The following is a 72,089-nucleotide window of genomic DNA, read 5'->3' on the forward strand; positions in this document are numbered from 1 at the left end:
TACAAATATATATACAAATATATAAAAATAATTATATATAACCTGATATACATATACATTAGATTACATAAATTCGTATATTGGTAATAATAATAAACTTGTTAATTAAATTGGATTAATTAAAATTACGGTATATTATTAACAGAATTAAGAAATCAGATCCAAATATTATATAAATTAGTCATTTTCTGCTTTAGGCATTTTATTTTTTTCTGTTTGTTTTCCTTGTGCGTGATTTTCTGTCTGCGGAAGAAATTAACAAACGAACCTTCCCTGCTATAATACAAAATCGATCCTATTATGTTTTGAAGAAGATAAAGCATTCGATCCTTTCACTGTATTTATGAATATCAGTTTCTTTTACAAAATCATTTATTTTTTTTATTTTTATCGATAACCTCTGCTCTTGAAAATTTATACCATAATTCGAATTCGATCACCATTTAAGAATTTAAAAGTGCAATCAGGTTAGAATTCAATTCTTCAATCTTTCTGTAAAATATCATCGTTTAATTCCTCCAATTAATTTCAAATTTTCGAAGTCAAAGTTAAAATCAAAAAGTCAGTCGATTTTTCTAAGATCAAATTGAAGGGTATAGAGGTTGATTCTGTTGTAATTCATGATTCACGAGTATTATAATGAGGAATTGAAGCAACTTTGCTGAAGGAATTGTGATGTAAAAACAAATGTATTATGAATTCGACTATCAAGTTCATAATAATCAGGTAGCGTAAATTTTCTGTTCTTTCTCCATTCTATTGCTGTTCAAATTCGATCTCCACCCTAAAAACCTGTTACCAGTGAATCATTACAGCTTTTTGATTGTTTTTCTTTTCTGTTGTTTGAATTACAAAATTTCTGTTTGTTTTTCGGTATAAGAAGATGAAGAAGAAGGAGATAAAGAAAAACGGGTTATATATTTTAGAGGTTTTTATGTTACAGAAAAATCGAATTGGTCCATTGGTTGAATGTGTTGGTGTGTAAATGAGAGGTTGTAGGATCGAGTCTCTGCTTGGACGTCTCCTTTTTAGAAAAACTGATTTTCTTAAGGTAGCTCACTTACTTATCATTTATTATGATTATCATTATTATTATTATTATTATTATTAGTATTATTACTATTGTTAATATAAATATTTGTATTATTATTATTATTATTATGATTATTAATACTCCGAACATAATAAAATTTATTGTTACTTCATTAATAGTAGTATTAGAATCATTTTATAATTATTAGAATTAGTATTTATTATTAACTTAAGTATTATTAAAATTATCATTGAAATAAAATTATTATAATTATTATTAGTATTAAATATTAGGTATTATTATCAACATTATTATCCTCATACAATTATTATGAAGTTTATCTTTTTTATTAAAAACTACTGATTATTATTAAAACTATCATTTATATTAATAGAATTATTAATATTATTATCATTAACATTAATATTAGTGCTATCATTATTAAAATTACTTCTGCTAAAATTATATTAGTATTATTATAACTACTGTCATGATAAACAAAAGCTATATATATACATATCAATATATTTAATACATATAACCTAACAAAAATTAATAATGTTAAGTATTTAAAATATATAAAATGAATATATGAGAACCTATATATTATTAATATAAAAATAACATAATTAATAAAGTTATATCAATATAATTTTGATCAATTACGGTTATGTGTATTAATAAATATACAAATGTTATAGGTTCGTGAATCCGAGGCCAACCCTGCATTGTTCAATATTGTCATATGTATTTTTACTACAAAATACAATAAGTGAGTTCATTTGATTCCCTTTTACTCTTTACATTTTTGAGACTGAGAATACATACGCTATTTTTACAACTGCTTTATTTAATGCTTTTGAAATACATTTTGAACTGCGAATACATGAAATGCTTTTATAAATGTTTGACGAGATAGACACAAGTAAAACATTCCTCGAATGAATTATGTGGACGTGATAATTGCCACCATTGAATTATGTGGACGTGATAATTGCCACAATTGATATGAATATTTTTCCCCTGATTATTATTGCTTGGTAACCTAAGAATTAGGGAACATCACTAATTTTGAAAATTAGTGCACGCCTAATTGACGCGAATCCTAAAGGTAGCTACCGGGTTTAACACCCTCACCCAGAATGTTCACTAGACGGAAGGGCTAGTGGGCGTGGTGTTTAGTACTTCGAAGTTTATATGATTATTATACAGACGAGATATTCTGTTTTGGGGATATTATTATGCACATTATATGTTAAGGTCGGTTACCAAGCCAAGTTATGAAAGCAATGAAAAGTGAATGTTATGTATCGAGAGAATGATTTTATACACAGGTTATGTATATGTTATTTTTGTGCACGAGATATGTGTACGGTTACTAAGATTTATGAAAAATGGATTTCGTACACGATAAAGGTGTACTGTATTTAAAAGATATCGCAGGTACATTACAGGTGGGTATTGGATTCGGGCCCATTTGTACCATGCAGCATTTAAATCTTGTGGTCTATCAAAATGATGAATTTTATTGTTTTATGATAAACCTATGAACTCACCAACCTTTTGGTTGACACTTGAAAGCATGTTTATTCTCAGGTATGAAAGAAATCTTCCGCTATGCATTTGCTCATTTTAGAGATATTACTTGGAGTCATTCATGACATATTTCAAAATACGTTGCATTCGAGTCGTTGAGTTCTTCAAGATTATTACTAAGTCAATTATAGTTGGATATATTATGAAATGGTATGCATGCCGTCAACTTTTGATATAATGAAAGTTTGTCTTTTAAAAACGAATGCAATGTTTGTAAAATGTATCATATAGAGGTCAAGTACCTCGCGATGTAACCAAATGTAATGTATTCGTCCAGATGGATTAGGACGGGTCTCTACAGGTGGTATCAGAGCGGTGTTCTTAGCGAACCAGGTTTTACATTAGTGTGTCTAACTGATAGTTGTTTAGATGCATTAGTGAGTCTGGACTTCGACCGTGTCTGCATGTCAAAAGTTTTGCTTATCATTAGTGTCGAAAATTATTGTTTATCATCCTTAAAGTCTAGACACATCTTACTGCCTCTATTACATAGATAGTGAATAGACAAAATTCATATCTTAGCGTATCTGATAATTCATATCTTAGTGTATCTGATAATTCATATCTTAGCGTATCTGTTACTGTAGACTTTGCTTAACAACCTCCATAGATTCCTCCGTAACTTATGGGATTTTAGTATTATATATGCATATGTAAATTATGTATTGTAGGGTACTAATCTACATCCTATAATCTATTTTTTTATCGAAAATCCTTCATCTGATCGTATGATATGAATCCCTCAACTAGTTCGAGTCCTTTAGATTACGATAGCTATTCCAATAGTTATTCCGACAGCTATTCCGATATGGATTTCCACTCGAACTCCGAAAGCAGTGTAACCAGAATGGAGCAACCAGTCAGCCATCCCCAATTCATCTGATGGGTTCGTAGTCGACTTAATCAATGGAGACGCGAAGAAGGCAATCCTTTTCACCAACCAAATTTACCTCTTGATGATGAACCTAAAGCACTTACCGGCGAACCTGTCCGTAATACCATTTTCTTGCTCATTTCCAGAGTATCACGTCATAATTATATTCTATCCACAATCCTAAACCTTATTCATCCGCTCGTTCCGACCGATAATCATCCCGGAATAATGGAAGAAGTCAACGAACTTCGCGCTCGAATAATCAATCTGGAAAACGTGGTGCAAAACCTACCAGCTTCAGCAACAGCACCGGTAACACCAGTACCATCAACAACAACATCTGCAGCACAATCCTCAACATCTCATTCTATACCTCGAGTATAATCATCGTTCTACGTATGGTTCTACATCATTTATCTTCATTCGACATGGCGATTATGTAATCTCTAATGTTTTAGAGATTATATATTCTTGTTCTAATGATAAATCAAATGAGTTTAATATCATATTGACTCATTAAATCCATGGTTACATTTGAAGAAAATATATATGTATACATGTGTTCATAAAGATTGGAATTAAAAATTCTTTTGTACAAACTGTTAATGGTGAAAATATTTTAACGGGTAGGTAATACCCGAGAAATATTTAAATTTCACATTAATAAGTACACTGTACATTCTACGAATCTGATTCAACGGTCATTTACTATCCTACTTACATCCACAGATATACGAATCCGTTCACCGCAAAATAACCATTTTCATTCAATTTCATATTTGAATTTTGATCTATCAGAATCCAACAAGTGGCATAATGAAGAAAACATTGGACAAAATAAAATTTGTTAGAAACAAACAAATTAACTATGAGAAATTCTATTAAGAATTCATGCTAACAAAATCCTAGCTAACTGTTCCTAGCTAACTGTTAATTCCGTATTACCTTTTATTTATCGCAATTTATTTATCGCATTTTATTTATCGCAATTTTAATTCTCGCAGTTTTATTTATCGTCATTTAATTTCTGTTATTTATTTTATGCACTTTAAATATCGGGACACGTATACAAGGTTTTGACATATCATATTGACGCATCTATATATATTATTTAGAATAACCATAGACACTCTATATGCAGTAATGCTGGAGTTAGCTATACAGGGTTGAGGTTGATTCTACAATAATATATATAGTTTGAGTTGTGATCGAGTCTGAGACATGTACACGGGTCACGACACGTGTTAATTAATTCGAATATTATATACTGTTAACTGTGGACTAATAACATTGGACAATTAAAATGAATTAAAATATTGATTATAACATATGAAACTAAACATTTCTTCAAGTTTGCCGCTTGATTTCATTCTAAACCTCATTTGTATCTTGACGATTCCAATCTGCGTACAAACCTTTCATAATTCTTGAAAACACCTTAATCGAGAGGATGAACCAACTGTACTTCATCTACGAAAGAAAAGATTGATGCATATAGTCATGCACTTGAAAACACTCAGAATCTGAGTAAACGTTTAACACGTACCTGTGCTAGCTCCTTTGACATCGTTATTACCGTAAATAACATTGCAAATCTTTTCCAAATTAGCCAATTTTGTCACAGCTCCAGCAAATCAGCTTTGCCTTTTCGTTCGAAACAACCTTATTATAACCTTGATATATATGCGTGCTCTTTTATTGTTACTTGGGAACCTTTTATATTCCACTATATTACCAGCAGACGTACCAGCAACCTCGTTGCTTCTCGGCTTAAATCTCTCTGATAAATCATTATATTATATTTATTCATTGAAACCCTATCATATACTCATCCGCAACTTGTAACGAGAACTGACATACCAATTACTGGGAATCAGCAATCAGTACATTGAAAACTCACTGCATATCTACATCAACAGTTATATGTATAACATTTATCTCTTGGAATTATGATCTTTCATTCTGAAATTCTGAAAAGCACCCAGCTTGCAAATCAATACTCTGAATGTTGAAAAGGCTGAATGAAGCAGCAGAAATCGTAGACAACCGTAAATGACCTTAATCATCGGAAGTTTGATGATAAAGAATAGTATGTTGGAAAAGCTCAGAAAAATTAGAACTGGAAAATGGATTGAGCTAACCATGAAGGAGACCAAGGACAAATACAAGGACCATACCCTCTATTCAAAGAATCCAGGTAATTCTGGATCCGTTGAAATCTCTAGAGAATATCTTGCTCCGAAGTCATGTTAAAATCTTGCGGAAAATTTTTCTTCATCAACCTTCGAATTTGGAAATTCCAAAATATCATCATAAATATCTTCGATATTTCTGAGGATATTTTCATAAATATCCTCGTTAGAAATTATATACCTCTTCGTGCTTCCTGTGTTTCATTATATTGGAAACTTCTGTAAAATTTAAGTTTAATTTATGAATGAATTCTGGAGAAATGTAAAGAAATTGATGCATGAGTTAGTATAATATAATGACACTTGATCAACGTGATTATATTACAGTAATTCATGCTGAGTTTCTAATGAAACGTGATGATTCACAGATCATAACGTCATCATGTGCCATTTACACGACTCTTACATTCTATCTAATATACAATCATATCAAGAACATAATTTCCTGATAGTTCTATCTTTTCTCTTGAATTCTGTTAATTTGGCAAATCAGGTCGTGCTATTACAATCTCTCTCTTAGAACATTAGTCATGTTCATTCGAACTTCATATTTACGAAATTCAGAACTATTATTCGCTTGAATTAAAGTCGGGAAAAGAAAACAAAAGGATGGAACCCCAAATTATAAAGGAAACGAAAGGGGTAGATATATAATAAAATACACGACAGAGCAATCAAGACAGATTATCACATTTAATCCAAACGGATCCTAATTTCCTTATTCGCTGAAGAATCAAATCTTCTAGATTTCGAAGATTTACCTTAAATTCCTTAAATTCCGGAGATCAAGTGTGACTATGTCACCGGTTAAGTCTAATCTGCATTTATTCATTTCACTCTTTTGTGATAGCTTCATTCGTACTCTTCAAATAATTGAATTGTTTTATCCATATTACTTAATGATGATAAAACTTTATTTATCAACTCATATTTGTCATGAAAACATTTTTATTGTTACCATGACCACCTCACTCAAATTTCGGGACGGGTAGGTACTGTGACGACCCGAAAATTTCTGACCAAATTTAAACTTAATCTTTATATGGTTCTGACACGATAAGCAAAGTCTGTAATGTTGAGTCTCGAAAACTTTGGAACGGATTACATGAATGCATTTACCCTTAGACGATTCCCGACGATTCACGAACAATTGTTGTAAATAAAGATGTATATATACATAAGTATATATGCAAATAATTATACATTATTAATTAAATTATTATGTGATTTAGTATTATGACAGATAATTTAAGATAATTTAAAACTTGATATTTAAAAACACATATATATATATATATATATATATATATATATATATATATATATATATATATGTTTTTAAATATCAAGTTTTAAATTATCTTAAATTATCTGTCATAATACTAAATCACATAATAATTTAATTAATATATATATATATATATATATATATATATATATATATATATATATATATATATATATATATATATATATATATATATATATATATATATATATATATATATATATATATATGAATTCTATATATGATTATTGACTATATGGATATTGTTGTATATTGGAAGATATAAATGTTAAATATTCTGTATGTACCAAAATATAAAATATATGATATAATTATAAAATATAATAACATGTAATGTTAATATATTAAATTGCAAGATAAAAATATAGTTGTTGTAGTAACATTAAAATTATTAATATTAGTTTCATTATTATCAATATTAGTATTATTATAAGTAGTATTATTGTAACTGGTATTATTATTGTTATATCAGTATTATTAAAAGTATTAAATGTATTTTTATTTGAATTATATAATTTATTATATCTAGTATATTATTATAAATTTTTGTTACTATTATATTAAGTGTATTATTATCATAATTATATTATTAGTAAGAGTAAATATAATATGTAAATACATATATATACATGCAAAGATATAAATACAAATATATATACAAATATATAAAAATAATTATATATAACCTGATATACATATACATTAGATTATATAAATTCGTATATTGGTAATAATAATAAACTTGTTAATTAAATTAGATTAATTAAAATTACGGTATATTATTAACAGAATTAAGAAATCAGATCCAAATATTATATAAATTAGTCATTTTCTGCTTTAGGCATTTTATTTTTTTCTGTTTGTTTTCCTTGTGCGTGATTTTTTGTCTGTTGAAGAAATTAACAAACGAACCTTCCCTGCTATAATATAAAATCGATCCTATTATGTTTTGAAGAAGATAAAGCATTCGATCCTTTCACTGTATTTATGAATATCAGTTTCTTTTACAAAATCATTTTTATTTTTATTTTTATCGATAACCTCTGCTCTTGAAAATTTATATCATAATTCGAATTCGATCACCATTTAAGAATCTAAAAGTGCAATCAGGTTAGAATTTAATTCTTCAATCTTTCTATAAAATATCATCGTTTAATTCCTCCAATTGATTTCGAATTGTTGAAGTCAAAGTTAAAATCAAAAAGTCATTCGATTTTTCTAAGATCAAATTGAAGGGTATAGAGGTTGATTCTGTTGTAATTCATGATTCACGAGTATTATAATGAGGAATTGAAGCAACTTTGCTGAAGGAATTGTGATGTAAAAACAAATGTATTATGAATTCGACTATCAAGTTCATAATAATCAGGTAGCGTAAATTTTATGTTCTATCTCCATTCTATTGCTGTTCAAATTCGATCTCCACCCTAAAAACCTGTTACCAGTGAATCACTACAGCTGTTTGATTGTTTTTCTTTTCTGTTGTTTGAATTAGACAATTTCTGTTTGTTTTTCGGTATAAGAAGATGAAGAAGAAGGAGATAAAGAAAAACGAGTTATATATTTTAGGGGTTTTTATGTTACAGAAAAATCGAATTGGTCCATTGGTTGAATGTGTTGGTGTGTAAACGAGAGGTTGTAGGATCGAGTCTCTGCTTGGACGTCTCCTTTTTAGAAAAACTGATTTTCTTAAGGTAGCTCACTTACTTATCATTTATTATGATTATCATTATTATTAATTATATTATTATTATTATTATTATTATTATTATTATTATTATTATTATTATTATTATTATTATTATTATTATTATTATTACTATTATTATTATTATTATTATTATTATTATTATTATTATTATTATTATTATTATTATTATTATTATTGTATTGTTATTAAAAATATAATTATTATTATTGTTATTATCATCAAAGTTATAATTATTATCATTATTATTATATCTAAAAGTATTATAACTATCATTAGTATTATTATGAGTATTATTAGTATTATTACTATTGTTAATATAAATATTTGTATTATTATTATTATTATTATGATTATTAATACTCCGAACATAATAAAATTTATTGTTACTTCATTAATAGTAGTATTAGAATCATTTTATAATTATTAGAATTAGTATTTATTATTAACTTAAGTATTATTAAAATTATCATTGAAATAAAATTGTTATAATTATTATTAGTATTAAATATTAGGTATTATTATCAACATTATTATCCTCATTACAATTATTATGAAGTTTATCATTTTTATTAAAAACTACTGATTATTATTAAAACTATCATTTACATTAATAGAATTATTAATATTATTATCATTAACATTAATATTAGTGCTATCATTATTAAAATTACTTCTGCTAAAATTATATTAGTATTATTATAACTACTGTCATGATAAACAAAAGCTATATATATACATATCAATATATTTAATACATATAACCTAACAAAAATTAATAATGTTAAGTATTTAAAATATATAAAATGAATATATGAGAACCTATATATTATTAATATAAAAATAACATAATTAATAAAGTTATATCAATATAATTTTGATCAATTACGGTTATGTGTATTAATAAATATACAAATGTTATAGGTTCGTGAATCCGAGGCCAACCCTGCATTGTTCAATATTGTCATATATATTTTTACTACAAAATACAATAAGTGAGTTCATTTGATTCCCTTTTACTCTTTACATTTTTGGAACTGAGAATACATGCGCTGTTTTTACAGCTGCTTTATTTAATGCTTTTGAAATACATTTTGAACTGCGAATACATGAAATGCTTTTATAAATGTTTGACGAGATAGACACAAGCAAAACATTCCTCGAATGAATTATGTGGACGTGATAATTGCCACCATTAAATTATGTGGACGTGATAATTCCACAATTGATATGAATATTTTTCCCCTGATTATTATTGCTTGGTAACCTAAGAATTAGGGAACATCACTAATTTTGAGAATTAGTGCACGCCTAATTGACGCGAATCCTAAAGGTAGCTACCGGTTTAACACCCCCACCCAGATTGTTCACTAGACGGAAGGGCTAGTGGGCGTGGTGTTTAGTACTTCGAAGTTTATATGATTATTATACAGACGAGATATTCTGTTTTGGGGATATTATTATGCACATTATATGTTAAGGTCGGTTACCAAGCCAAGTTATGAAAGCAATGAAAAGTGAATGTTATGTATCGAGAGAATGATTTTATACACAGGTTATGTGTATGTTATTTTTGTGCACGAGATATGTGTACGGTTACTAAGATTTATGAAAAATGGATTTCGTACACGATAAAGGTGTACTGTATTTAAAAGATATCGCATGTACATTACAGGTGGGTATACAATTCGGGCACATTTGTACCATGTAGCATTTAAATCTTGTGGTCTATCAAAATGATGAATTTTATTGTTTTATGATAAACCTATGAACTCACCAACCTTTTGGTTGACACTTGAAAGCATGTTTATTCTCAGGTATGAAAGAAATCTTCCGCTGTGCATTTTCTCATTTTAGAGATATTACTTGGAGTCATTCATGACATATTTCAAAAGACGTTGCATTCGAGTCGTTGAGTTCTTCAAGATTATTACTAAGTCAATTATAGTTGGATATATTATGAAATGGTATGCTTGCCGTCAACTTTTGATGTAATGAAAGTTTGTCTTTTAAAAACGAATGCAATGTTTGTAAAATGTATCATATAGAGGTCAAGTACCTCGCGATGTAACCAAATGTAATGTATTCGTCCAGATGGATTAGGACGGGTCTCTACATAGTCCTTCCAAAACCAATATAAAGAGATAGGGAGAAAGAGGGTCGCCCTGTCGTAAACCATGTTTGAGAGAGAATTCTGATGTTGGACTCCCGTTGATCAGGATGGAACTTCAAGCTGAAGACAAACAAGATTTGATCCAACCACGCCAAGTTGAACCAAAGCCGAATTGAGTTAAAATGAAGTCAAAATAATTCCAGTTAACGTAATCAAAAGCTTTTTCAAAGTCCACCTTAAAAATAAACATCTTCTTTTTACGCTTTTTGTACCACTCAATTATTTCACATAACATGAGAGGCCCGTCGGTAATCTGTCTATTTTTAATGAATAGGAAAAACAATCGAATCAATAACTTTTACAAGCCTTTCATATAATATATGCTTGCTTTATAATTTAATTTGCGTTTTGTAAACAAACACCTTTTTCGACCAATCTCAATTAACTTCTTGTGGATTGATATTTCCACCATGAGTTTTACTTGTTTCACTTTAATTGTCTAAAATACCCTTACTGATGAGCTTACTCAAATTCTTTAAAACTTTTTTTTATAAATTATTAAGTGTTATAAAAGTAATAATTGGATGATAATTTTATTATTATTATAGATATTGCATAGTATATTTTTTTGAGTATAAATAGGTGTGTTGAGTTAGAGTTTATTGTATGTATTTTTTTTGGTTAACAAAAACACTCTCTCTCTCTAGATTCCAAATGCCACCAAACTCTCATTGTACATTTTTCTATAAATAAAAAACCAATTACTCATACCTTTTGTTCAACCTTTGTTTTCTCCGTTTTACAGTATCTCTATCTCTATATACCTTCTACAGTCAAGAACCACTAAAGGTAGTTATAAGCCTACTGAATTATAACACGTTATCAGCACGATTATCTCAACATTTATACTAAATATGGTTGGCTCTGCCACCTAACTAATATATGGTCGGTTATACCACCTAAATGATATATGGTCGACACTGTCGCCTAATTTACATTTATGTTATCTAACATTTATTTATGTATACTAACATTTACAGTTATGTTCACTAACATTTATATTTATGTTATTTAAGTTATATATGGTCGGTTATACCACCTGAATTATATTTTCTGTAATCTAACTCTTATTAACTTCACTAACATTTACATTTATGTTATTTAAGTTATATATGGTCGGTTATACCACCTGAATTATATTTTCTGTAATCTAACTCTTATTAACTTCACTAACATTTATATTTATGTTAATAAGATCTCATGATTGTACGCAACACGTCATTTGACAACACGGTACTTTATGTACGCAACACGTCAGTTGACAACACGGTACCATGGGTCGAGATTAATTCCGATCAATACGAATACGATGGGGTCTTTATATGTTATCTAACATTTATGATTACTTATGCAATTAATCATTATTTATTTCATGCATACTAATGTTTATTCTTAAATTTATAATCTTAAAAGTTAAAATAAAAAAAGTAGTTTGTATTTTTATTAAAAGTAAATCTTAAAAGTTAAAATAAAAAAGTAGTTTGTATTTTTATTAAAAGTAAATCTTAAAAGTTAAAATAAAAAAAGTAGTTTGTATTTTTATTAAAAGTAAATCTTAAAAGTTAAAATAAAAAAAGTAGTTTGTATTTTTATTAAAAGTAAATCTTAAAAGTTAAAATAAAAAAGTAGTTTGTATTTTTATTAAAAGTAAATCTTAAAAGTTAAAATAAAAAAGTAGTTTGTATTTTTATTAAAAGTAAATCTTAAAAGTTAAAATAAAAAAGTAGTTTGTATTTTTATTAAAAGTAAATCTTAAAAGTTAAAATAGAAAAAGTAGTTTGTATTTTTATTAAAAGTAAATCTTAAAAGTTAAAATAAAAAAAGTAGTTTGTATTTTTATTAAAAGTAAATCTTAAAAGTTAAAATAAAAAAGTAGTTTGTATTTTTATTAAAAGTAAATCTTAAAAGTTAAAATAAAAAAAGTAGTTTGTATTTTTATTAAAAGTAAATCTTAAAAGTTAAAATAAAAAAGTAGTTTGTATTTTTATTAAAAGTAAATCTTAAAAGTTAAAATAAAAAAGTAGTTTGTATTTTTATTAAAAGTAAATCTTAAAAGTTAAAATAAAAAAGTAGTTTGTATTTTTATTAAAAGTAAATCTTAAAAGTTAAAATAGAAAAAGTAGTTTGTATTTTTATTAAAAGTAAATCTTAAAAGTTAAAATAAAAAAAGTAGTTTGTATTTTTATTAAAAGTAAATCTTAAAAGTTAAAATAGAAAAAATAGTTTGTATTTTTATTAAAAGTAAATCTTAAAAGTTAAAATAAAAAAAGTAGTTTGTATTTTTATTAAAAGTAAATCTTAAAAGTTAAAATAAGAAAAGTAGTTTTATTTTTATTAAAAGTAAATCTTAAAGGTTAAAATAAGAAAAATATATTATAATAATATATATTATAACTTAATATATATTATAATAATATCATTAATAATATAATATAATATGAACCTATATTCCCTTATGATTTTATTATTTGAAATCATATCATTATTCCTTTGTTTACTACTTATGAATCTAAACTAATTCTAATTGCATGTTGTTATTTATCTACGAGAAAAAAAATATTATGATTATGATTATGATTTATGTTGTTCATCTTTCTTAAAATAGAAAATGTCAAACTTATCAAAGCTTGAGTTTGATGCCTTAGACGTATCGGGAACAAACTACACATCATGGGTTATGGACGTAGAAATAAATCTTGGATCATTGGGTATTCTAGAAACTTTAAAAGAAAATAATACTTGTTTCGATCAAGATAAATTAAAATCAATTGCTTTTATTCGCAAACATATTGATACCACCTTAAAACATATGTTTCTCACTATCAAAGATCCACATGTTTTATGGGAAAGTATCAAGAGTAGATTCGATAATCAAAAGGAAATATTACTTCCAGCTGCGAGGGAAGAATGGAGAAATCTAAGGTTCCAAGATTTCAAAAGGGTAAGTGAATACAGCTCGGCCATGTTCAAGATCCGTTCAAAGCTTCAATTCTGTGGTCAAGAAATAAGTGATGCTGATATGATGGAGAAAACTTTCTCCACAATGCATTCTGCAAATATAACTGTGCAAGAAAATTTAAGATTGCAGAATTATAAAACTTTTTCCAAACTTCAAACTTATCTCTTAGTTGCAGAAGTTAATAAAGAATTACTGATGAAAAATCAAGAATCTCGTCCTACCGGTGTGCTAGCATTTCCTGAAGCTAATGCTATTAACAATAATAATAATAATAATAAAAGAAGAAATGCACATGGACGAGGGCGTGAAAGAGGTCATAGCCATATTGGCCAAAACCATCATCATGGAAATTACCATAACAATAATAAAAATCTTAACTATGTTCGAAATCACCCTTATGGTAATGGTCGTGGTGGTGGTCGTGGTCGTGGTGGTCGTGGTCGTGGACAAAGAAATAATAATCCACAAAATTATAAAATCCAAACACCATACAATCCCACAAATCACAATGTTGAAGAAGGCTCTTCAAAGAATGTTGAAGATTCTTGTTACCGATGTGGTAAAATTGGCCACTGGTCTAAAAACTGCCGAACAAATCAGCATTCTATTAATCGGTATCAAGAATCCCTAAAGGGAAAAGGAAAAGAAGCAAATCTTGTGGATGACCTTGATACAAAAATCACTGAGCCAACTTGTGACTACTTTAATGAATAAATTTCTAATATCTATATATATATATATATATATAGATATCCTATTATATGTTCTCGTTAAATAAATGGTTGTAGATTTTCAATCTACACCATATCTAGTTTACTACATATTTCCTTATTATGTGCTATCGTTTGTAACATGTTTTGAATGTAATATATTGATGAATTATATACTCATTATTTGTTTCTCATATTTTTTTTTTTGAAGTTCATGATGTATACTGCTGGAGTAAAAAATCAGTCAAATGGTGGAGATATTTGTATTGCAGACAGTGGTGCCACTCACACCATACTCAAATCTAAAAAATATTTCACAGACTTGAAAGCAACGGAAGGAACTATACATACTATATCAGGTCCTGTGGACTTAATAAAAGGAATGGGAAAGGCAAAATTCATGTTACCAAATGGTACGAATTTTCTGATAAATAATGCCTTATTTTCTCCCATGTCAAAGAGAAATTTGTTAAGTTTCTCTGACATATACCAAAATGGATATGATTATCAGTCAGTGACAACAGAAAATGAAAAATATTTAAGTATCACTGATAAGAATCGTGTAATTGAAAAAACTACCAAGACTTCATTCTGGTTTACATTATACACATATAAATGTACCTGAAGTAAATGTGGTAGTTAAAGAAAAATTATGTGATCCTGTAATGATCAGTTTGTGGCATGAGAGATTAGGTCACCCAGGATCAACAATGATGAAAAGAATAATACAAAATACACATGGACATCCATTGGCAGATCAAAGGATCCCTCATGATGCACTTATCCCATGTACATCATGCTCACTTGGAAAGTTGATAATAAGACCATCACCTCTTAAGGTTGAAAAAGAATCACCAATGTTTCTTGAAAGAATTCAAGGTGATATATGTGGACCAATTCATCCACCATGTGGACCATTTAGATATTTTATGGTTCTAATAGACGCATCTAGTAGATGGTCTCATGTTTGTCTATTATCAAGTCGAAATATGGCATTTGCAAAATTTCTTGCTCAAATTATTAAATTGAGAGCACATTTCCCTGATTATACTATTAAAAGGGTGAGACTAGATAATGCCGGTGAGTTTACGTCTCAAGCATTTAATAACTTTTGCATGTCTATTGGGATTATTGTTGAACATCCCGTTGCCCATGTGCATACACAAAATGGTTTAGCTGAATCATTAATTAAACGATTGCAGCTAATAGCTAGACCATTGATAATGCGAACAAAACTCCCAGTATCTGTATAGGGCCATGCAATTTTGCATGCTGCATCATTGATTCGCATTAGACCAAGCGCAAGTCATACATATTCTCCTTTGCAACTTGCTTTTGGTCATCAGCCAAATATTTCCCACCTTAGAACATTTGGTTGTGCGGTTTATGTCCCTATCGCACCACCACAACGCACTAAAATGGGTCCTCAAAGAAGGATGGGAATATATGTTGGATATGAAACATCTTCAATAATAAGATATATTGAACCCATGACGGGTGATGTTTTTACAGCACATTTTGCTGATTGTCACTTTAATGAAATATTATTCCCTAGATTAGGGGGAGAAATAAAAAATAAAGAAAATGATGTTTCATGGTGTGAACCTCAATTAATGTATCTTGATCCTCGCACAAAAGAATGCGAGATCGAAGTTTAAAAAATAATGCATATGCAAGAACTTGCAAATAAATTGCCTGATGCATTTACAGATACAAAAAGAGTGACTAAATCATATATACCAGCAGCAAATGCTCCAGCTCGAATTGAAATTCCAAAAACTGACAATAATGTTATTCTTGAGTCTTTGCCACGCCAGAAACGTGGGAGACCAATTGGTTCCAAAGATAAAAATCCTCGGAAAAGAAAATCAGCTGATAATGAGGTAAAAGAAAGTGTTCAAGAAGAACTACAAATCAATACTCCTTCTGCAGAGGAGATTGATGATGTCAATACGGAATTTTCAATCAAATACGCACATTCAAAAATATTATGGAACCGAAATGAAATGAAAAATCTTGATGAGATATTTTCATATAATGTTGCATATGACATCATGAATGATGATGATGATCCATAACCAAAATCTGTCATGGAATGTCAAAATAGACATGATTGGGATTATTGGAAAGGAGCAATACGAGCTGAATTTGAATCACTCAATAAAAGAAAAGTTTTCGGATCTATCATTCTCACACCTAAAGATGTGAAACCTGTGGGATATAGATGGGTTTTTGTGCGAAAAAGAAATGAGAAAAATGAAGTTACAAGGTATAAAGCTAGACTTGTAGCTCAAGGTTTTTCTCAAAGACCGGGAATTGATTATGAGGAAACTTATTCTCCTGTTATGGATGCAATTACTTTTAGATACTTAATCAGCCTGGCAGTTTCTGAAAATTTAGAAATGCATCTCATGGATGTTGTGACTGCTTATCTTTATGGATCACTTGATAGTGATATATATATGAAGATACCTGAAGGATTTAAGGTATCAGAAGCAACCAATGCAAAACCCAAAGAAATGTACTCAATCAAGTTACAAAGGTCTTTATATGGGTTGAAACAATCGGGTCGCATGTGGTATAAACGATTAAGTGATTACTTGATAAGCAAAGGGTATACCAATAATCTTATTTGCCCATGTGTTTTCATTAAGAAAACAACATCCGGATATGTGATCATAGCTGTTTATGTTGATGATCTTAATATCATAGGTACAAATAAAGAGATCCATGAAGCCATTCAACTTCTAAAGAAAGAATTTGAAATGAAAGATCTCGGAAAAACCAAGTATTGCCTTGGTTTACAAATTGAACATATGCCTAATGGTTTACTTGTACATCAAACAACATATACTGAAAAGATTTTAAAACGTTTTAATATGGACAAGGCAAAACCATTAAGTACTCCTATGGTTGTTAGATCACTTAATGTTGACACTGATCCATTTCGTCCCTGTGAAGATCATGAAGATATCCTGGGACCAGAAGTACCATATCTTAGTGCAATTGGAGCTCTTATGTATCTTACAAATTGTACAAGACCTGACATTTCTTTTGCAGTTAATTTGTTGGCAAGGTTCAGCTCAGCTCCTACCAAAAGACACTGGAATGGGATCAAACACATATTTCGATACCTTCGAGGAACTACTGATTTAGGATTATTTTATTCTAACGAATCAAAACAAGATTTGGTTGGTTATGCAGATGCAGGTTATTTATCTGATCCACATAAAGCTAAATCTCAAAATGGATATGTATTCCTAAATGGAGGTACCGCAATATCATGGCGTTCTCAAAAACAAACACTTGTTGCAACATCATCAAATCATGCCGAAGTAATTGCATTACATGAAGCCAGTCGGGAATGTTTTTGGTTGAGATCAATGACACAACTCATTACTGATTCTTGTGGACTAGAACGCAATAAAAGTTCAACAACTATCTATGAAGATAATGTAGCTTGCATAACACAGATGAAAGAAGGGTATATCAAAAGTGACCGAACAAAACACATACCCCCTAGATTCTTCTCATACACTCAAAATCTCATTAAGGACAACCAGATTGAAATGAGATATGTTCAGTCCAGCAAAAACTCTGCTGACCTTTTCACCAAAGCACTTCCAACTGCTATTTTCAGAACACACGTTCATAATATTGGCATGAGGCATGTTCAGAAGATGTAACAACTCAGGCGTTGCCTACTTGAGGGGGAGTCAACTCTATGCTGCACTCTTTTTCCCTTAGCTAAAGTTTTATCCCAAAGGGTTTTCTTTAGCAAGGTTTTTAACGAGGCAGTACTAGTTATTCACTAATAAAATTATCATCCAAGGGGGAGTGTTATAAAAGTAATAATTGGATGATAATTTTATTATTATTATAGATATTGCATAGTATATTTTTTTGAGTATAAATAGGTGTGTTGAGTTAGAGTTTATTGTATGTATTTTTTTTGGTTAACAAAAACACTCTCTCTCTAGATTCCAAATGCCACCAAACTCTCATTGTACATTTTTCTATAAATAAAAAACCAATTACTCATACCTTTTGTTCAACCTTTGTTTTCTCCGTTTTACAGTATCTCTATCTCTATATACCTTCTACAGTCAAGAATCACTAAAGGTAGTTATAAGCCTACTGAATTATAACATTAAGGGATAATTTAGGAAAAAAGTAAGAAATGATGGTGGAACAAGTAAAATTAATGGTGGAAGTAGCATCTCTATAATAATGTCTTATATGTAAAATGAATATAATAGTATTTTTTTTATTCAAAAACGACAACTAATATAAATACGATGTCATTTTTTAAAAAGAAAAACATCATCAAACCGGAAGATACAAAAGGGAAGCAGGATGAAGCTAGTATCTAGAAAGCAAACACAATTAATTACAAAACTATTAAATCCCGAGCCTCACCCACAAATAAACCGAATCACAAGCAAACAACCTATAAATATGAAAAGTAAAATAATATCTAACAAAAAAGCAACGAGTAAACCAAAAAGCAACCAAAACCGATCAACCCGTTAACAACTATTAAGGCCCATTCGGGTCCACTTTGTTTAATTTACCGTTGACCGTGTCTCGCCTACGATTCTAGTGGTGGGGAGATACTATATTTGTTAGGATGTTCATAGTCAAAATCACTTTCCTAACTATCCAGTATCCATCTACTTATTATGTATTGAATAGTGTTTTGAACATCGTCTTAGAACACTATTCTCACTTTACTTTTTCACTAATCATCTAAAACACCATGATAACGCTCTAACTGAACAACTATGAAAGTACCATTGTTCATTACAATATACAAAAATTACACACGTATCTACGTGCTTTAACTCAAATTATATCTTTCCTCGTCATTCAAAACATTAAATTACAAGGATTGCCCTTCGGTTTGAAACTTGTTACATTGACAATCCTTTAGTCAAATGATCGTTAAGTTTTTCCGTTAAATTATACCATGATCATGTCGTCTAGCAGAATGATAGATTGTTATCGTTCATCTACCTATGAGCTTTATTTTCATCGCCCACTATATTCTTTGTAAAACTTTGAATAAAAGTATAAAACAGATCATATAATTGTTGTACGCCTATTTTTGGAAGTAACGTTTTGTTTTTTTCCATAAATACCAAATGAATGTTATTCATGTTTTACTTTGTATATGTATATAAACTTGTCTTATTTGGGAGCTTGAAATTACAGTTTACTGTTACATCTGTTACCATGAAAAGGATCTATTTGCAACTTGCAAGAACATAAAACCGAAAACAGTCTACATACAATTATACACATTACACTTATTGATATTGACGACATTACACTTATTGATATTGACAAATGATGCTCGATAACGATCATTTTCTTCAAAACAAATAGTTTTCACAATGGGAATACGAATTTTGTCTACAACTAGAGTTTAATCTATATGGATCAATCAACTTTTAATATGTTTTTGTCAAGAACAAAATAGTAGACTTTTAATCTTTGAAAACAAAGACTTTGACTCTTATCCTGCTTGTTACTAGAAACATATAACATATATAATCTTTGAATCTTGGTTTCTTCACTATCTCAACCCTATCAAGTAAATTAAATGATGATACATTATGTTTCTTGATATTAACAACTTTTTCATTTTTTGATTCAAAAACAGTTTGGTACGTTATTGATCATTGTCGTCAACGTGTAATCAAGACGACAAAGATCTTGACATGGATACGAGAAGTTTGACATCGGCGGATAGTCAAAGACAGAACGATCATTACATTCATAAGATTGGTGTCCCTCCAAAACCAAATCTCTTGAAAGAATTTAAAAGCACGTTAAAAGAAACATTTTTTGCGGATGATCCACTACGTCCGTTTAAACATCAAACGAATTCTAGAAAGTTCATACTTGGTTTGCAAGCAATTTTCCCAATTCTTGAATGGGGAAGAAGTTATAATTTGAAGAAGTTTAGAGGTGATCTTATTTCTGGACTCACCATTGCTAGTCTTTGTATTCCTCAGGTATATAAAATATTCAAGATACTTAAACAATTACAGAATAACTGTATAATCATTCTAATGTTTAAATCCATCCATTACAGGATATTGGTTATTCAAAACTTGCTGGTGTAGATCCTCAATATGGATTGTGTAAGCAATTTCTATTGCTATATGTATTTTATTTATTTTATTTTATGATAATCATAAATTTTTCTACAAATGACATTTATAACTTTTTGTGTAGACTCGAGCTTTGTTCCGCCTCTAATTTATGCGTTCATGGGTAGCTCGCGTGATATTGCGATAGGACCAGTGGCCGTAGTCTCTTTATTATTGGGAACACTTCTTCAAAAAGAATATGATCCCCATACGCAAAGAGATGAATATTATAGACTTATATTTACAGCTACATTTTTTGCTGGGATCACTCAAGCTACTCTTGGAGTACTCAGGTAAGCAAAATGTGTTTCCTTTTATATAAACGTTTATTAGACAGTAAGGTAATGTGTTTTTTTTTTTTTTTTTAATGTCTAAAGACTGCAAATCATACCATGTCTGTAGAGAAGATGTGGCCTAAAGGTTTGTACGTTGCATAGTGGAGACTCTTTGTATTTATGTCTACAAAATAACTTTATCCTGTCTACAGTAATAAAAAACATATTTTTTTAAGCCTGCGAGTTTGCAGACAGAATAAGACATTATTTCATCTTATTTCTTCAGAAAAACAAACACTTTGAAAACATCTACGGGGGCGCACACATAAGTGATAAGACATGATAAGATCTACAAACTGAAACACAAACAGCACTTAAGTTTTTATTAACACGAGTTTATTTTGTTGAACAGGCTCGGGTTTCTAATAGACTTTTTATCGCATGCTTCTGTTGTCGGTTTTATGGGTGGAGCAGCCATCACCATTGCCCTGCAACAACTCAAGGGCTTTCTTGGTATTAGTACTAAACAATTTACGAAAGAAACTGATATTATTTCAGTGATGAAAGCGGTTTTTAAATCCGCTCATCATGGGGTTAGTTCTTGATTAAGTATCATAAACTGATGTATGTAATCTTTCATGAAGTTTGTTTTGACATATTTTTGCGTAAATATTGCAGTGGAACTGGCAGACTATAGTCATCGGATCAAGTTTCTTAGCCTTCCTACTCGTGGCTAAGTTCATAGTAAGAAGTATATTTTTAGATTCATATGATAAATGCTACTCAATTTCACATAAAAATGTCATTTTCTTATAAACTGCTTGTGATACAGGGAAAGAAAAACAAGAAACTGTTCTGGGTACCAGCAATTGCACCTTTGATCTCCGTTATATTATCGACTTTTTTCGTGTACATCACTCATGCCAATAAAGATGGTGTTTCAATTGTAAGAACATGATTTTGATTTTACATAGTCAAATGACCTACATTTAGTAACTGTATATATATGGAAGGAATTTATATTATGCATATATAGTATATATGTATATGTATGCACAATAATAAATCAGGAAGAAACAAGTTTGACCTCAAAGGTCAAACTAACAGAAAAAGAGTTGGGTGTTGTTTATTTTTCAGTGTACAAATCTTATTATGTCTTATGTTTGTGCTCTATTTGTGTTTTAGAAGACGTAAGATAAAACAATGTCTTATTCTGTCTGTAAACTTGCAGAAATACGCTTATAAATGTTGCAGACATTATTAAGTTATTCTGACCAATTTTTAAAATTTTGTAAACTTAATCTCTGAATTATTTTGACAGGTGGGAGATATTGAGAAAAGAATCAACCCTCCGTCACTTGACAAAATCTACTTTTCCGGTGACAATTTACTAAAAGGATTTAAAATCGGCGCTGTAGCTGGCATGATTGCATTAACAGTTGACATCTAACCTTTAAAACACTGTTTCAATATTCTTAATAATTGTCATTGTTTCATCTAAAACTGTTCCTTAATCTTTCAGGAAGCAGTTGCAATTGGTAGAACATTTGCTTCAATGAAAGATTATCAAGTAGATGGTAACAAAGAAATGGTAGCACTTGGAACTATGAACATTGTAGGCTCAATGACATCATGCTACGTTGCAACAGGTGCGAAAAAAAAATATGAGTTATTGAAACTATATCTGCCAATTGAGACCCAAACACACAAAAATGGTTGGGTCTTGTAACAATAAAGAAAATAAAAAGTGCGGGTTCAATCTCGACCCATTCTAAACAAAATAAAAACTTAAAAGGCCCAACAAGACCCGTTTAAACCCATTTCAAACCCGTACAACATCGACGACTCATTTAAACAGTCTGCCAAATCTTTCAGTTTTGCATTTCAGTTTTAGTTCCACGTTTCGGTTTTCAGTTTCATTTCGAGTTTCAGTTTTCAGTTTCGTGTTTCAGTTTTTAGTTTCACGTTTCAGTTTCGCGTTTCAGTTTTTAGTTTCACGTTTCAGTTTTATAATTGAAACTGAGGGTAAAAAGTCTATAAACATGATACTGTTTATCTATCGTAGTTACAGATTATGCAAGTTCTGAATATAGTAGTTACTTATAGTTTATATTAATTAATTTGATCTTTATAGGTTCGTTCTCGCGATCAGCAGTAAATTATATGGCAGGATGTCAAACAGCAGTTTCAAACATTGTGATGTCAATTGTTGTATTACTGACTGTAATGTTTCTAACTCCTCTTTTTAAGTACACACCAAACGCGATTCTATCTTCGATTATCATATCTGCTGTGATTGGGCTAATTGATATCGACGCTGCAATATTAATTTGGAAAATCGACAAACTTGATTTTTTGGCGTGTATGGGAGCGTTTTTTGGAGTAGTCTTCAAATCTGTTGAGACTGGACTTATGATTGCTGTAAGAACCTAATATTTTGAAAGTTTTATTAGTTTGGTCCAGTTTTAGCTCAATATTGATTGATGATGTTTGTATGAAATCGATCAGGTTATCATATCTTTTGCTAAGATTCTTCTTCAAGTTACACGTCCACGAACTGCTATTTTAGGAAAGATTCCGATGACTAGCGTTTACAGGAACATTGTACAATATCCCGAGGCTATAAAAATTCCCGGTGTTCTGATTGTACGGGTTGATTCCGCTATTTACTTCTCCAACTCCAACTACATCAAAGAAAGGTAATATTTTTGCTTCTGGTTAGGTACTTGTACAGTACAATTACTTAATGCACAATTATGATGTATTTATCAATTTTGATGGTGGAAATATCATCATCCATACTGAAACGAAATGAATTACTTAATATTAAGTTCATTCGTAACAGTCTGGGTTGACCTGCTAACACTGTTTTCTACGTAGGATTTGTAAATAATTAATGCGTAAAGTATGATTACAAACACAATCAAAATCTTTGAAAAATGGTTTATATGGGACTTTGGGCGACTTTAAACACCTTTGACTAATTCAACCCATTATAGCGCGCTCCCATTTAGGTAGTTTATCTATCAACCCATGTGACGCATTCGAGATCAAATACAAACCCAAATAGACCCATTCATAAGTACACAATCGAAACATATTGCCATCACTACTTGTATTATATTTCATTATTGTCTAGTTTATGGTATTAATCTTACCTAAAAAGGTTGATGCTTTATAAGTTACATATACATCAAGCAATATATTGCAGGATATTGAGGTGGCTAACAGAGGAAGAAGATAATCTGAAGGCAACATATCAACCAAAAATTCAATACTTGATAGTCGAGATGTCACGTAAGAAAGAAAAAAAAATGCCCTGTAACGATGTTTTCATTTTCATCCAATCGATACTTCATATAACATCTTGTATCCTAAATGCAGCTGTTACTGATATTGACACCAGTGGAATACATGCCTTTGAAGAGTTGTATAGTAGTTTGCTAAAGAGAGATATTCAGGTAAATTAATTTACTTTTTCTCTAATTGGTAATTAAGTTAACGAACCCATTTCAAGGCCTAAAAGGACATTTTTTTTTTTTTTTTTTATATTTTGACAGCTTATTCTTGCAAACCCGGGTCAAAGCGTGCTAGACAAGCTATATGCATCGGGTTTCCCTGATTTGATTGGTGAAGACAAGATTTTTCTTACGGTTGCAGACGCAGTTCATACATGTTCACCGAAGTTTAGTGATGACGTCTAAGTTAATTGTGAAAATGTAACAGTACATCATTTATACGGAAACAAAGTGGAATAAACATTTATTATGCAACTTATTGTTTATAAAATGAAATCACCATCTACAACATACTCAGTTATTGCATCACATGAATTATATGTACAAAAAAAAAAAAAAAAAAGTGGAATATGTTGAAATAAATTGGAGTTGGTCAATGTTGCATTTTGTAAACTAGAATTCATAAATGGAGTTGGTTTCATGGTGGCTAACTTACACCATTATCTTCTAAACCAATTCACTTCTACATCTAGTATAAATAGAGTTCATTGAAAATACATTCAAATCATCCCAAAAACATTCAACCTTCTTTCTCATATCTTCTTGTGTTCTAATAGTATAATAGAGAGTTTGAGAGATTAATCTCCTAATTACAAGAGATATAAAGATTAGTGATTATCCTTGTAATTAGAGAGAAGTGTAATTCCTATTATTCATATTAGTGAAACGTTTCTTTCCTTGCCCGTGGTTTTTACCCTATTGGAGTTTTCCACGTTAAATCTTGGTGTTCCTTTATTGTTATTATTTCAAGTATTACTAGCAGTTTGCTATAATTCGGTGTCACTTTTCTCAACAAGTGGTATCAAGAGCTAAGGTTCTAATATCTAGTGTGTATTAATCTACTTATCGTATGCTCTGTGGTTGCCACGGGAGTGGATCGTCCACATCAGAAAATAAGTAAGATTATTTTCACTCGGTAAAAGTCCTTGGGTGTTATTTCAAGAAAAATAGTATTGTCGAAAAGAAGATTGTAATTATAGCAATGTCTACAAAATTTGAAATTGAAAAATTTAACGGAAGTAATTTCTCGTTATGGAAATTAAATATGAAAGCTATCCTGAGAAAGGATAAGTGTTTAGCGGCCATCAGTCAACGGCCATCCGAGTTAACTGATGAAAAATGGGAAGAGATGGACGGCCAGGCTATCGCAAATCTTCATCTGGCACTAGCAGATGGAGTTTTGTCTAGCATAGAAGAAAAGAAGATGGTGAAAGAGATTTGGGATCACCTCGTAAAATTGTACGAGACCAAATCACTCCACAACAAGATATTCCTTAAGAGGAAACTTTATGCGCTACGCATGAATGAATCTACTTCAGTTAATGAGCACATTAATTCTTTGAATACTCTATTTTCTCAACTCGCTTCATTAAGTTGCAATATAAAGCCAAAAGAACGTGCTGCACTTTTACTTCAGAGTCTACATGACTCGTATGATCAACTCATTATTAACTTAACCAATAATGTTCTCTCGGAGTATCTAGTCTATGATGAAGTTGCGGCTGCTATTCTAGAAGAAGAAAATCAGCGCAATAAACAGGAGGACAAACAGGCCGGTTCACGGCAAGTGGAGGCCTTGTTGATGTTAGGAGGGAGATCAACGGAACGTGGCCTAAGTGGGAGTCACAATCATGGTAAACAGAAGTGTAAAAAGAAGAGGACCTATACATGCTACAATTGTGGCAAGAAAGGTCACCTGAAGAAAGATTGTCGGAGTTTAAATAACTCAAATCCCCAAAGAAATATTGCAAGCACTTCAGATGATGGGACTGCTTTGGTCAGTGAGGCAGTAGTAGCAAAAGAAGGCAGAAAGACATATGTTGATGTCTGATTATTTGACTCAGGAGCTACTTTTCACATGACCCCTAGAAGAGAATGGTTCAAACAATATGAACGTATCTCAGGAGGATCTGTATACAGTTGTAATGATCATGAACTAAAGATCATTGGAATTGGAGATATCGTTTTGAAGATGCATGATGGTACAGTTCGTACTATTCAAGGTATGCGACACGTGGAGGGTTTGAAGAATAACTTATTGTCTTTAGGACAACTGGATGATCTTGGTTATAAGATGGTGATACATGAGAAGATCATGATAATCAAGAAAGGCGCGATTGTACTTATGAAAGGAGAAAAGGTGGGTGCTAATTTATACATTCTGAAAGGCGAGACGGTACAGGAATCGGAAGCATCTGTTGTTTTGAATAGTTCAAGTGATAAAGTTGCTATGACATGGCATCAAAAGCTTGGACACATATCTGAGCAAGGTATGAAGATTCTTGTTGAAAGAAATCTTATTCCTGGTCTTACAAAGGTATCGCTACCTTTCTGTGAGCATTGTGTAATCAGCAAGCAGCATCGCCTGAAGTTTAACACATCAAATTCTAGAAGTAAATTGATTCTAGAATTGGTTCACTCTGATGTGTTGCAAGCACCAGTTCAATCCCTAGGAGGAGAAAAATATTTTGTATCATTTATTGATGATTACACTAGGAGATGTTGGGTGTACCCAATCAAGAGGAAGGCAGATGTGTTTGAAGTTTTCAAAGTTTACAAAGCACAGGTTGAACTTGAATCTAGTAAAAAGATCAAGTGTTTAAGGACTGATAATGGAGGAGAATACACTGGTGATGAATTTGATAAGTTATGCAAACAAGAGGGTATCAAAAGGCAGTTAACGACGGCATAAACTCCTCAACAAAACGGAGTGGCTGAGCGGATGAACAGAACCTTGTTAGATAGAACAAGGGCGATGTTGGCAACTGCAAGTTTGGGGAAATCATTCTGGGCAGAAGCAGTAAGTACTGCCTGTTATGTGATAAATCGGTCACCATCAACTGCAATTGAGTTGAAATCACCAATGGAGATGTGGACTGGAAAACCAGTTGATTATTCTGACCTTCATGTATTTGAAAGTTCTATGTACGCAATGTACAATTCTCAAAAAACGACAAAGTTGGATCCAAAGTCCAGAAAGTGTTTGTTCTTGGGGTATGCTGATGGAGTTAAGGGGTATCGTTTATGGGACCCCATTGCCCACAAAGTAGTCATCAGCAGAGATGTTGTTTTTACGGAAGACAAAGATCTTAAAGATGTTAGCACTTCAATAGAAACTACACTGATACAGTTTGGAAATGAATTTCATAAAGATTCTTCTGAAGCAGTACCAGAGCACGATGAAAATCAAGTAGTCGTTGATGAAGCTCCAGCGATTCGTATTTCTAATCGGGAACGAAAACGTCCAGGGTGGCACTCAGATTATATTATGGAAAGCAATGTTGCATATTGTCTTCTAACAGAGGAAGGAGAGCCAACAACTCTTCGCGAGGCACTGAATCATTTAGATGCATCTCAGTGGATGACGGCTATGCAGGAAGAAATTGAAGCTCTTCATAAAAATAAAACATGGGAACTTGTGCCATTGCCAAAAGGTAGAAAAACTATTAGAAATAAATGGGTGTATAAGATCAAACGAAATGGCGATGATCAAGTGGAGCGGTATCGTGCAAGACTGGTGGTTAAAGGATATGCTCAGAAAGAAGGTACGGACTTTAATGAAATATTTTCTCCTGTGGTTCGACTTACAACAATTCGAGTAGTTCTAGCGATGTGTGCTACATTTGATTTGCATCTAGAGCAGCTAGATGTGAAAACTGCATTTCTTCATGGAAATCTTGAAGAAGAAATTTATATGCTTCAACCAGAAGGTTTTGAACTACAAGGAAAAAAGAACTTGGTTTGCAGGTTAAAGAAATCTCTGTATGGTCTCAAACAGGCGCCGAGATGTTGGTACAAGAGATTTGATTCTTTTATAATGAGCCTTGAATATAACATGCTTTATGCAGACCCTTGTGCATATTTCAAGAGGTTTGGGGACAATGATTTTGTCATTTTGCTGTTATATGTAGACGACATGTTGGTTGCAGGCCCCAACAAAGATCGTATTAATAAGCTGAAGGCTCAATTGGCTAGGGAGTTTGAAATGAAAGACTTAGGTGCTGCAAACAAGATTCTAGGGATGCAAATTCACCGAGATAGAGATAATAGGAAGATTTGGCTTTCTCAAAAGAATTATTTGAGGAAAATCTTGGAGCGTTTCAATATGCAAGATAGTAAGCCAATCTCAACCCCACTTCCTACTAATCTCAATTTATCCTCCGTTATGTGTCCTAGCAGTGAAGACGAGAGGAAGGAGATGTCTCGAGTACCGTATGCATCAGCAGTGGGAAGTTTAATGTTCGCAATGATATGTACAAGACCAGACATTGCATATGCAGTGGGAGTAGTTAGTCGGTACATGGCGAATCCTGGTAAAGAGCATTGGAATGCGGTAAAGAGGATCCTTAAATACATCAAGGGAACCTTAGATGTTGCATTATGTTATGGGGAACCGGAATTTATTGTCAAAGGGTATGTTGATTCAGATTATGCAGGCGATATCGATAAAAGTAAATCTACCACTGCATATGTTTTCACACTTTTGTGATGACCCGAGAATTTCTGACCAAATTTTAAACTTAATCTTTATTGATTTCGACACGATAAGCAAAGTCTGTAATGTTGTTTTTATATAATCAATTACCTTTTGACTGTTCCCGATGATTCACGAACCATTACTTGTAAATATATGGATATATGTAAATATGTGTATATATAAATATATGTATATATATATATAATAACATGAACATTAATAAACTATTAAATATATTTATTATTATAAATAAATATGTAAAATAAAATACATTGTAATAAAAACTATCATTTTATATATAATATATGTATATTACTTGTATATATATTGTTATATTTAATCTAATTATTTAATATATATTTATTTGCGTAGTAAATTTTGTTATTTAAAACTGTTTATATATATACATAGGGTATATTATATATAATTAATTTTGAACTTAAATTGTATATGTCTGTAACTTTCGGTTGACGTTTAATTATTTTTAAAATAGGTCTAATATATATATATATATATATATATATATATATATATATATATATATATATATATATATATATATGAAGTTTTAAAATAAAAATTGGTACATAATTTGATTAAAAAGATAATAGTTTTGATAAATATTTTTTTTTACCTTTTCAAACTAAGTTTTTGTACTCCGTACATAATAATTGGAACAGAAAATAAATAATTATAGAACCTTTTTTATCAGGTTTCATACAGTTAATGAGTGAAATGATTAATTGTATTTAATCTAAAAGTTTGGGATTTTTTAAGAACACTTTTATATTTAAACTGTTTAGCAATGAGCACGATATAGCACATCGGGGGAAAACTGTCGGTAGAAAACTCCAAAGGCGGCTACACTGTACTTAAATTAAAATATTTGGATCACTGTTTTTCTTTTCTATCCATCTTAATATGACTTTATATATATACATGATACTAGCAAAAACCATCTACCAACCTTCATCCTAACACCACTACTGCCGAGCCACCACTTTGATCAAACCACCATCCTACAATCACCTTCCACTCGCCACCTCCTAGCTCCACCGTGAGTACCACCAAGAACCACCCCATAATTCTGATAGTCATAAAAACCGCCACCCTCTCTTCTTCGAGAACAAACAACCACTCACCACTAAACCCACTTCAACTATGATTTTCTTCTTCCTTCACCTCCTCCACCTCACAACCACCATGAACCACCAGATCTCCGGTCACCATGATCAACGAACCACCTTCTCTCTCTCTCTCTCTCTCTCTCTCTCTCTCTCTCTCTCTCTCTCTCTCTCCCTCTCTCTCTCATCTCTATATCTTATTTATAACCGCTGCTCTTGTATTTCTGATACAAATCGAAGCTCCACATAATCACCATAGATTGATGTTGCTTCCTGTTCTAATCACAGCTACTGCAGCTGCTATTCGCTTTTCCAATTTCTCCTACAGTGGCTAAACAAGAACCTGCAACCTTCATATTTTTTTTTCATCGATCTTCACAACCTGCTGTTCGAATAACAAGTTCCTGCAGTCGCTATCGAAGATGTTTTTGTTCCTGTTTACTGCTTCACAAACGCCACCCAACGGAAAACCACCATGATTAACTACGGTTGTAGCTAGTTTGTTCCGTTTCTGTTTAAACTGTAACCCGTCACCCTGACACCACCTACACCTCCATAAACACCAACTAAAACTGCTGCAAACACAATTGTAATTCGCTGTGATTGTAGCTGTAACTATCTCGTTTTTTACTTCAGTGTTCGATCATTAGACAACCACCGGAAAACCACCACAAATCACACATTCAGTTCTATTATATTACAGCCACTGTTCATGTTTTTATTTAGTGAAAGTAACGATGAATTTTGTTGCAAATATGATGAAAAACACGATCATGATACCGTTTGTACAGCTATGTTTCCGTTTCCTTTTTCTTCCTATTTCTTTGGTGATCGTGACACTCCTACTGTAGCTGCTATTTGAAGAGAGAAAGATGATTACGAATCGGTGATGATACAGTGGAGGCTGTCGTGAAGGAAAATACAGTGGTGGTTATGAATGTGATCGAAATTGTGAAGATGAAGATAAATCGAAACCCTTTTGGTTAATTGATGTATTTTAATCGGACATTTTCATATAATAATTCAAGTAGAATTGGGCTACTTTGAAATATCCTGTTCTTATTGATTAAAAACGTTCCATATTAATTGATTTCGTTGCGAGGTTTTGACCTCTATATGAGACGTTTTTCAAAGACTGCATTCATTTTTAAAACAAACCATAACCTTTATTTCATAAATAAAGGTTTAAAAAGCTTTACGTAGATTATCAAATAATGATAATCTAAAATATCCTGTTTACACACGACCATTACATAATGGTTTACAATACAAATATGTTACATCGAAATCAGTTTCTTGAATGCAGTTTTTACACAATATCATACAAACATGGACTCCAAATCTTGTCCTTATTTTAGTATGCAATAGCGGAAGCTCTTAGTATTCACCTGAGAATAAACATGCTTTAAACGTCAACAAAAATGTTGGTGAGTTATAGGTTTAACCTATATATATCAAATCGTAACAATATACCACAAGATTTCATATTTCAATACACATCCCATACATAGAGATAAAAATCATTCATATGGTGAACACCTGGTAACCGACATTAACAAGATGCATATATAAGAATATCCCCATCATTCCGGGACACCCTTCGGATATGATATAAATTTCGAAGTACTAAAGCATCCGGTACTTTGGATGGGGTTTGTTAGGCCCAATAGATCTATCTTTAGGATTCGCGTCAATTAAGGTGTCTGTTCCCTAATTCTTAGATTACCAGACTTAATAAAAAGGGGCATATTCGATTTCGATAATTCAACAATAGAATGTAGTTTCACGTACTTGTGTCTATTTTGTAAATCATTTATAAAACCTGCATGTATTCTCATCCCAAAAATATTAGATTTTAAAAGTGGACTATAACTCACTTTCACAGATTTTTACTTCGTCGGGAAGTAAGACTTGGCCACTGGTTGATTCACGAACCTATAACAATATATACATATATATCAAAGTATGTTCAAAATATATTTACAACAATTTTAATATATTTTGATGTTTTAAGTTTATTAAGTCAGCTGTCCTCGTTAGTAACCTACAACTAGTTGTCCACGGTTAGATGTACAGAAATAAATCAATAAATATTATCTTGAATCAATCCACGACCCAGTGTATACGTATCTCAGTATTGATCACAACTCAAACTATATATATTTTAGAATCAACCTCAACCCTGTATAGCTAACTCCAACATTCACATATAGAGTGTCTATGGTTGTTCCGAAATATATATAGATGTGTCGACATGATAGGTCGAAACATTGTATACGTGTCTATGGTATCTCAAGATTACATAATATACAATACAATTTGATTAAGTTATGGTTGGAATAGATTTGTTACCAATTTTCACGTAGCTAAAATGAGAAAAATTATCCAATCTTGTTTTACCCATAACTTCTTCATTTTAAATCCGTTTTGAGTGAATCAAATTGCTATGGTTTCATATTGAACTCTATTTTATGAATCTAAATAGAAAAAGTATAGGTTTATAGTCAGAAAAATAAGTTACAAGTCGTTTTCGTAAAGGTAGTCATTTCAGTCGAAAGAACGACGTCTAGATGACCATTTTTGAAAACATACTTCCACTTTGAGTTTAACCATAATTTTTGGATATAGTTTCATGTTCATAATAAAAATCATTTTCCCAGAATAACAACTTTTAAATCAAAGTTTATCATAGTTTTTAATTAACTAACCCAAAACAGCCCGCGGTGTTACTACGACGGCGTAAATCCGGTTTTACGGTGTTTTTCGTGTTTCCAGGTTTTAAATCATTAAGTTAGCATATGATATAGATATAGAACATGTGTTTAGTTGATTTTAAAAGTCAAGTTAGAAGGATTAACTTTTATTTGCGAACAAGTTTAGAATTAACTAAACAATGTTCTAGTGATTACAAGTTTAAACCTTCGAATAAGATAGCTTTATATGTATGAATAGAATGATGTTATGAACATCATTACTACCTCAAGTTCCTTGGATAAACCTACTGGAAATGAGAAAAATAGATCTATCTTCAAAGGATCCTTGGATGGCTTGAAAATTCTTGAAGCAGAATCATGACACGAAAACAATTTCAAGTAAGATTTCCACTCGAAATAAGATTGTTATAGTTATAGAAATTGAATTAAAGTTTGAATATGATTATTACCTTGTATTAGAAAGATAACCTACTGTAAATAACAAAGGTTTCTTGATCTTGGATGATTACTTGGAATGGATTTAGAAAACTTGGAAGTAAACTTGCAATCTTGGAAGTATTCTTGATTTTATGAAACTAGAACTTTTGGAATTTATGAAGAACACTTAGAACTTATTAGATGAAGAAAATTGAAGAATGAAAGTGTTTGTAGGTGTTTTTGGTCATTGGTGTATGGATTAGATATAAAGGATATGTAATTTTGTTTTCATGTAAATAAGTCATGAATGATTACTCATATTTTTGTAATTTTATGAGATATTTCATGCTAGTTGCCAAATGATGGTTCCCACATGTGTTAGGTGACTCACATGGGCTGCTAAGAGCTAATCATTGGAGTGTATATACCAATAGTACATACATCTAAAAGCTGTGTATTGTACGAGTACGAATACAGGTGCATACGAGTAGAATTGTTGATGAAACTGAACGAGGATGTAATTGTAAGCATTTTTGTTAAGTAGAAGTATTTTGATAAGTGTCTTGAAGTCTTTCAAAAGTGTATGAATGCATATTAAAACACTACATGTATATGCATTTTAACTGAGTCGTTAAGTCATCGTTAGTCGTTACATGTAAATGTTGTTTTGAAACCTTTAGGTTAACGATCTTGTTGAATGTTGTTAACCCATTGTTTATTATAACAAATGAGATGTTAAATTGATATATTATCATGATATTATGATATATAATATATCTTAGTATGATATATATACAGTTAAATGTCGTTACAACGATAATCATTACATATATGTCTCGTTTCGAAATCATTAAGTTAGTAGTCTTATTTTTACATATGTATTTCATTGTTAATACACTTAATAATATATTTACTTATCATTTAACATAATTAACCAAGTGTATCAATATCTTAATATGATTCATATGTACCTAGTAAGACGTTGTTATAACGATAATCGTTATATATATCGTTTTCGAGTTTCTTAAATTAATAGTCTCATTTTTATGTATATAACTCATTGTTAAAATAACTAATGAGATACATACTTATAATAAAATCATGTTAACTATATATATAACCATATATATGTCATCGTATAGTTTTTACAAGTTTTAACGTTCGTGAATCACCGGTCAACTTGGGTGGTCAATTGTCTATATGAAACCTATTTCAATTAATCAAGTCTTAACAAGTTTGATTGCTTAACATGTTGGAAACACTTAATCATGTAAATAACAATTTCATTTAATATATATATATATATATATATAAACATGGAAAAGTTCGGGTCACTACATACTTGATTTTGATATTTGGACTGTTAATGATAGTTGGGTTGTTAATGTTAAATGGGCTTTTTGATTAAAGATGAAGTAGGTCTTAGGTAACATGAATTGTTGGGTTAAATAGATTGGGCTAAGATTTAAAACAGAAAACTACCATCAGAGCATTGGTCAGGAGTGGTGTGTTTGAGCGAGTGGTCTCGGGTTAGATCCTTGCTCGGTGCAACTAATTTTTTTAAGGGCTTCTAAGGTAGCTTTTAATACCAAAATTAATATTATTATTATTATCATTTTCATTATGGTTATTATTATTATTATTGTTGTTAATATTATTATTGTTATTATTAGTTATTGTTAATGCTACTAGTATTATAATTATTAAAAGTATTATAATTAGTATTGTTAACATAGTTACAATTATTATGACTATTATTATTAATATCACTACTAATATATGTATTGTTATTATTAACATGTTTAGGATTATTATTATTATCATTAATATGAAAACAATAAAATTTATTATTTTTTTTTCTTTAATTAGAATCATCCTTACAATTATTAGTATTATTATTATTATTAACAATATCATTATTATTAATATAATCATTATTAATAAAGTTATTATTATTAGTAACTCACTGATATCAAAAATTATCATTTTTTTTATCTTATCATATATATTAAAAATTATCAATTTTAAATTATTATTACTATCATTATTATAATTATCATTTTTATCATTATCAGAATTATTACAATATATATATATATATATATATATATATATATATATATATATATATATATATATATATATATATATATATATATATATATATATTATCACTATATTGTTCTTATTAAAATGATATTAACTAAGTATAAAGTATATTAAATTTATCTATATCTGTATCTATATAACATATAATACAACAAGTATATTATTAATAATAATATATATAAATTTACTCAATTACGATTATATGTTTTAATATATATAATTGATATAGGTTCGTGAATATGAGGCCAACCCTGCATTGTTCAGTTTCATCGTATGAATATTTTTACTACAAAATATTGGATTGTGAGTTCATTTGCTCCCTTTTACTCTTTACATTTTTGGGACTGAGAATACATGCGCTGTTTTTACAACTTCTTTATTAAATGCTTTTGAAATATATTTTGAACTGCGAATACATGAATTGCTTTTATAAATGTTTGACGAGATAGACACAAGAAAAATATTCCTCGAATGAATTATTATGCAGACAGAAGTTCTGCGGATTATTATTGAATTATGTGGACATGATAATTGCCACCATTGAATTATGTGGACATGATAATTGCCACCATTGAATTATGTAGACATGATAATTGCCACCAATTGATGTGAATGTTATATTTCGAGAGAATGATTTTATACACAGGTTACGTGTATGTTATTTTTGTGCACAAGATATGTGTACGGTTACTAAGATTTATGAAGATGATTTCGTACACGAGAAAGGTGTACTGTATTTAAAAGATATCGCATGTACATTACAGGTGGGTATAGGATTCGGGCCCATTTGTACCATGCAGCATTTAAATCTTGTGGTCTATCAAAATGATGAATTTTATTGTTTTATGATAAACCTATGAACTCACCAACCTTTTGGTTGACACTTGAAAGCATATTTATTCTCAGGTATGAAAGAAATCTTCCGCTGTGCATTTGCTCATTTTAAAAGACATTATTTGGAGTCAATCATCACAATGGAACCAGATGTTGGTGACTTCGTCCAGATGGATTAGGACGGGGTATAACATGTGGTATCAGAGCAATGGTCTTAGCGAACCAGGTCTTGCAATAGTGTGTCTAACTGATAGTTGTTAGGATGCATTAGTGAGTCTGGACTTCGACCGTGTCTGCATGTCAAAAGTTTTGCTTATCATTTGTGTCGGAAATCATCTACTTATCATCCTTAGGAACTTTACCTTCTCATTTTTCTTAGTCTAGACACGTTTTACTGCATTGACTGCATGAATAGTGTATAGACAAAATTCATATCTTAGCGTATCTGACAATTCATATCTTAGCGTATCTGTTACTGCAGACCTTGCCTGATATCTCTCGTAAATTTTTTTGTAATTTAAGGGATTCTGGTACTATATATATCTATGCATATTATGCATTGAGAATATATCCAACTATCAATTGCTGTCACTAAACTCTTCATACCAAAAATCTTTTCTGTGCTCGCGTAAGATGGCCTCTACGAATCGACCACGTTCCTCTGACTCTGAAGACAGCGTGACAGGAGCACACCAACCAATCAACTACCGTGATTACTGGATAAAATGGGGGTGTGTTCGCGACATACTCACCCTATGGAGAAGGGAAGAAGGTACTCCATATCATGAACTGAATCTACCACCTAACCTTGGAGTACTCGACCCGCTCACCGGAGAACCCGTTCGCAACACCGTTTATACCCTTTTTGCAAGAATTTTTCGTCTTGAGGCTACCATTAACGGAACTAGAGAAGATATCCGACCTCTACCTCACACTGATAACCAACCAGGGTTAGTAGAAGAAGTTAAAGAACTTCGAGCTCGAGTGTTAACTTTAGAGAGTACGGTACACAATTTGCAAACACCAGCAGTATCACCAACACCAGTAACATCACCAGCCTCAGCACCAATAGCACTAATACCACCAACAACAACATCCGCGTCACCAGCTTCGACATCTCATTTTGTACCTCGAGTATAATTATCGTTCTACGTATCGTTCTACATCAATTATCTTCGTTCTTCATGGCAATTATGTAATCTCTAATGTTATAGAGATTATGTATTCTAGCTTTGACAGTAAACCAAATGAGCTTAATACTATATTAACTCATTAAATCCATGATTACATCTGAAGAAAATATATATGTAAGTATATTTTCACAAAAAATGTAATTAAAAATTCTTTCGTACAAACTGTTAATGGTGAAAATATTTTAACGGGTAGATAATACCCAAGGAATATTTAGATTTCACACTAATAGGTTACACTGTACATTCTTCGAATCTGATTCAACAGTCACTTACTATCCTACTTACACCCACAGTTATACGTATCCGTTCACCGCAGAATAACCATTTTCATTCAATTTCATATTTGGATTTTGACCTATCAGAATCCAACAAGTGGCATAATGAAGAAAACATATGACAAAATAAAATTTGTTAGAAATAGACAAATTAACTATGAGAAATTTTGTTAAGAATCCACGCTAACTGTTCCTAGCTAACTGATCCTAGCTAACTGTTAATTCCGTATTACCTTTTATTTATCACAATTTATTTATCGCAATTTATTTATCGCATTTTATTTATCGCATTTTATTTATCGCAATTTTAATTCTCGCAATCTTATTTATCATCATTTAATTTCTGTTATTTACTTTACGCATTTATTTTATCATCATTTAATTCCTGTTATTTATTTTACGCACTTTAAATATCAGGACACGTATACAAGGTTTTGACATATCATATCGACGCATCTATATATATTATTTGGAATAACCATAGACACTCTATATGCAGTAATGATCGAGTTCTCTATACAGGGTTGAGGTTGATTCTACAATAATATATATAGTTTGAGTTGTGATCGAGTCTGAGATGAATACGGGTCACGATACGTATTAATTAATTCGAATATTATATATTAAACTATATATGAATTATTGAATTGCTAACTGTGGACTATCAACTGTGGACTACAAACATTGGATAATTAAAATGAATTAAAATATTGACAATAACATATGAAATTAAACAATCCTTCAAGTTTGCCACTTGATTTCATCTTAAACCTCATTTGTATCTCGACGATTACAATCTGCGTGTAAACCTTTTATGATTCTTGAAAACACCTCAATCGAGAGGATGAACCAACTACACTTCATCTACAGAAAGAAAGATTGATGCGTATAGTTATGCACCTGAAAACTCTCGGAAACTGAGTAAACGTTTAACATGCATCTGTGCTAGCTCCTTCGGCATTGCTATTATCGAAAATAACCATGCAATTCCTTTTCAAAGTAGCCAATTATGTCACAGCTTCAGCAAACCAATTTCAACTTTTCATTTGAATAAACCTTATTATAACTTTGATATATAAGTTTACCTTTCGTCATCGTTACCGGGGAACTGTTTATATTTCCCACATTAGAAGTAAACTTGCCAGCAACTCCATTGATCTTTGACTTTCCGAAAAATCTTTATACTCATTAAAACTCTATCATATACTCATTCACATCTTATAACGAGAATTGCCATTCTAATTACCGAGAATTTGCAATCAGTATTTTGAAATCTCACAGCATGTCTACATCAACAGATATATGTATACATATAACATTTATATCTTAGAATTATGATCTTTTATTCTGAAATTCTGAAAAGCACCCAGTCTACGAATCAATACTCCAAATTTTGGGGAAGCTGAATGAAGCAGCAGAAACTGTAGATAATCGTAAACGACTTTAATCATCAGAAGTTTGATGATAAAGAATAGTATGTTGGAAAAGCTCAGAAAAGTGGAACTAGAAACTGGATTGAGAAAACCATGAAGGAGACTCTGAACAAATTACAAGGACTAAACTTGTACATTAAGAATCCTGATGATTTTATTTTTGATGAAATCTTTAGCGAATACCTTGCTTCTGACTCCAAACTTTTGCGGACAAATTTTCTTCACCATCCTTCGATATTAGAAATTACAAGATATCATTGTATCTTTCATTATAAATATCCTCTATATTTCTGAAGATATTTTCGTAACTATTCTTATCTGAAATCATTAATCTCTTCGTGCTATCAGTGTACATCATATAGAAACTGTTAGTTTCTATATTCTGTAAACTTTCGAGCTTAAAATATGAATGTTATTGAAGTAATGTTGGGAACTGATGCATGAGTTAGTATAATATAATGACACTTGATCAACGTTATTATATTACAGTAAGTCATGCTGAGTTTCTAAATGGGACATGATGATTCACTGATTATAACTACATTATGTGCCATGTTACACGACTCTTACATTTTATCTAATATATAAACATATCAAGAACATATTTTCTTGATAGTTCTATCTTTCCCGGATATTCTGGTAATTTGACGAATCAAGATCGTGCTATTACCATTTCTTTCTTAGAACATTAACTATGTTCATTTCGAAATTCATATCTATGAATTCTGGACCGTTGCTCGCTTTACTAGAGGTCGAGAGGATAATAAAAAGGCAAAGAGATCCAAAATGTAAGAGAAAATATAAAGCCCAATAACAACACGGAAGTTACAAACCGTGGATATTAATAGGAATAGCAATATAAAGACACGGCTTAATTAAGAATAGTATCACCCCAAGGTTATATAAAAAGTAAACAGATTTTTCTGGTGGAAGATTGAAAAGAAGGATGACAGAAATGATAATTAGAAAAATATTAGGGATTAGAACTGGACTAAGCATTTTCATAATCTTTTGGATGTATGAACTAAGAAAGAAAGTATAGGAATGGTGAGAATAATGGAACGGAGGAGTTTAATTTATAATGGAAATATCAGACATAGTAATCGAGGCAGATCACCGTATTTAATTATAGAGATCTTAATCTCCTTATTCGCCGAAGAATCAAATTTCTTAGATTTCGAAGATTTTCTTTAAATCCCTTGAATTCCAGAATTCAATCAAGACAACGTCACAAGCTAAGACGCACCTTATTTTCTAATTCAACCCTGACTCTGTCAAAAGTTAAGATGAATCTTTACTTTCCTATTTCACTCTTTGGTGATAGCTTCACGCGTACTCTTCGAATAATCGAATTATTTTATCCATATTACTCAATGATGATAAAACTCAAGTTATCAACTCATATTCGTCATGAAAATATTTTTATTGTTAGCCATGATCACCTCACTCAAATTTCGGGACGAAATTTATTTAACGGGTAGGTACTGTGATGACCCGGGAATTTCCGACTAAATTTTAAACTTAATCTTTATTGATTTCGACACGATAAGCAAAGTCTGTAATGTTGTGTTTATATAATCAATTACCTTTTGACTGTTCCCAATGATTCACGAACCATTGCTTGTAAATATATGGATATATGTAAATATGTGTATATATAAATATATGTATATATATAATAACATGAACATTAATAAACTATTAAATATATTTATTATTATAAATAAATATGTAAAATAAAATACATTGTAATAAAAACTATCATTTTATATATAATATATGTATATTACTTGTATATATATATATTGTTATATTTAATCTAATTATTTAATATATATTTATTTGCGTAGTAAATTTTGTTATTTAAAACTGTTTATATATATACATAGGGTATATTATATATAATTAATTTTGAACTTAAATTGTATATGTCTGTAACTTTCGGTTGACGTTTAATTATTTTTAAAATAGGTCTAATATATATATATATATATATATATATATATATATATATATATATATATATATATATATATATATATATATATATATATATATATATATATATATATATATATATATATGAAGTTTTAAAATAAAAATTGGTACATAATTTGATTAAAAAGATAATAGTTTTGATAAATATTTTTTTTTACCTTTTCAAACTAAGTTTTTGTACTCCGTACATAATAATTGGAACAGAAAATAAATAATTATAGAACCTTTTTGATCAAGTTTCATACAGTTAATGAGTGAAATGATTAATTGTATTTAATCTAAAAGTTTGGGATTTTTTAAGAACACTTTTATATTTAAACTGTTTAGCAATGAGCACGATATAGCACTTCGGGGGAAAACTGTCGGTAGAAAACTCCAAAGGCGGCTACACTGTACTTAAATTAAAATATTTGGGTCACTGTTTTTCTTTTCTATCCATCTTAATATGACTTTATATATATACATGATACTAGCAAAAACCATCTACCAACCTTCATCCTAACACCACTACTGCCGAGCCACCACTTTGATCAAACCACCATCCTACAATCACCTTCCACTCGCCACCTTCTAGCTCCACCGTGAGTACCACCAAGAACCACCCCATAATTTCGATAGTCATAAAAACCGCCACCCTCTCTTCTTCGAGAACAAACAACCACTCACCACTAAACCCACTTCAACTATGATTTTCTTCTTCCTTCACCTCCTCCACCTCACAACCACCATGAACCACCGGATCTCCGGTCACCATGATCAACGAACCACCTTCTCTCTCTCTCTCTCTCTCTCTCTCTCTCTCTCTCTCTCTCTCTCTCTCTCTCTCTCCCTCTCTCTCATCTCTATATCTTATTTATAACCGCTACTCTTGTATTTCTGATACAAATCGAAGCTCCACATAATCACCATAGATTGATGTTGCTTCCTATTCTGATCACAGCTACTGCAGCTGCTATTCTCTTTTCCTATTTCTACTACAGTGGTTAAACAAGAACCTGCAACCTTCATATTTTTTTTCATCGATCTTCACAACCTGCTGTTCGAACAACAAGTTCCTGCAGTCACCATCGAAGATGTTTTTGTTCCTGTTTACTGCTTCACAAACGCCACCCAACGGAAAACCACCATGATTAACTACGGTTGTAGCTAGTTTGTTCCGTTTCTGTTTAAACTGTAACCCATCACCAAGACACCACCTACACCTCCATAAACACCAACTAAAACTGCTGCAAACACAATTGTAATTCGCTGTGATTGTAGCTGTAACTATCTCGTTTTCTACTTCAGTGTTCGATCATTAGACAACCACCGAAAAACCACCACAAATCACACATTCAGTTCTATTAGATTACAGCCACTGTTCTTGTTTTTATTTAGTGAAAGTAATGATGAATTGTGTCGCAAATATGATGAAAAACACGATCATGATACCGTTTGTACAGCTATGTTTCCGTTTCCTTTTTCTTCCTATTTCTATGGTGATCATGACACTCCTACTGTAGCTGCTATTTGACAAGAGAAAGATGATTACGAATCGGTGATGATACAGTGGAGGCTGTCGTGAAGGAAAATACAGTGTTGGTTATGAATGTGATCGAAATTGTGAAGATGAAGATAAATCGAAACCCTTTTGGTTAATTGATGTATTTTAATCGGACGTTTTCATATAATAATTCAAGTAGAATTGGGTTACTTGATTTTGATATTTGGACTGTTAATGATAGTTGGGTTGTTAATGTTAAATGGGCTTTTTGATTAAAGATGAAGTGGGTCTTAGGTAACACGAATTGTTGGGTTAAATAGATTGGGCTAAGATTTAAAATAGAAAACTACCATCAGAGCATTGGTCAGGAGTGGTGTGTTTGAGCGAGTGGTCTCGGGTTCGATCCTTGCTCGTTGCAACTAATTTTTTTAAGGGCTTCTAAGGTAGCTTTTAATACCAAAATTATTATTATTATTATTATTATTATTATTATTATTATTATTATTATTATTATTATTATTATTATTATTATTATTATTATTATTATTATTATTATTATTATTATCATTTTCATTATGGTTATTATTATTATTATTGTTGTTGTTAATATTATTATTGTTATTATTAGTTATTGTTAATGCTACTAGTATTATAATTATTAAAAGTATTATAATTAGTATTGTTAACATAGTTACAATTATTATGACTATTATTATTAATATCACTACTAATATATGTATTGTTATTATTAACATGTTTAGGATTATTATTATTATCATTAATATGAAAACAATAAAATTTATTATTATTATTTTTTTCTTTAATTAGAATCATCCTTACAATTATTAGTATTATTATTATTAACAATATCATTATTATTAGTATAATCATTATTAATAAAGTTATTATTATTAGTAACTCAATGATATCAAAAATTATCATTTTTTTTTTATCTTATCATATATATTAAAAATTATCAATTTTAAATTATTATTACTATCATTATTATAATTATCATTTTTATCATTATCAGAATTATTACAAATATATATATATATATATATATATATATATATATATATATATATATATATATATATATATATATATATATATATATATATATATATATTATCACTATATTGTTCTTATTAAAATGATATTAACTAAGTTATATAAATTAAGTATATTAAATTTATCTATATCTGTATCTATATAACATATAATACAACAAGTATATTATTAATAGTAATATATATAAATTTACTCAATTACGATTATATGTTTTAATATATATAATTGATATACGTTCGTGAATATGAGGCCAACCCTGCATTGTTCAGTTTCGTCGTATGAATATTTTTACTACAAAATATTGGATTGTGAGTTCATTTGCTCCCTTTTACTCTTTACATTTTTGGGACTGAGAATACATGCGCTGTTTTTACAACTGCTTTATTAAATGCTTTTGAAATATATTTTGAACTGCAAATACATGAATTGCTTTTATAAATGTTTGACGAGATAGACACAAGCAAAACATTCCTCGAATGAATTATTATGCAGACGAAAGTTCTGCGGATTATTATTGAATTATGTGGACATGATAATTGCCACCATTGAATTATGTGGACATGATAATTGCCACCAATTGATGTGAATGTTATAATTGCCACCATTGAATTCATATCTCTCAAGTTCTATCTTCAAGTTCTAAGTGTTCTTCATAAATTCTACAAGTTCTAGTTACATAAAATCAAGAATACTTCTAAGTTTGCTAGCTTACTTCCAATCTTGTAAGGTGATCATCCAACCTCAAGAAATCTTTTTTTCTTACAGTAGCATATCATTCTAATACAAGGTAATAATCATATTCAAACTTTGGTTCAATTTCTATAACTATAACAATCTTATTTCAAGTGATGATCTTACTTGAACTCGTTTTCGTGTCATGATTCTGCTTCAAGAACTTCGAGCCATCCAAGGATCCGTTGAAGCTAGATCCATTTTTCTATTTTCCAGTAGGTTTATCAAAGGAACTTAAGGTAGTAATGATGTTCATAACATCATTCGATTCATACATAAAAAGCTATCATATTCGAAGTGGTAAACTTGTAATCACTAGAACATAGTTTAGTTAATTCTAAACTTGTTCGCAAATAAAGTTAATCCTTCTAACTACACTTTTAAAATCAACTATACACATGATATATATCTATATTATATGCTAACTTAATGATGTAAAACCCGGAAACACGATAAACACCATAAAACCGGATTTACGCCGTCGTAGTTACAACCGGGGGCTGTTTTGGTTTGGATAATTAAAAACTATGAAAAACTTTGATTTAAAAGCTATACTTCTGGAAAAATGATTTTTCTTATGTACATGAAACCATATCCAAAAATCATGGTTAAACTCAAAGTGAAAGTATGTTTTTCAAAACAGTCATCAAGATGTCGTTCTTTCGACGGAAATGACTACCTCTTTCAAAAACGACTTGTAACTTGTATTTCTGACTATAAACTTATACTTTTTCTATTTAGATTCATAAATTTAAGTTCAATACGAAACCGTGGCCACTGGAATCACTCAAAACGGATTAGAAACGAAGAAATGGCGAGTAAAACAAGATTGATAAAAACTACTCATTTTACCTACGTGAAAGTTAGTAATAAATCTATTCCAACCATAACCTAATCAACTTATATTGTATATTATGTAATCTTGAGATACCATAGACACGTATACAATGTTTCGACCTATCATGTCGACCCATCTATATATATATTGCGGAACAACCATAGACACTCTATATGTGAATGTTGGAGTTAGCTATACAGGGTTGAGGTTGATTCCAAAATATATATATAGTTTGAGTTGTGATCAATACTGAGATACGTATACACTGGGTCGTGGATTGACTCAAGATAATATTTATCGATTTATTTCTGTACATCTAGCTGTGGACAACTAGTTGTAGGTTACTAACGAGGACAGCTGACTTAATAAACTTAAAACATCAAAATGTATTAAAAGTGTTGTAAATATATTTTGAACATACGTTGATATATATGTACATATTTGTTATAGGTTCGTGAATTGACCAGTGGCCAAGTCTTACTTCCCGACGAAGTAAAAAATCTGTGAAAGTGAGTTATAGTCCCACTTTTAAAATCTAATATTTTTGGGATGAGAATACATGCAGGTTTTATAAATGATTTACAAAATAGACACAAGTACGTGAAACTACATTCTATGGTTGAATTATCGAAATCGAATATGCCCCTTTTTATTAAGTCTGGTAATCTAAAAATTAGGGAACAGACACCCTAATTGACGCGAATCCTAAAGATAGATCTATTGGGCCTAACAAACCCCATCCAAAGTACCGGATGCTTTAGTACTTCGAAATTTATATCATATCCGAAGGGTGTCCCAGAATGATGGAGATATTCTTATATATGCATCTTGTTAATGTCGGTTACCAGGTGTTCACCATATGAATGATTTTTATCTCTATGTATGGGATGTGTATTGAAATATGAAATCTTGTGGTCTATTATTACGATTTGATATATATAGGTTAAACCTATAACTCACCAACATTTTTGTTAACGTTTAAAGCATGTTTATTTTCAGGTGAATACTAAGAGCTTCCGCTGTTGCATACTAAAATAAGGACAAGATTTGGAGTCCATGTTTGTATGATATTGTGTAAAAACTGCATTCAAGAAACTGATTTCGATGTAACATATTTGTATTGTAAACCATTATGTAATGGTCGTGTGTAAACAGGATATTTTAGATTATCATTATTTGATAATCTACGTAAAGCTTTTTAAACCTTTATTTATGAAATAAAGGTTATGGTTTGTTTTAAAAATGAATGCAGTCTTTGAAAAAACGTCACATATAGAGGTCAAAACCTCGCAACGAAATCAATTAATATGGAACATTTTTAATCAATAAGAACGGGACATTTCATTAATGGCCAAAAGCTTGACAATAAGAATGGAAAGTTAGAAACGCTCAATAGAAAAGTTGGTACTGAAAAACGGATTGAGCTAACCATGAAGGAGACCAAGGACAAATGCAAAGACCAAACCCTATATTCAAAAGAATCCAGGTAATTCTGGATCCACCGAAATCTTTAGAGAATATCTTGTTCCGAAGTCATGTTAAAATCTTGCGGAAAATCTTTCTTCATCAACCTTCGAACTTAGAAATTCCAAAATATCATCATAAATATCTTCGATATTTCTGAGGATATGTTCATAAATATTCTTATCCGAAATTATCTACCTCTTTGTGCTATCTGTATTCCATTATATTGGAAACTTCTGTAAAATTTAAGTAAAAAAAAATTATGAATGAATTGTGGAGAAGTGTTGGGAACTGATGCATGAGTTAGTATAATATAATGCGCTTGGCCAACGTGATTATATTACAGTAGGTCATGCTGAGTTTCTAATGAAACGTGATGATGGTTCACAGTAGATCATACCATCATCATGTGCCATGTTACATAACTCTTTCATTCTAATTAACCTCGGAAAATATCAAGAAAATATATTCTTGATAGTTCTATCCTCTGTGATTCTGGTAATTTACTAAAATAAATCGTGCTATTACATTTTCTTTTTGATTAGAAGATTTCCTTAAATTCTTTGATTTCCGGAAATCAACTGCGATTATGTCAAAAGTTAATTCTTTATCTCAATCTTTTGAGATAGCTTCACTCGTACGCTTCACATAATCGAATCATTTTATCTATATTACTCAATGATGATAAAACTCTATTTATCAACTCATATTCGTCATGAAAACACTTTTATTGTTAGCCATGACAACCTCAATCAAATTTCGGGACGAAATTTCTTTAACGGGTAGGTACTGTCACGACCCGGAAAATTTCGACTAATTTTAAACCAAACTCTCGATACGATATTATATTTTTGACACGATAAGCAAAGTCTGTTAGGTTGGATCTCAAAAATTTTGAACTGTTTCATATATTCAATTACCCTTCGACTGCTCCGACGATTCACGAACAACTATTTGTAAATAGATATGTGTATATTTATATAAATAATAATTGTAAGTATAATTTGAAATATTAAATGTTGTTATTATGAGATATGATATTATAATAATCATTATTTAAAACATATCTATATATACATAAAAGTATATTAAAAATAAGTATTAAATGATTGTAATATTCGTTTAATGTGCCGATTGATATTAAGAAAGTTTAATTCGAACTTATATGATTTTAAAATAAACAGTGATCCGAAAATGAGTTCTATAAATTTTAGGCTAACTAAAAAAATGTATTTAGGATTTAGTTATTAAATTTTAACACTTTTTATATTTTACCCAGAATCGAGAGGGACCAGTTGAGGTTAATTTTTATTTAATAGTTAATGATCGAATTTCATACCATAACGACCAAAATAAATAAATATAGATAATTTAAAAGTATGGGATTTTTTTTCTGAACACTTCTATCTGCCACTAGTTAATCACGAAGTATGAAATCCAGGAAGATTGACGACAGATATTTCCACCGGTGGCTGCTAGAGGAATTCTCACATGTTACTTATTATTATTAAATTATTATTATTAATTATTAAAGGTTACAGCTGTGTTTTGATTGTTTTCCACAAATTTAAAACTATACGGAGTAATATAAAGATATATACGATATATCCATCCAACCCACTTGCAACCTTTCTCTTATACAAACCATCTTCCATGTGCAACAAACCACCACCTCAACTTTTCTACTCTTAACACCCATATCACCATGAACACCCATCTTCAACCCGACACCACTCTTTTCATTCGATCAACTCCAGACAACCCTCTCCTTCATTGCTACTAGATCGTTGCTCTACAATGACTCCACTATCGACTTCTACACTACCTTCATTGTTCCACTAATATTTGAGTGACTATACTACTGCTCATGCCGTGCTCCTACTTGTAGTGACCCGAACTTTTCCATGTTTATATATATTAATTGAGATTGATATTTACATGATTAAATGTTTCCAACATGGTAAGCAATCAAACTTGTTAAGACTTGATTAATTGAAATATGTTTCATATAGACAATTGACCACCCAAGTTGACCGGTGATTCACGAATGTTAAAACTTGTAAAAACTATATGATGACATATATATGGATATATATATAGTTAACATGATACTATGATAAGTAAACATATCATTAAGTATATTAACAATGAACTACATATGTAAAAACAAGACTACTAACTTAATGGTTTTTAAACGAGACATATATGTAACGATTATCGTTGTAAAGACATTTAATGTATATATATCATATTAAGAGATATTCATACATGATAATATCATGATAATATAATAATTTAAAATCTCATTTGATATTATAAACATTGGGTTAACAATATTTAACAAGATCGTTAACCTAAAGGTTTCAAAACAACACTTACATGTAACGACTAACGATGACTTAACGACTCAGTTAAAATGTATATACATGTAGTGTTTTAATATGTATTTATACACTTTTTAAAGACTTCAATACACTTATCAAAATACTTATACTTAACAAAAATGCTTACAATTACATCCTCGTTCAGTTTCATCAACAATTCTACTCGTATGCACCCGTATTCGTACTCGTACAATACACAGCTTTTAGATGTATGTACTATTGGTATATACACTCCAATGATCAGCTCTTAGTAGCCCATGTGAGTCACCTAACACATGTGGGAACCATCATTTGGCAACTAGCATGAAATATCTCATAAAATTACAAAAATATGAGTAATCATTCATGACTTATTTACATGAAAACAAAATTACATATCCTTTATATCTAATCCATACACCAACGACCAAAAACACCTACAAACACTTTCATTCTTCAATTTTCTTCATCTAATTGATCTCTCTCAAGTTCTATCTTCAAGTTCTAAGTGTTCTTCATATATTCTACAAGTTCTAGTTACATAAAATCAAGAATACTTTCAAGTTTGCTAGCTCACTTCCAATCTTGTAAGGTGATCATCCAACCTCAAGAAATCTTTGTTTCTTACAGTAGGTTATCATTCTAATACAAGGTAATAATCATATTCAAACTTTGGTTCAATTTCTATAACTATAACAATCTTATTTCAAGTGATGATCTTACTTGAACTTGTTTTCGTGTCATGATTCTGCTTCAAGAACTTCGAGCCATCCAAGGATCCGTTGAAGCTAGATCTATTTTTCTCTTTTCCAGTAGGTTTATCCAAGGAACTTAAGGTAGTAATGATGTTCATAACATCATTCGATTCATACATATAAAGCTATCTTATTCGAAGGTTTAAACTTGTAATCACTAGAACATAGTTTAGTTAATTCTAAACTTGTTCGCAAACAAAAGTTAATCCTTCTAACTTGACTTTTAAAATAAACTAAACACATGTTCTATATCTATATGATATGCTAACTTAATGATTTAAAACCTGGAGACACGAAAAACACCGTAAAACCGGATTTACGCCGTCGTAGTAACACCGCGGGCTGTTTTAGGTTAGTTAATTAAAAATTATGAAAAACTTTGATTTAAAAGTTGTTATTCTGAGAAAATGATTTTTATTATGAACATGAAACTATATCCAAAAATTATAGTTAAACTCAAAGTGGAAGTATGTTTTCTAAAATGGTCATCTAGACGTCGTTCTTTCGACTGAAATGACTACCTTTACAAAAACGACTTGTAACTTATTTTTCAGACTATAAACCTATACTTTTTATGTTTAGATTCATAAAATAGAGTTCAATATGAAACCATAGCAATTTGATTCACTCAAAACGGATTTAAAATGAAGAAGTTATGGGTAAAACAAGATTGGATAATTTTTCTCATTTTAGCTACGTGAAAATTGGTAACAAATCTATTCCAACCATAACTTAATCAACTTGTATTGTATATTATGTAATCTTGAGATACCATAGACACGTATACAATGTTTCGACCTATCATGTCGACACATCTATATATATTTCGGAACAACCATAGACACTCTATATGTGAATGTTGGAGTTAGCTATACAGGGTTGAGGTTGATTCCAAAATATATATAGTTTGAGTTGTGATCAATACTGAGATACGTATACACTGGGTCGTGGATTGATTCAAGATAATATTTATCGATTTATTTCTGTACATCTAACTGTGGACAACTAGTTGTAGGTTACTAACGAGGACAGCTGACTTAATAAACTTAAAACATCAAAATATATTAAAAGTGTTGTAAATATATTTTGAACATACTTTGATATATATGTATATATTGTTATAGGTTCGTGAATCAACCAGTGGCCAAGTCTTACTTCCCGACGAAGTAAAAATCTGTGAAAGTGAGTTATAGTCCCACTTTTAAAATCTAATATTTTTGGGATGAGAATACATGCAGGTTTTATAAATGATTTACAAAATAGACACAAGTACGTGAAACTACATTCTATGGTTGAATTATCGAAATCGAATATGCCCCTTTTTATTAAGTCTGGTAATCTAAGAATTAGGGAACAGACACCCTAATTGACGCGAATCCTAAAGATAGATCTATTGGGCCCAACAAGCCCCATCCAAAGTACCGGATGCTTTAGTACTTCGAAATTTATATCATATCCGAAGGGTGTCCCGGAATGATGGGGATATTCTTATATATGCATCTTGTTAATGTCGGTTACCAGTTGTTCACCATATGAATGATTTTTATCTCTATGTATGGGATGTGTATTGAAATATGAAATCTTGTGGTCTATTATTATGATTTGATATATATAGGTTAAACCTATAACTCACCAACATTTTTGTTGACGTTTTAAGCATGTTTATTCTCAGGTGATTATTAAGAGCTTCCGCTGTCGCATACTTAAATAAGGACGAGATTTGGAGTCCATGTTTGTATGATATTGTGTAAAAACTGCATTCAAGAAACTTATTTTGTTGTAACATATTTGTATTGTAAACCATTATGTAATGGTCGTGTGTAAACAGGATATTTTAGATTATCATTATTTGATAATCTACGTAAAGCTTTTTAAACCTTTATTGATGAAATAAAGGTTATGGTTTGTTTTAAAATGAATGCAGTCTTTGAAAAACGTCTCATATAGAGGTCAAAACCTCGCAACGAAATCAATTAATAAGGAACGTTTTTAATCAATAAGAACGGGACATTTCAGTTGGTATCAGAGCGTTGGTCTTAGAGAACCAGAATTTTGCATTAGTGTGTCTTATCGAGTTTGTTAGGATGCATTAGTGAGTCTGGACTTCGACCGTGTTTACTTGAAAAATGATTGCTTAACAAATTTTGTTGGAAACTATATATTTTTAACATGTGAATATTATGTGATATATTAATCTCTTAACGCGTTTGATATTATGTGATAGATGTCTACCTCTAGAACAAGTTCCATTGACTCACCTAATAATAATGAAGAGTTAAATGTAAATTGGAATGATTCGTGGACTGATTCACAAGTTCCCGAAGAGGAACCGGAAGAAGAGTCGGAACTAGAAGAAGAATCGGAACCGGAAGAAGAATCGAAACCGGATGAAGAAATAGAACCGGTGGGGGAAATAATAAAACGGTTAAGTAAAAGAAAATCCTCAACCAACCGACCAAGGTTAATTATGGTCAATGGTGTTTCCGCTAAGGAAGCAAAATATTGGGAGGATTACCAATTCTCTGATGAATCGGATTCTGACGAGAATTTCGATGATGTTATAGAAATTACCCCAACTGAATTTAAAAAGGCAAAAGAAAATAATAAGGGAAAGGGCATAAAAATAGAGAAATCTAATTCCAACCCCGATGAACTTTATATGTATCGTCAACCCCCGAAGTCCTTAAGTTGTAACAATGACCCGGGAACCTCTAAACCACCAGGTTTTTCTAAACCAATGTGGAAAACGACGGCTCGTATTAGGGGAACATCATATATCCCTAGAAACTTGGCAAAACGAACCAAAACCGAAGAAGAAGAAACAAGCGAGTCGGAATAAGATAGTTGTATTCGTGTGGTGTAATATATGTAATATAGTGTGCTTATGCTTTATGATATATGTAAAAATTGCTTGTATTAATAAGTATTTTTTTTTTATGAATCTAACTCTTGTCTATTTTACAGTATAAAAACACAAAATGGATAGACAACCAAATATTTTAAGAGACCTACCCGGAGACATGATTGATGAAATCTTGTCTAGGGTCGGTCAGAATTCTTCGGCACAACTATTTAAGGCGAGATCAGTTTGTAAGACATTCGAAGAACGTTCCAAGAATGCCTTGGTTTATAAAAGGCTTTAGTTCGAAAGATAGGGGATATCACATTGGAAAATCCATAAGTTACGATGTGTTTACTTTGACGCATATATTGCGGGGAACCCAAATGCTATTTTACGCAATGGGTTAAGAAATTATTTTGACTCAATATATCCGAATATTGGACTTCGTGATTTAGAAAAAACGGCTAACATGCAACATAAAGAAGCATGTTATGCTTACGGATTAGTAATGTTCGCTTCTCACCAAAGTGAGAACAAGAACATCGGCCTACAACTATTAAACAAAACGTTCCCATAAGTGACGGAGTCGGTAATTGGGATAAGAAATGAGGTTTTTAGATTGTTACGGGACTGTTGGACATTACGTAACCCTCATCCCTTTGACGACGTTACAATACGCTGTCTTATCAACGGCCATAACGGTTATGTTCCACAAGACCAAGGATGGGAAGTAGTCCTAGTAAAACCAGAATGCATGACTTGTTTCTGGACGTATGAATTACGTGTCTTCATTGCCTTTGCTGAACGACTTGTGTACTAGCTAGAATTATCTTCACAACTATCTTGTATCAAAGTTATTGTGTGCTATATTTCATGCTTTATGTAAAATAAGCGGTATTGTAAGTTTGTAAAATATTGTATAAAAGTTTGAACGCGAAATATTATTATAATCAGTTTTTCATATAGAATTGTAGTAGTTGAATTGTATATTAGCTACTAAGTATGAACTTAACGGGTAGGTACTACCCGAATTTAAACTTATAAAAGGCTAATATGAAGAAAAAGCTTTTATAAATGAGTTCATATTATGCTACGAAATACTATTAACTACTCTTAATATTCGGTATGATTAACTTGTTCCATTTGACTATTTTGAAGGAAATGGCACCGACTACTCGACACACCGTGAATATGAATGAAGAGGAATTCCATACTTTTCTAGCTTCAAACATAGCCGCAGTACAGGTTGCGCTACATACCAATAATAACCTTGGATCTAGCAGTACAGGAAATCGTGTAGGATGCACCTACAAAGAATTCACTGCCTGCAAACCTTTGGAATTTGATGGAACCGAAGGACCGATCGGATTGAAACGGTGGACCGAGAAGGTCGAATCGGTGTTTTCCATAAGTAAGTATACTGAAGAGGACAAAGTAAAGTATGCTACGCATACCTTCACAGGTTCTGCGTTAACATGGTGGAATACCTATCTAGAGCAAGTGGGACAAGACGATGCGTACGCACTACCGTGGTCAGCATTCAAGCACTTGATGAACGAGAAGTACCGTCCCAGAACCGAGGTCAATAAGCTCAAGACAGAACTTAGAGGGTTACGAACCCAAGGATTTGATATTACCACATACGAAAGACGATTCACAGAATTGTGCCTATTGTGTCCGGGAGCATTCGAAGATGAGGAAGAGAAGATCGACGCGTTTGTGAAAGGATTACCGGAAAGAATTCAAGAAGATATAAGTTCACACGAGCCCGCCTCCATACAACAGGCATGTAGAATGGCTCACAAACTAGTGAACCAGATTGAAGAAAGAATTAAAGAACAGACTGCTGAAGAGGCCAATGTGAAGCAAGTCAAAAGAAAGTGGGAAGAAAACGGTGATAAGAATCACCAATACAACAACAACAGCAATTACAACAATAATCGCAACAATTATCCCAATAATCGCAACATCAATCGCAACTACAACAAATGGCCCAACAACAACAACAACAACAACAACAACAACAGCAACTACAACAATCATCCCAATAACAATAATAACCGCAACAACAACAACAATCAGAAGCAGCTATGCCAAAGGTGTGAAAAGTATCACTCGGGGTTCTGCACCAAATTTTGCAACAAGTGTAAAAGAAATGGTCATAGCGCGGCGAAGTGTGAGGTCTACGGACCAGGGGTTAATAGAACGAAAGGAACAAATGGTGTCGGAACAAGTAATGGCGGAGCAAGTAGTGTCGGAGCAAGTTATGCCAATGTAGTTTGTTATAAATGTGGAAAACCGGGCCACATTATTGGAAATTGCCCAAACCAGGAGAACACGAATGGACAAGGCCGCGGAAGAGTTTTCAATATTAATGCGGCAGAGGCACAGGAAGACCCGGAGCTTGTTACGGGTACGTTTCTTATTGACAATAAATCTGCTTACGTTTTATTTGATTCGGGTGCGGATAAAAGCTATATGAGTAGAGATTTTTGTGCTAAATTAAGTTGTCCATTGACGCCTTTGGATAGTAAATTTTTACTCGAATTAGCAAATGGTAAATTAATTTCAGCAGATAATATATGTCGGAATCGAGAAATTAAACTGGTTAGCGAAACATTTAAGATTGACTTGTGATAATGCTAAAAACGAACATATATTTCATAGCATTATTCCTCAAGAAAGACAAGCTTTTAGTTGCAATTGTTCTATTTACAAGTGATATTCGTTTAAATAATAAAAGGTGAAGACAAAAGACAGATTCGACGAATTGAAGACGCAAACGACCAAAAAGCTCAAAAGTACAAAAGACAATCAAAGAGGTTCCAATTATTGATAAGAAACGTCTCGAAATTACAAGAGTACAAGATTCAAAATGTAAAGTACAAGATATTAAATTGTACGCAAGGACGTTCAAAAATCCGGAACCGGGACCAGAGTCAACTCTCAACGCTCGACGCAACGGACTAAAAATTACAAGTCAACTATGCACATAAATATAATATAATATTTAAATAATTCTTATAATTATTTAATATATTATATTTATATTTAAAACCGTCGGTAAACAAAGAGCCAAGCTTGTGTGACCTGTAAAAGTAAACTCCGCGACTCGCGGAGTTTGAAGGCCAAAATGGCCGCGAGTCGCGGAACCCCAATTTCAGAAACTCCCTATAAAGCTCGCGCATTCTGATCGTAAAAAATAATCTTTTTCTTCTTCTCCTCATTCATACGTAAAATATATATATATATTTATAATTTATATTTTAATTTTAATTATAATTCTAATAATAAGGGTATGTTAGCGAATGTTGTAAGGGTGTAAGTCGAAATTCTGTCCGTGTAACGCTACGCTATTTTTAATCATTGTAAGTTATGTTCAACCTTTTTACATTAATGTCTCGTAGCTAGTTTATTATTATGCTTATTTAAAACGAAGTAATCATGATGTTGGGCTAATTACTAAAATTGGGTAATTGGGCTTTGTACCATAATTGGGGTTTGGACAAAAGAACGACACTTGTGGAAATTAGACTATGAGCTATTAATGGGCTTTATATTTGTTTAACTAAATGATAGTTTATTAATGTTAATATAAAGATTTACAATTGGGCGTCCCTATAAATTACCATATACACTCAATCGGACACGATGGGCGGGGTATTTATATGTACGAATAATCGTTCATTTAACCGGACACGGGAATGGATTAATAGCCACTAGAATAATTAAAACAGGGGTGAAATTATGTACAAGGACACTTGGTATAATTGATAACAAAATATTAAAACCATGGGTTACCCTCAGTCGACATCCTGGTGTAATTATTAAACAAAGTATTAAAATCTTGTTACAGTTTAAGTCCCCAATTAGTTGGAATATTTAACTTCGGGTATAAGGATAATTTGACGAGGACACTCGCACTTTATATTTATGACTGATGGACTGTTATGGACAAAAACCAGACGGACATATTAAATAATCCAGGACAAAGGACAATTAACCCATGGGCATAAAACTAATATCAACACGTCAAACATCATGATTATGGAAGTTTAAATAAGCATAATTCTTTTATTTCATATTTAATTTCCTTTATTTTATATTTAATTGCACTTCTAATTATCGCATTTTTATTGTTATTGTATTTAATTGCACTTTTAATTATCGTACTTTTTAATTATCGCAAGTTTATTTTATCGCACTTTTATTATTCGCAATTTCATTATCGTTATTTACTTTATGCTTTAATTTAAAGTCTTGTATTTATTTGGTTTTAACTGCGACTAAAGTTTTAAAATCGACAAACCGGTCATTAAACGGTAAAAACCCCCCTTTATAATAATAATATTACTTATTATATATTTGTATTTTTATAAAAGTAAACTAATATAGCGTTAAACTTTATTTAAAAAGATTCCCCGTGGAACGAACCGGACTTACTAAAAACTACACTACTGTACGATTAGGTACACTGCCGATAAGTGTTGTAGCAAGGTTTAAGTATATCCATTCTATAAATAAATAAATATCTTGTGTAAAATTGTATCGTATTTAATAGTATTTTCTGTAAAAATAAGCTATTTTATATACTACTCTGCTAAAACATCAAGTATTTTTGGCGCCGCTGCCGGGGAATCTCTTAAAAGTCGGAAGCGCAACGCTACATAAAAAAAAAGATTTTTATTTTACTTTTATTAAAATTCGTTTTTATAAAAGTACGTTTTAAATGTTCGAAAATATAAAAAGAAAAATAAAAATTTTTTTTATGTATTTTTAAGATTTTGTTAAATATTTAAGTTTTATAAAGTTTCTTTATTTTTATATAAGTTTTATTTAAGTATTTGGTTTTTATTTAAAAACATATAAAAAAAATATATATAAATCTAGTTTTAAGATTTTTATTTATAAAATTATAAAGTGATTCTATTTTTATTTAAGTTTTAAATATAAGTTTTTATTATACACATATTTTTTTTATATAAACAGAAAAAATTAAAAACAGAAAGAAAAAAAATAAATAAATAAAAAAAACGCGTAAATTTTAAACTGTTTCAGAGTTGAATTTCTGAACCCCGCGACTCGCGGGGTTTACTGCCTTGAATACCGCAACTCGCGGAGAAAACCTGACACGCGACAGAAGCCCTAATCAGGCATTAATCACGGTGTAATTATTATTATTATTATTATTTAATTAAAAACCCTAAATAGGTTTTATTTATTTATTAATTAGTTTAGTTTATTAATTTAATTTGTTTTATTTAGTTTTAAATAGTTTAATTAATTTGTAAAATTAATAGTTTTATAAAATAAATAATATAAAAATAATATTTTTATAAAAATTGTACTTTTTACAACTTTTTGTATATTTTTATATTTTGTCCCTTTTTAATCGTTTTAGCGTAATATTTGTATTTTTAGCTCATATTTAGTTTTAAACTTAGATTTTGCCATAGTTATTTTTATTTCTAGATTTTTAGGCTTTGCCGTAAAATCCCTTAAGTACTTTTTCTTTAGACTAAGATTTAGGTGCTTTAGAATTTTGCGACGCCTTTTTAAGTTTTAGTTTCTTTTTAAGTTATTTCCATTTGGGATTTAGTTTTTCCTGTAAGCTTTAATATTTTTAGACACCTTTTACTATGTATCAATTATCATTCCAATTAGTAATCTCAATTTGCGATTATAATTTTAAGTTAGTTGTAGTAATAAGGTTAGGTTAGTCAAGTATTTTTAAGTTTTATAAGTTTCTTTTATTTTTCCGTCACCTTTTATTTTTCAACCATTTTTCTTTTTCGACCTTTTCCGACGAACTCTTTTTCTTTCTTATTTCTCGCTATTCTAGTTTTTAGGACATAGATTTTTATTCTACTTCTTATCTAAATTTCTTAAAATTACGAAAATTTATTTTAAGTGGTTAAATTGATAGACATCAAAATTTTCTGGTTCGTAGTAATAGTTGGATTTGTACGTGGACCGGGTTATTGGAGCCAAACAGTCCTCAATTATATTGAGATCAAACGAATCCTGCCCCTCTGCTGCATCTTTTGGCTATTCAAAACGTGGGCAAAATCAGAAAAGTCTATTAATTGGATAACTTATTATAATTTTTCTTTCCTTTTAAAAACTAATAGGATATTCAGTGAATGCACCGAGCAAGACGTTCACCACCTTTTGTACGTTCACCACCTGTAACTAGATCAAGACATTTAGCAAATATAACCGCCGTTGATTTTTCTTTAGAATCGTCATCCAGTCGACCAAGTACTTCAGTTCAAATTTCCGATAGTCCATTTTTTGAACCCGACCTCACAATTGAGAATCCGGAGAAAATTCATGAACGGTTCGTAGATCCTGAACCATTAAACTTTCCTCCGGAACCACCAATCATTCAAACAGAGATTGTTGAGGAACGAACCATTAAATCAGAATCCTCTAGTGATTCCGATTCAACAAATTCAATTATGGAGAATCTAGAACCTTTAAGTATGGAAGACCGAATGAGAGCTAAACGCACTGGCCAAGGTCACGCAATTACTCATCCAGACATTAATGCGCCAGATTATGACATCAAAGGACAAATTCTACACATGATGACTAATCAATGCCAATTTAGTGGTGCGCCGAAGGAAGATCCAAATGAACATCTACATACCTTTAATAGAATCTGCACACTATTTAAAATCGAGAAGTGGAGGATGAACAGATATATCTCATGTTATTTCCCTGGACTTTAAAGGGAGAAGCCAAAGATTGGTTGGAATCGTTACCTGAAGGGGCGATTGATACATGGGATGTTTTAGTTGACAAATTTCTTAAACAATTCTTTCCTGCATCTAAAGCCGTAAGACTTCAAGCATAAATTGTTACGTTTACACAGAAACCGAATGAAACTCTATATGAGGCATGGACTAGATATGGAAAGTTGTTAAGAGGATGTCCGCAACATGGTTTAGACACCTGTCAAATAGTACAAATATTCTACCAAGGATGCGACATCACTACAAGGAAAGACATAGATATAGCAGCTGGTGGTTCTATTATGAAGAAAACCGAAACTGATGCTTACAAAATTATTGATAACACTGCTTCCCACTCACATGAGTGGCACCAAGAAAAAGACATCGTTAGATCATCTAAAGCAGCTAGAGCCGATTCTAGCCATGACTTAGATTCCATTTCTGCAAAGATAGATGCTGTGGAGAGACGAATGGAAAAGATGACTAAAGATATTCACTCAATACGAATTAGTTGTGAGCAGTGTGGAGGACCACATTTGACAAAAGATTGTCTCAGTATTGAATTAACAATGGAACAAAGAGAGAATATTTCATACATAAACCAAAGGCCTGGAAATAATTATCAGAATAATTATCAACCGCCAAGACCGATTTACAATCAAAACCAGAATTATAACCGAAATATTCCATACAACAACCAACAAGGTCCTAGCAATCAACAAGTATCCAATAATACTTACAATCAGCAAAGACCTAATTTTCAAAACAAGCCACCACAACAAACCGATGATAAAAAGCCGAATTTAGAAGATATGATGACAAATCTAGTTGAAACTCAAACGCAGTTTTTCACATCTCAAAAACAAACCAATGAACAAAATGCTCAAGCATTTAGAAATCAACAAGCTTCTATTCAAAATCTGGAACAAGAAGTGAGTAACCTAGCAAGGTTAATAGGTGAAAGAAAACCGGGAAGTCTACCTAGTGATACAAATGCTAACCCCCGGAATGAAACAGCTAAAGCCATTACCACAAGAAGTGGTACAACACTTAAACCACCTGAAATACTTGTAACTTCTGATGAAGCTATTCCTACTCCACAAGAACCACAACCTGATCAAGATAAGGAAAAAGAACCGGTAGTTGAAAAGGTTAATGAAGATAACACAGTTAAGGCTAAACCTTATGTTAAACCATACCAACCACCACTTCCTTACCCGAGTAAAATGAAGAAAGAGAAACTTGAAGCCGAGCAATCCAAATTCTTGGATATGTTTAAACAGATAAATGTAAATCTTCCTTTCATTGATGTGATTTCAGGAATGCCTAGATATGCTAAATTCTTGAAAGATCTAATTTCAAATAGAAAGAAAATGGAAGAACTCTCGGCTGTTACTATGAATGCTAATTGTTCAGCAGTGCTGTTGAATAAGATACCAGAAAAACTATCTGATCCAGGAAGTTTTACAATTCCATGTTTTCTGGGTAGTCTTAGTTCAATAGAAGCATTGGCAGACTTAGGTGCTAGTATAAATCTAATGCCGTATTCACTATACGCTAAACTAGACCTTGGAGAATTAAAACCAACCAGAATAAGCCTACAAATAGCCGATAGATCAATAAAATATCCTAGAGGGATAATGAAGAACATGCTAGTTAAAGTTGGTACTTTAGTATTTCCAGTAGATTTTGTTGTTCTGGACATGGAAGAAGATTCTCAAGTTCCTCTCATATTAGGAAGACCATTCTTAAACACGGCTAAAGCAATGATAGACGTGTTCGATAAGAAATTGACCCTAAGTATAGAGGATGAGAGTGTTACCTTTTCAGTTGATAGAGCAATGCAACAACCACAATCTGCAGATGATACATGTTATTATATTCAAACTATAGATGCACATGCAGAATTATTAGAAGAATTTCCAGAATTACAAGGAACAGGAGAATGTTCTTTAGGAGAAGGTAATGAACCAATTGATGAAGCTGAAATGTTAGCTACACTTATAGCTAATGGATATGAACCAACAACAGAAGAAATTCAAATGCTAAAAGAAGAAGACAAATATCGATATAAATCATCGATAGAAGAACCTCCGAAATTAGAATTAAAGCCACTTCCAAACCATTTGGAATACGCTTATTTACATGGTGAATCTGAATTACCTGTAATAATATCGTCTTCTCTTACTGAAAATGAGAAATCACAACTCATTTCTGTGTTGAAAGCTCATAAACCAGCCATTGCATGGAAGATTCATGATATTAAAGGAATAAGTCCTTCGTATTGCACACATAAAATCCATATGGAAGAAGGTCATAAAACGTATGTGCAACGCCAACGAAGACTAAATCCTAATATGCTAGATGTAGTTAAGAAAGAGATTATTAAACTGCTAGATGCAGGTCTAATTTATCCAATCTCGGATAGTCCATGGGTAAGCCCAGTTCAATGCGTACCTAAGAAGGGTGGCATGACTGTCATTACAAATGAGAAAAATCAGCTTATTCCTACTAGGACTGTAACAGGATGGCGTGTATGTATTGATTATAAAAAATTAAATGACGCCACCAGAAAAGATCACTTTCCCTTACCTTTCATAGATCAAATGTTGGAAAGATTAGCCGGAAATAGTTACTATTGTTTTCTAGATGGATTTTCAGGATATTTTCAAATTCCAATAGCACCCGAAGATCAAGAGAAAACCACATTCACGTGCCCTTATGGTACTTTTGCTTACAAACGCATGCCATTTGGACTTTGCAACGCCCCTGCAACCTTTCAAAGGTGTATGATGGCGATTTTTCACGACATGATAGAAGAATGCATGGAAGTATTCATGGATGACTTTTCAGTCTTCGGTGATACATTTGAATCATGTCTAGTTAATCTGGAACGAATGCTTCTTAGATGCGAACAATCAAATCTAGTACTTAATTGGGAGAAATGCCATTTCATGGTTAAAGAAGGCATCGTTCTTGGACATAAAATTTCAAAAGAAGGAATTGAAGTGGATAGAGCTAAAGTAGATGTAATTGCTAAACTTCCACATCCCACCAATGTTAGAGGAGTTAGGAGTTTTCTAGGGCATGCCGGTTTTTACCGACGTTTCATAAAAGATTTTTCAAAAATTGCCACTCCTATGAATAAACTCCTAGAAAAGGATGCTCCATTTATCTTTTCAGATGAGTGTATCAAATCTTTTAATATTCTTAAAGAAAAACTCACTAATGCACCGATCATGATAACACCAAATTGGAATCTACCATTTGAACTAATGTGTGATGCAAGTGATTTTGCAATGGGAGCCGTTTTAGGACAAAGGATTGAAAAACGATTTCAACCTATATATTATGCTAGTAAGACGTTACAAGGAGCACAAACGAACTATACAACTACTGAAAAAGAACTCCTTGCTATTGTCTTTGCTTTTGACAAATTTCGATCATATCTCGTTCTAGCAAAAACGGTGGTCTATACCGACCATTCTGCTCTTAGATACCTATTTTCGAAACAAGATGCTAAACCAAGATTAATCCGTTGGATCTTACTCTTACAAGAGTTTGATATTGAAATCCGAGATAAAAGAGGAGCAGAAAATCTCGCCGCTGATCATCTTTCTCGTCTTGAAAATCCTGAATTAGAAGTTCTAAATGAATCGGCCATACAAGACAACTTTCCTGATGAATATCTATTGAAGATAGATTATAAAGAAATCCCATGGTTTGCAGACTATGCAAACTATTTAGTATGTGGATTCCTTGAAAAAGGATTATCGTACCAAAGACGAAAGAAATTCTTCAGTGATATAAAACACTATTTTTGGGAAGATCCACATCTGTTTAAAAGTTGTCCAGATGGAATAATATGCCGATGTGTATTTGGAGATGAAGCTAGTAAAATTTTAAACCATTGTCACACAGGACCAACAGGAGGGCATTATGGGCCTCAACTAACAGCAAGAAAAGTTTATGATGCTGGATTCTATTGGCCTACAATTTACAAAGATGCACACCTTCTTTGCAAATCCTGTGATGCTTGTCAAAGGGCCAGAAAAATAAGTCAACGTGATGAAATGCCACAAAATGTCATTCAAGTATGTGAAGTATTTGACATTTGGGGTATTGACTTTATGGGTCCATTTCCAAAATCTCATAATAATCTATATATACTCGTAGCCATTGATTATGTATCTAAATGGGCGGAAGCACAAGCTCTCCCAACTAACGATGCACGAGTTGTAGTCAACTTTTTAAAACGTCTTTTTGCAAGGTTTGGAACACCGAAAGCTTTGATAAGTGATCGGGGTACTCATTTCTGTAATAATCAACTTGAGAAAGTTCTTAAAAGATATGGAGTAACTCATAAAATCTCCACCGCATATCATCCACAAACAAGTGGACAAGTTGAAAATACCAATCGAGCTTTAAAACGTATTCTAGAGAAAACCGTAGGATCAAATCCGAAGGAATGGTCCATTAAATTGGAGGATGCACTCTGGGATTTTAGAACAGCCTACAAAACTCCAATTGGAACCACACCTTTTACACTTGTTTATGGAAAAGCATGTCATCTTCCAGTAGAAATTGAACACAAAGCATTTTGGGCTTTGAAAACATGTAATCTTGATTTACATGAAGCTGGACGTCTACGATTAAGTCAACTAAACGAATTAGAAGAATTAAGACATGAAGCATACGAAAATTCGTTAATCTATAAAGAAAGAACGAAGAAATGGCATGATAAAAGAATCAGAAGTTCAAAAGAATTTAAAGAAGGAGACAGAGTTCTTCTTTTCAATTCACGATTCAAGCTATTTCCTGGAAAATTGAAATCAAGATGGTCTGGACCATTCATAGTCAAAAGAGTTTTCTCATACGGAACGATAGAATTAATAAATTCAAATGGGATTGAATTTAAAGTTAATGGTCACAGAGTTAAACATTACATAAATGGTCCGATGGAAGTCGACAACGAAGTTAATCACAATTTCGACACCACAGCTAAATAAGTGTGGGGAGAATCAAGTCTTTAAAGGATAATATGTATTTTTGTTAGAGTTAGATTGTCTGTTTTCGTGTAGTTCTCGAAAATGGAACCCGAATGGTCTTTCCCTAGCAGACCCTAAAGAACTAGTCTTCTTCCCCCATTCTGAATTTTTATTTTTTTTAGGTTTTTACGAAATGAAGACTGCCTGTGAACTAAACCATGGTCTAATGCTACACGCTTTGATCACTAAACGTAATAATGACATACTACCGAGTGAATTAGTATCAGTAATCAGAAAAAGAATGGACGGAGTTAGAAAAGAATCCAGATGCGAAGATAATAAGTTACAATTTGGTAAAGGAAAATCAAAATCCGCAGCAAAAAGAAGAGCACGACACCTAGAACGATGTCACAAATGCGGAAAATGGTCACATGGAGGTAAATGTTCAAATAATCAAACCTATTCAAATACCGAATTTGTTACTTTATGCAGAGACGGACCGTTCATATGTTTAGAAGAAAAGACACTGAATGCTCGAGGTTACGCCTATGTAGCCATGGAAAACCAATTAAACCGACTATCTTATGAATGGGATAGATCATATAACTAAGAAATCTATTTCACAGGTATGTCTGTACAGTTTTTATTTTATTTTTTTTTCTTATTTTTAACCTTTTGATAATAAACGCTAATTTGTTCGCTATAAAGTATTAAATTGGTATTGAATAAAATTAGGTTTGGCGACCGAAATTATTGATATCATTCAAAAATTTATTACATCACTGCGAAATTTAACGTTTATTCTTAAGGTATAAATATCTTTAATCAATCAACCCAAAATATTTCAAAAATTCGTCATGAGTTAAATTAGGTCTTGGAACCGAAATTACTTTACCGAAAAGAGGGGCGCATATTTTTGATAATATTTGATTGATTAAAGTGAGATAAAAAGCCAAAAAGATTTTTAATTTTTTTTTACCATGTTTTTAAAATTAATATATGAATCTTAAATTAATATTGTAAACTTTGTAAAAACAATATATTTAAAATTGTAAATATTTGAAAAATTAATATAAGTTTGGTGTGAATTTTTAATATGAATTTTTAATTTTTAAATATGAATTTTTAATTTTATGCATTTTAAATTGTAAGTTTGGTGTGAATTTTTAATATTAATTTTGAATTTTATATTTAAGTTGTGTGAATTTAAAAACAAAAATTTACTTTATCTCATTAAGTTAAAAATATGATTTTTAAAATTCGTTGTAAGTTGAAGACTAGGTCTTTGAACCGAAATTGCTTTACCCGAGGGAGGGACGAGAACTTTTATTATCATTATTTTTAATCTTATTGAATTAAAGTATGCCAAAAACATTAAAAAAAAACCCAAAAATCTTAGCTTTTAAAACAATCGCTACAAAAAGACAAATTTTAAAATTTTGTCGAGGGACGGACTAGGACATCGATCCGAAACGACCTCGTCCTAAATAACAAGGGAAACAAAATTTTAAAATTAATTACTTAATTGTTTTATAAGTTAATGATTATAAAAAAAAATAAAAAAATAGCAAACTCTGCGACTCGCAGAGTTTGGAGGTTTAATCCCCGCGAGTCGCGGGAGGACCAATTTACAGGAAAAAAAATATAACGCAAGAACTGATCAGTCCAACCCACAACACAAAACACATACTGCGAAATACTGCTCGAAAATACACGAAAAACACCCCCAAAAATCACAATTTTTAACCGTTAATCATCAAATCTTTTACTAAAATCATGTTGAGAAGGATGCTATCTAGGAATTACTCAAGAAAAACGGTAAATTTCTACACCTAAACACCATTTAATCCGAAATTAGTGTTCTTGAGCAATTTTTTCCCCAATTTGATTTTGATGCTCTTTAGTGTAATTATGCTTAAATTGTTTATGTATTATGCTTGTATAACCTAGATTGATGCTATTTAACATGATTAGAAGCCTTAAACTTCAAATTTTGAGTAATCTAGGGTTTGTGTTCTTGAGCAAATTTGGGGCTTTTTGATATAAACAGGTTATGGCCGATTTTTGTCATGAATTGTTGCTAGATTAAGTAGTGTAACATGTCTAGGTAGTTAAATGATCCAAACTTTGAGCCGAAACATGATTTTGAGAATTAAAGTGGACTTTTTCAAGTCTAAAATTCATGAACTTGATTTTTGAAAGATAATGCCATTTGAAACTTGTTTAATTGCTAGTAATGATTATTTTGACATGTTATTTGAGTTGAATGCTTATGAACTTGGCGAACATTTTCGTATATGCTTATTTGAAAAAGTGTAGATTTGATAAAAATGTGAAAATGAGCTTAAGTTTGATATAAATTGATCATGTCATTGTAATTATTTTGATTGATGATTTTGCTGACACTAATGCATATTTGGATGCACAAAAATTGTGTTTGATGTGTTTTTCAGACTGAAAGGGGTGAATCTTCATCCCAAGCTCGCAATGCTCCTGCTGAGAATGCGGAACAACAGGAGGTGGATAACTACTACAAGCAGGATATACCGCATCCAGTCATGACATTTTCTGATATGCACTTGGAAGAGTTGCACCCGAACCTGAGATTTGACAGACTTTGGATAGATTATCCAAAATATCAAAGGGGTTTGCATACTCTTCATTCTAAGGTTGTTGAGGTACCGAGGGTCATAGAATGGGGACCCTTAGAAGCTGTAGAATTGGCCGGGCCAATTAGGGAATTACTTGTACAGAGATATGGTAATTCTACTTTTAATGACTGGGTACGTTTATTCACCATGCGTAGACCTGTATATAAAGTATGGTGTGAAGAATTATTGTGTAGTATAGAGTTGAATGATCGGGTAACTAGTTTAACCGATCGATCTTTTATTAGATTTTTGTTAGGCGGTTCGATGCGCCACATGTCTTTACTGGACATGGCTCAGGCTTTACGTATATATACGCCTGATGAGTTAGCATCTGTCGATTGTAGAGGGTTGATACTAAACGGTAGAAAGATAGATGAAAATTTTGATACACACGGTGTGTGGAGTCAAATGACAAGCCATCACCGTTTCAAAGGGGGAAATTACTCTTATTTAGATATAGATAGAGCCGAATTAAGAGTGATTCATAGGTTTTTAGCTAATTCGATTACACAAAGAGGTAAGAACAAGGAAAAGGTAAATGAACAGGATTTGTTTTACCATATGTGTATTCGAGACCCACAAAGCGCTGTAAGTATACCATATTGTGTGGGTTATTATTTATCAGCTATGGTTAGGGGGATGAGACCGCATAGCATAATAGGAGGTGGTATTTTTATTACTTTGATTGGTGAATATCTAGGTGTGGATATAAGTCGGGGGGATTATTAGTAGAAGAACCAGAACCCCGCGATACTATTGGTTTAAATGTATACCATGGTGCGAAAGTTTTGAAAAGGCGAAATAACACCGCAGTACCATACCATGGTAGACATCCACAGGTTGAGAGAAACCAACAGCAAGGTAATGTAGGAGGGGGAAATGAGATGCAAGAAATGCAAAGGTTTATAGCTTCACAGGAGTACGAAAATGCTAGACAAAGAGCATTTGAAGATTGGCAAGTTCATCAGAACCAAATCATAGCTCATTGCCAACATATAGGTAGAAACTATATTCCTACACCGAAACCCATCTTCCCTCCCTGGTCTATAGAGATGCAACCACCGTATCCTACGTATAACCCTGCCGAAGCATTCTATAGCACCTATGGTTATGCCTGGAACCCCTATTGGTACCAGTATCATCCCTAGTATACTTAGTTTTATTTATTTTATAATTTGTAATGATTGATACGTTTAATACTTTTGTTAATATTGTAATAGTTTTTATAATTGTCTAACTTTTATTCTTAGATTTTAATAATTTTTGAATGTGGGGTAATATACCAAACTTCAAAAATATGTATATATGTTTGCAGTTTATCTTATGTACACAACAGGGTAAAACAACGCATTTTCAAAGACTGGCATTAAGTTCAGCAAAAGCAACTAATTTTGACGACAAGATGCAAAATATATGTGAAATAACAACAAGACGGAATGAACAAATGATGTGCACCATTTATCATTCAGCAAACAAACGCCAATATATTTGGAAACTTTGGTAAAAATTTAATCATTTTCACACAAATCACCCTCAATAATTTAAATTATTACTGATTTCTTGCAAATGAGGGCATTGCAAGATCTTAAGTGTGGGAAGGGGTTAAATTCTTTCGGATTTTAAAATTTTTTACTTTATACACTTGGTTACCATTAAAAATACTAGTAAAGCAGTAGTTGTATTAGAATCTAGTGCTCTCTGATAATAAAGAACAGCCCTAGTCTTATATACTGACTACCCAATTCTAAGTAAAATTTTTCAAAATTTTCAATTAAATGAACTCAAAATCAAGTTTATACATATTTATGAACGATAAAACTAGGTTTTAACACCGAAATTATTGTTACCTCGGAAAGGACATAAATTGAGAAACAAACCAAAATGTTAAAATTCATTTAAAATGGAATAGAGGACGATAAAAAGGAAAATAAAAGCCAAGTGTGGGAAAATTTACCAAGTTATCTTAAACATATGTCACATATATCTGTAACAAATAACTGAAAATACTTTTGCTTTGGAATAAACTAAACTGTTTTACCCGATGAAAGAAAAGAAGAGATGGATCTACACGATGAATCAATTCCATCATTAAAAGGAAGTAAAGTCTTCCGAAAAAGAAACGCGCTTCTTGATTTAGGTCATGAAGTTGTCGTCCAGACCAGCTGTAGGTTGACGAAAAATCTAGAAAAGTCATCACTAAAATCAGCAGGAAATCCACGGACCTCAGCATTAAACAGGGTCGCCAAGTGGTCAGATTTATCCTAACCATGAGAAGGATTTATCTCGTACAATGGGGGGCACCATGCAAATTAGCTGGATAAGACTAATGAATCAGATCCCCAGAAAGGATAATCTCCTTAAAGATTAAAAATCAGCTTTTAAAGACTGATATTACTCAATCCTAGAGATTGACCTTAAAGATTGAGAATTACAAACTCATGGAATTCAATGATATCTAAACTCGAGCTTGAACGAGAAAATATTTTGATCAAAATTACAAACCGATTTGTTTTCTGAAAACCCTATTTTCAATGCGTTCATTACCATTGAACGTAAAATCCTAGGAATTCACCTGGAATTCATTAGGTCACCTGAACTAAAACGGGTGTCAACCGTAAGAACGGTGGTTGCATAGTGGTCAAAGACAGGACCTTGTGCCATACCGAAAAATTATAAGGGTGAGCTTTACTATTGCTCCTACTAAGGATAGTAATTGCGTCCGACACGTTATAGACCATAATTAAAAGCATGTCAGGGGACATTGCCTTAACAGTTGCTTGTTCAACGCTTTCCTTTACAACCGGACAGTAGTTTACCGAAAGGTAATATACGGGACAAGTAAACTGGACGTGTTGCTTTCCAAATACAAGGTTAGCAAGTGGGTGACACAAAACCATAAGTTTTGAGCTAAAATTTTCAAATCTGAAACCCACCAAACCCACAAAAATATTTTGCAAACACCGGTAAAGGGTTATTCCGGAAAACTTATCTAGGGTAAAAACTAGATTTAATTTTCAAAAGATCAAATGTTTTCATAAAGATCCAATTTCCTTAATGGATCTAAATTTTTATAGTCATGTGGGACTGTAAACCATATCGTTACTACCATTGTTTATACCACCGTATAGAAATCACTGATTGTGATGACCCGAAAAATTTCGACTAATTTAAACCAATTCTCTTTATGATTTAATATTATGTAAATATACATATATGTATGTATATATATATATATTATAAGATGTACAAGTAAAAACGACTTTCCTACAGTAAAACATTAATTGCTACAGTAAAAATGACTTTGCTACAGTAAAATACTACTTGCTACAGTGAAACCGTATTTTGCTACAGTGCTACAGTGAAAACGACTTTGCTACAGTGATTTGCTACAGTAAAATACTATTTGCTACAGTGACACACTATTTGCTACACCCACAGACAGATGGTCAAAGTGAAAGAACAATACAAACATTGGAAGACATGTTACGGGCATGCGTGATTGACTTTGGAACCAGTTGGGATCGACACTTACCGTTGGCAGAATTTTCATACAATAACAGCTATCATACGAGCATCAACGCAGCGCCAGTTGAAGTACTTTACGGTAGAAAGTGCAGATCTCCTATCTGTTGGAGTGAAGTAGGAGAAAGACAACTTACTGGACCAGAAATTATTCATGAAACCACCGAAAAGATCATTCAAATACAACAGCGATTGAAAACGGCCATGAGTCGCCAAAAGAGTTATGCTGATGTAAGAAGAAAACCGCTAGAATTTCAAGTGGGCGACAAAGTCATGTTGAAAGTGTCACCCTGGAAAGGCGTTGTACGATTCGGTAAACGAGGAAAGCTAAGTCCTAGGTACGTAGGACCCTTTGAAATCACGGAAAGAATTGGAACAGTTGCTTATCGATTAAAGCTACCGCAAGAACTTAGTAGTGTTCACAACACATTTCACGTGTCAAATTTGAAGAAATGTTTAGCTGAAGAGGATGTCGTAATTCCTCTTGACGAAATACGAATCAATGATAAACTCCATTTTATCGAAGAACCTGTTGAAATCATGGACTGTGAGGTCAAACAATTAAAACAAAGCAAAATACCGATAGTTAGAGTTCGTTGGAACGCAAGACGAGGACCCGAGTTTACTTGGGAACGTGAAGATCAAATGAAGCAAAAGTATCCACATTTGTTCACTGATATCGCTCATGAAACAGGTACTACTCAAAATTTCGGGACGAAATTTTCTTTAACGGGGAGGTACTGTGATGACCCGAAAAATTTCAACTAATTTAAACCAATTCTCTTTATGATTTAATATTATGTAAATATACATATATGTATGTATATATATATATATATTATAAGATGTACAAGTAAAAACGACTTTCCTACAGTAAAACATTAATTGCTACAGTAAAAATGACTTTGCTACAGTAAAACACTATTTGCTACAGTGAAACCGTATTTTGCTACAGTGATTTGCTACAGTAAAATACTATTTGCTACAGTAACACACTATTTGCTACAGTAAAATACTATTTGCTACAGTAAAACACTATTTGCTACAGTAAATACTATTTGATGTCGACGAACTAGCAAACAAAAACAGAAAAGGCGGCCATGCGATCGCATGGCAAAAACACTGAAAACTCATGCGATCGCATGAGCTACAGTAAATCGAAAAGTAATATAAATACGCAGTTTGTTCGACGAAGTTTTTCACATTTCTCTTAATATTTATATTTATATTATAATTATAATTTTAAATTTAAGTTTAATAATAATAAGGTATATACGAGGGTGTTTTTAATTCGGGTTTCAAACCGCTTTAAGCTAAGGAAATATTAGGTATTATTCGGGGTATTGTTCTTGAATCCAAGGCCAACCATACAGTCATCTACCATCATTACGTCTACGCAATTTGCCTACAATATTGAATCGCAATATTGAACTGTGAGTTATAGTCTCCCTTTTTAAATGCTTTAAATATTTTTGGGCTGAGAATACATGCAATTTATTTTAAACGCAATAAGACACAAGTACATACAAAATTCTACACTGAGTTAAACCGAAAATCCCTT

The 72,089-nt window shown here is 31.5% G+C and overlaps 1 protein-coding gene across 2 annotated transcripts; it reads left to right on the forward strand.

Moving 5' to 3' along the window:
* The first annotated feature begins 20,114 nt into the window (after nucleotides 1-20,114).
* LOC139866427 (sulfate transporter 1.3-like) lies at nucleotides 20,115-24,816 on the forward strand. Of its 2 annotated transcripts, XM_071854660.1 has the most exons (13): nucleotides 20,115-20,574; nucleotides 20,655-20,703; nucleotides 20,798-21,005; nucleotides 21,400-21,580; nucleotides 21,666-21,731; nucleotides 21,820-21,933; nucleotides 22,309-22,425; nucleotides 22,510-22,636; nucleotides 23,122-23,408; nucleotides 23,496-23,686; nucleotides 24,199-24,284; nucleotides 24,372-24,448; nucleotides 24,548-24,816. In XM_071854660.1, the coding sequence occupies exons 1-13, from the start codon at nucleotides 20,278-20,280 to the stop codon at nucleotides 24,689-24,691; spliced, it is 1,944 nt and encodes a 647-aa protein (XP_071710761.1). In that variant the 5' UTR covers nucleotides 20,115-20,277; the 3' UTR covers nucleotides 24,692-24,816. The 2 variants fall into 2 exon arrangements, with proteins under 2 accessions (XP_071710761.1, XP_071710762.1); XM_071854661.1 differs by lacking the exon at nucleotides 20,655-20,703 and having other exon boundaries at nucleotides 20,439-20,574.
* The last annotated feature ends 47,273 nt before the right edge of the window (nucleotides 24,817-72,089 follow it).

Source organism: Rutidosis leptorrhynchoides, chromosome 9 (genome assembly GCF_046630445.1).
Source record: "Rutidosis leptorrhynchoides isolate AG116_Rl617_1_P2 chromosome 9, CSIRO_AGI_Rlap_v1, whole genome shotgun sequence".
Classification (NCBI taxonomy): domain Eukaryota; kingdom Viridiplantae; phylum Streptophyta; class Magnoliopsida; order Asterales; family Asteraceae; genus Rutidosis; species Rutidosis leptorrhynchoides.

What these genes read in the sequence shown, in the direction of transcription:
- LOC139866427 (XM_071854660.1), top strand. Translation starts at nt 20,278, where the DNA reads ATGGATACGAGAAGTTTGACATCGGCGGATAGTCAAAGACAGAACGAT. An exon ending in GCTACTCTTGGAGTACTCAG is followed by an intron (nt 21,006 to 21,399) that starts GTAAGCAAAATG and finishes TTTGTTGAACAG; the next exon opens with GCTCGGGTTTCTAATAGACT. An exon ending in CTTGATAGTCGAGATGTCAC is followed by an intron (nt 24,285 to 24,371) that starts GTAAGAAAGAAA and finishes TCCTAAATGCAG; the next exon opens with CTGTTACTGATATTGACACC.